The sequence below is a fragment of the Nuphar pumila genome, chromosome 3, assembly GCF_984573655.1.
Source record: "Nuphar pumila chromosome 3, dmNupPumi1.hap1.1, whole genome shotgun sequence".
NCBI classification, from domain to species: Eukaryota; Viridiplantae; Streptophyta; class Magnoliopsida; order Nymphaeales; family Nymphaeaceae; genus Nuphar; species Nuphar pumila.
This window is the reverse complement of record NC_143251.1, coordinates 90,211,814-90,283,902: the sequence shown is the minus strand read 5'-3', so window position 1 is coordinate 90,283,902 and position 72,089 is coordinate 90,211,814. Positions and strand designations below refer to the sequence as shown.

Here is a 72,089-nt window from a genome sequence, read left to right as displayed (position 1 = left end):
GATTGATTAATAGATTCACAAAAACTGACATGCATAGATTTTTTAATAGTATTTGAACTCTTATTAAAAACTTTTTATGCTTTACTATGACTTGAATATCCTAAGAATATGCCTTCAACAGATTTAGCATCAAACTTATCAAGGCTATCTTTTGTGTTAAGGATAAAGCATTTACACCCAAAGACTTTAAAGTAGTCAATCCTTGGGGTTTTGTCATAGAATAGTTCATAGGGAGTTTTATTTAATAAGGGCCTGATGAGAACTCTATTTGATATATAGCATGCAATATTAAGAGCTTCTGCCCAAAAATATTTAGCAAGATTATTATGTTGGAGCATAGTTCTAGCAGATTCCTGAAGGGTTCTATTCTTTCTTTCTACTACACCATTTTGAGGTGCAGCTCTAGGAAAGGCAAAATTATGTGATATACCATGCAAGTTACAAAAATTTACAAAAAGATCATTATCGAATTCTCTTCCATGGTCACTACAAATTTTGATAATAGAAGAAGATTTTTCATTTTGTAACTTTTTATATAAAATTTCAAATTCATAAAACGTATCACTTTTATTTTTCAAAAATATTACCCAAGTAAATCTTGAGTAATCATCTACAATGACAAAAGCATATTTATTATGATTAAGACTAGCTACTCTAGAAGGACCAAAAAGATCCAGGTGGAGAAGCTCTAAAGGTCTTTTACTTGAAACAATAATTTTTGATTTGAAAGATGATTTTGACAATTTTCCTAGTTGACATGCATCACAAAAATAGTCCTTTTTAAATGATATTTTAGGTAACCCACGTACTAAATTGTTTTTAGCTAATTTAGACATGTATTTTGAGTTGACATGACCCATTCTCATGTGCCATAAATTTTGAGTGTCATTATTAGCTATAAGGCAGTGTTCAGTAATATTCTCTAGGTATAATTCATAAATATTATTTTTTCTTATTCCTTTTAAGATGATATTTTCGTTGGTGTTTGCTATAAGGCATGCATCATGTTTAAAGCTAACATTATAACCTATGTCACACATTTGACTTATACTTAAGAGGTTATGTTTTAAGCCTTTAACAAGGAGAACATCTTTGATAAGAGGTTTATCGATATTACCAATATTGCCAATACCAATTATCAGACCTTTGTTGTTATCTCCAAAGGTGACGGTTCCTCCTTCTTTATGATGAAGAACAGTAAAAAGATCTGGATGTCCTGTTATGTGTTTTGAACATCCACTGTCTAGTATCCATCTGTTCTTCTTCTTTGGAGTCTGCAAAACATCAAGTAAAAATTCTTTGTGGTACCCAATCAGGTCCCTTTTTGTTAGACTTTGGAACCCATATCTATTTTGATTTGGGTTTGTCTATAACTTTAGAGGAGTACATAGTATGAAAGTTGTAATACTCCTATTTAGGTTCAGCAGAACCTTTGACAAAAACAGTCTTTTTATTTAAACAAGAAGGTTTATTCATGTGAGAGTAACCAATACCATTTTTGTAAAAAGAGAATTTTTGAGAGGATAGGAGTCTATCCAGGTTCTCTTTTCCTTTGGTAAACTTGAAAACTGTTTTCATAAGGTTTTCAGTTTTACTTTTTAATTCTGAAATTTTTACTTGAAGATTTTTAGACTTGGAGCTAGTAGAAGAGATTTCAGAAGTAATCATAAAATTTTTCTTTTTCAACTCAGAAATTTCAATACTGAGTTTTTCATTTTTCTGCACAAGCTCTAGATTTTCAGATTTCAAATTTTTATTTTTGAGAATTGTTTTTCTTGATTCTTCAAAAAGTTCTTGAAAAGAATTTCGAAGTTCTTCAAAAGAAAAATCAAAGGATTCACTTACAGAGTTTTCTGCCATGAAGCACATGTTGGCGGTTTTGGCTTCATCATCACTTGACTCTTCACTTGTGGATGGTTCTGAATCATCCCATTGAGCATGCAGAGCCTTCTTCTTGAAGAACCTTTTCTTTGGTTCCTCGATTTTGGATTTTCTTTTTAGAAGAGGACAGTCATGTCTCATGTGACCTGGCTTATTATATTGATAGCACATGGTATCTTCTTTAGAATCTTTCTTTTCCTTGTGCTTATTTGATAGCATGTTCTTTCTCATGAAGCGCTGAAATTTTCGAGTAAGCAGCGCAATTTCAGATTCCTTTTCTGAGTCCTCATTCTCAGAAAGGGCTGGGAAGGCTAGAGTTTTCTTTATAGGTTGTTCCTCTTCCCTTCTTTCCTTCATATGAACTTCATAGGCCATAAGATTGCCTATTAAGTCATCGAGGGTAAGCTTGGATAAATCTTGAGCTTCTTCAATAGCTGTTGTCTTTTTCTCCCAATCAGTTGTGAGAGATCTCAAGATTTTTTTCACCTTATCTGTCTGGCAATAAGTTTCTCCTAGAGATTTAAGGTCGTTGGTGATGTTGGCGAATCTTGTAAACATCTCTGTGATGGGTTCATCTTTGTTCATTTTGAACAACTCATATTTTCGGACCAGAGATGAGATCTTGGCTTCTTTCACTTTATTGGTTCCTTCATGAATAACCTCCAGAGAGTGCCAAATATCATAAGCAGATTCACAAATGGATATTCTGTTAAATTCATTTTGATCAATGGCACAATACAAAGCATTCATAGCCTTTGCATTTAGATTGGTCATCTTCTTTTCTTCATCAGACCATAAGCTATAGTCTGAGGATGGAGATGTGTATGGATGTTCAACAATTTTCCATACAGCAAAATCTATAGACTTTAGAAATATAGCCATCCTGCATTTCCAATATCCATAGTTGGAGCCGTTGAAGAAAGGAGGGCAAGATGCGTGTTGTCCTTTAATGTCACGAGCATAAGAGGTTGATGTCATTTGTGTTGGAAGACTTGTTATGTCGAAACCAGCAAACCTGCTCTGATACCAAATGAAATTTCACTAGAGGGGGGAGGGGGTGAATAGTGAAATATGAAATAGATCGATAATATAAAATTTAAAGGCAATAAGGCACAACACAGAAAACACAAGATTTATACTGGTTCGGTCGAGTTACTGACCTACATCCAGTCCCCAAGCAAAACATTTGAGCCTTTCACTATAAAATCCGAGTTACCGGATAAATAGTACAATCACCCTCTTTCACAGAGGTCTACTTCTCTCAACAGAGAAGGAAACACCCTCTTTCCCAGAGGTCTACTTCTCTCAAGAGAGAAGAGAAACACCCTCTTTCACAGAGGTCTACTTCTCTCAACAGAGAAGGAAAACACCCTCTTTCACAGAGGTCTATTTCTCTCAACAGAAAAAGGATACAGTGAATAACAGAAAGTTACAATACTTCCTATAGAACCTTCAGAATGATATGAATGCACGAATGAAGATTCTTAGAATGTTCTTTTCTTTTCACACAGATGATTCTCTTTGTCAAAGAGATTTTCTTGACTTTTTCTCTTTCTTTTCTCTTTTCTTTTTCTAGGCTCTCTTTTTCGAATATTGAATAGGAATTTTTCTCTTTGTAAGCTCATATATCTTGTCTGAAATACTATTTTGTTAGTGTATATATAGCCTCAAGAAAATAGTCGTTGCCTTTTTGAAATGATTGTCCTTTTGAGACATGAGATGTCAAGTCATTTCAAAAACAACTTTGTGTAAAAAGATGTGTACTACATTGCTTTTTCGAAAAGTCTTCTTTCCATAAGTGTAGCATTTGGGGTATACTATTCATTGTTGTATTTTAAATGAGATATAATCTGTAAAACTTCTATTCTCATAATAAATGATTTGTAGTACATTGAACGTTGGAGTGTAAGTTATCATGTAGTTTTGTTTTTACTCAATTTAATGATTTGTAGTATATTAGTATTTTTCTTACAAATCGTCAATTCTTTAGTTAAATGCATGTAAGTACAATAAATGCTTTGTTGAGTACTATATTTATAAATGGTCATTTCTCAAATGCTTTTTGAGGTGTTATTTAATGTTTACAGAAAGAATGATGACTTTAAGTAAGTCGACATTCTTGAGTGGGGATTTTATTATTAAATAAATAGTCATTTCTTAAATGCTTTTGAGGTGGCATTTAATGTTTACAGAAAGAATGATGACTTTAAGTAAGTCGACATTCTTGAGTGTATAAAGTAAATAAAATCTTTTCCAAACACAATTTGCTTGTATATATAATAATATTTGTTTTGTCAATTCAAGATAGTCAATTATGTATTATGATTAAATTCATTTTGTCTTTTTCTTTCATACTTGAAATCATTAGCTTTTATTTCTTTTCAAGTTGTATTTTTCATAAATGCATGTTAGAAGGTACAATTAATGCTTTTGAAATCATGAGCTATTATATCTTGTCAAAATACTTTTTTCATAAATGCTTGTAAGAAAGTACAATGATTTGTTTCCAAAAAGGTGCTTTTTGAAATATCGTATCCTTTTATAAAAACATAGCTTTTTGTAAATAGATGGCTTGTATGATAAAGCATGTAATATGAAATATGCAATATGCATGCTCTTGAAGGTTCTGTTACATATGAATCTAAAGAAGAAAAAAGTCTTCATCTTGAAGTAGCTGATCTCCTTGGATGATCTTTAGGAATGTATGGCTCATCAAGCTTTTTCTTCAGAGAGTATGATTGCACCAAACAGTTGTACTTGAGCAGGTTGTCTCCATTCTTTTTAGGTGAAATAACCTTGCATCAAATACTCGTTAAATACATGGACAAATCATATTCAGTCATAATATAACATATGCATGAAGGCATATCATCATATCATATTAAAGCATATATGACAGTATATCATATTATGTGTCATCAAAACATAGTTTCTCAACACTCCATGGTTAAATCCATGAACACAAGGGGCGCCCATGGTGAAATCATGATAAAACAAGAAGAAAAGATTAATAAAAGCAAAAAAAAAATTATAAAACCCTACCTTGGATGGATGCAGCTGCAAGGAGAAAGAAGGAAGTGTTGGAGAGGAGAGAGAAACTCCAAGATTTCAAGAGGAGAGAGAGTGGGGGTTGACCCCCCTTTGGCTTTCTTAAATAGAAACTTTTAGGTTTAGCCAAAGAGTCCAAAAAAAATCAATGTCTTCATTAATTGGATTGGCTAGGGGGGGGGATTTTTTAGAATTTTCCTAAATTAACCCTAGCCCTAACTACCTAATCAATATCTAATTAGACTTCTAATTGACCTAGAAAACCATCCAAATGTGGGGCCACCTACTGTGGGCCCCATTTAGGTTTTTGAAAACCCTAATTTTTAAAGCTTTAAAATCAAAGTTAAAAACAAAAGTAAAAATGGAAGTTTTAAAAATAAACTTTGACTCACCTAGACATCTAACCTAAGTAGGACACTAACTAACCTTAATTTAACCCTGACTTCTTCAAATGTGGCGCCACCTCGAGTGGGCCTACTTGAATTTTCAAAAAGAATTTTAAAACTTGAAAATGAGAGGTTTTTCAAAAGATATTCAAAAGTAAACTTGAAATTGAAAGTTTTGAAATGACACAGAGTTCTACTGGGGCAGAACTTTTCTAGATATGGTGCTAACTGAGTGGGACCCACATCAGGGTTTCAAAATTTTTGAAATAAAGACTGAAAATAGAGTTAAAATCAACAGATGAAATTCAAAGGTTTTGAAAACAGAGTTCTAAATAAAATGAAACTCTGGACCAGAGTCCTGAACCAATTAGGACTCTAAGATTTTAGATTTTTGAAAGCCAAATGAAAAAGTTTTTGAAAGATTTTGTCAGAACTGGTAAAAATAAGTTCAAAAATACAATCAGGGTTAGAGTTCTAACTTAATCAGAACTCTAAAATAGAGTCTTAAATCAACTGGAACTCTGTAAAGTTAATTTTTAAAAAACAAATGGAGAAAATAGAAATGGAAGTGGAAACAAGATTCAGAATAGAGTCCTGACTGAATAAGGACTCTGGGACAGAGTCCTGATCGGACTGAAACTCTAGATTTTTTTGGTATTTTTTGAAAAATAAATGAAAGAATTTGTGAAACAATGAAAATAGTAACAGGTATTGAAATTAAAACAGAGTTCTTATCTAACTGAGACTTTGGGGACAACGTCCTAATTGGACTAGGACTCTCAAAATTTTGGATTTTCTAAGAAAACAAATGAGAGGATCTTGAAAAATAGGTGAAAATGAGATAAAATTGAAGTTTGATTCAGAGTCCTGGTCTGACTAGGACTCTCAGGAAGAGTCCTAATTCGACTAGGATTCTGAGAAATTTTAGTTTTCTAAAAAGCAAATGATGAGATTTTAAAAGAAACTTTTGAAAACCAGTGAAAATAAAGCAAGAAAATGAACTCGGGATAGAGTCCTGATTCAATCAGGACTCTAGGATAAAATCCCAGAATTTTAAAACTCTATGATAGAAATGCAACAATTTTGAAATTTGGAAAGATAAATGAAGAGATTTTGGAAGGATTCTCTTAAAATTGAAATCAGGGTGAGAGTCCTGAACCAACTGGAACTCTTTGAACAAAGTTCTGGTTCAACTAAAACTCTGAATTTTTTACTTCTCTTTGAAAGATTTTGAAAGATTTGGTTTAAAACAGACAGAATAGCAATGAAAGATAGAGTCCTAATCCGACTGAAACTCTAGAAAAAGAGTCCTGATCCGGTTAGAATTCTAGAATTTTGGCTAAAACGAATTATTTTGAAAATCAGATGAGAAGGTTTTGAAAACAAGTGAAGCACAGGAGTAAAGAATGAAATAGGGACAGAGTCCTGATTCAATTAGGTGAGAAAGAGTTCTAATTCGACTGGGACTCTAGAATTTTGGCCAAAACGAAGGATTTTGAAAGACTTTCTCAAAAATAGGTAAAATGGTAGTAAAAGGTTTATAATTCGACTGGGGCTTTAAAAAAAGAGTCTTGATCCAACTAGGACTCTGGAAAAAGAGTCCTGATTGAACTGAGATTCTGAGATTTTAGCCAAAAATGACAAGAATGGGCAAGGGATATGACTACATTTGGTTTAGAATAAAAAATAGAGTTTTGAAAAGGTTCAAAAAGATGAAAATACAGAGTCTTTATCCAACTAGGACTCTGAAATTTTTGAGATTTTTGATAAATAAAGGAATCCAGAAGCGACACCACCTAAATGGATCTCATTTGAGAATTGAAATCAATTGAAATTGAGTTTAAAACAAATCAAGATTATTTTATGAGAAAAACAATTAAAATATACATGTCCTGGGGGTTGGCAAATGACAAAATGTCGATTTAAAACCAGGTTTTGAAATTAATTTTGAAAGAAAAGTTTTTAAAACTCGAATCTGGATCCAATATTTTGAAAACAAGAGTTTTGAATCTCGATAATGGGATGCAATGACATGCAATGCCATGAAATGATATGCCAAATGCATGCAGTGATATGCAATGACACATAAAATATAAACCCCAGATGAGGGACTTGGAGTCCCGGATCCCTAACAGAGATAAAGAATTTGGAGATTCTCATCTGAGGATGAGAACTGACAATTAAAATTGAGCCAAAATGAGGATTGAATCTTGAAATATTTGAATTTGGGACAAAAATTTGGGCTCTAAAGGGCCCTGGCTCAGACATCGACTAGTTGGTCCCCTGAAGACTATGGAGAGTGGATCCCAATGGCAGGAGGCTGTTGTTTATGAATGAGGGTGAAAATTTGGGGTGTTTACAATCTAGTAAGGGGAGGTTTATCTGAACGTGCTTGAATATCTCAAGCATCTCTTGCATATTCACTCCCGACTTACCTAGTGCTCTCGGTCTCTCTAATGCCTCGGAAAATGGGGCTTTAGGAATATAGGCTTTGGAAGGTTCAGATGGAAGAACCCTCTCGCTTTTCTGAGGTAACTGACTAGGGATAGGCTGCTTCTCACTTATCTGCTCTCTTTCTTGTGCAGCCTCCCTCAAATGGTACTGCTTTCTACTCCTAAGGGTCACTACTGCTTGAGCCTGCTCTTGATGTGTATTTGTCATATGCAGGCTATGCATTGGCTCTCTACCCCTAGGGTTTACTATAGGCTGGCTAGGCAGTGTCCTCTCACTTCGCCTGCTTAGTGCCTCGACGAGCTGCCCTATTTAGGTCTCTAGTTTGGCAATGGACTGGGTATGCGAGCTCAAATTCGCCTTAATATTAGAATAAACTTATAACATCTTGTCCTCGAAGGACTGACTAGGCGAAGGCTCATGGAAATGGGGTTGATTATAAGCAGGTTGGGCTGGGAGATAACTAGATCACTGAAATCGAGGCACATAACCGCTTTGCCTGGGTTGGCTCTGGGAAGGGTTAGGGGGGTGGGACTATGGATTATGCCATGAAAAATTGGGATGGTTTCGTCAGCCCGGGTTATAGGTGTTGGTAAATGGGTTGGGTGCGGGTCAAGCAAAGTTTTGATCCATCTAAGCTTGCTTTTGGACAAACTCAGGGTATTGCAGTGCAACTGGCATTCAAGGACATGGTGTGTAGGGCTAGCACACAACGTGCACACCTGTATTGCAGGAGAGGGACCCGACAATAACTGATCCAATTTTTGTTACAGTTGGTCGACCTTGTTGCTTGACTCAAGGTTCATCCCTATCTCGAAAATGCCTGCCTTCTTAGTGCTATCCTGCGCAGGTGCGGCCCTATCAAAACGTGAAGTTGTAGCATAGTGCATCGAATTCTCCCTCAATGTCTCAAAAAGTGACCATGCTTCATCTTCACTTTTGAGCATAAAAGTGCCCCCACACGCGGCATCAACCATTTGACGGTTCTTCTCAGTAAGATTGCTATAGAAATATTACACCAGTTGTCAGCGAGGCACCTGGTGGTGGGGAAACTTGCGGAGAAGATCCTTTATCCTCTCCCAAGTCTCATGAAATATTTCCCCTTCTAATTGCGAAAAGCTAGTGATGGCTTTTCGATACTGGTTCGTCTTACCAATTGAGAAATACTTCTTTAGGAACTCCCTTTGCATATGTTCCCAAGTGGTAATTTGAACTGTATCTAACACCTTCAGCCAATGCTTGGCTTTATCCTTCAGAGAGAAGGGAAATAAGGTCAACCTCATAGCATCGTCTCCAAAATTATTGATTTGCACTGTCGAGCAAATCTCAAGAAACTCATCAAGTTGATGATATGGCTCTTCATTGTTAAGGCCATAAAATGAAGGTAACATCTGGATCACACTGGCCTTAATCTCAAAGTGGTTCGCTCCTACATAAGGTCTTGTGATGCAAGAGGCGGGAGTATAGATATTGGGCATGAAGTACTCCCTAAGAGGATGAATCATCTGTTGATCATTAGCCATGGTTGCAGCTCTATGGGCTATCCTGATAAGGGACTCGGGTGCCTCGATTAGTTCGACAAGCTCGGGGTCAAGCGAGCATCGCCCTTGCATACACCACGAAGTAGTCTGGTGTAGCACACATCCTAATTTGAGGTTTTCTACCTAACTAACATGCTAGCGGCCAAACCATGCAAACCACAAAGCGAGTAAGCAAAAACAAATACTGAAAATGAAAAACAAACAAACACCACACACTTGCACTCAGTAGGAAATTTGCGAAAAGCAAACTATGAGCACGGTACCAATCGTGCACAGTCACCTCTAAGGAAATCCTATAGGTGGGTTGTGCAGGAAAAGTAAATTGTTCTCTACGTTGTGTAAATATGTGGTTCTAATCCTAAGTACGAAAAGCAAACTAAACAATCCAGACTAATCAACTAAACAATCCTAATTAAATAACTGAATTAAACTAACAACCTAAAATATGAGAACAAACACAAGGCAATGAAGTGAATACTCGTATTTCGTTGTTCCCCGGCAACGGTGCCAAAAATGTGTTGTCTATTTTTGAGAGAAATGATTTTTGAAAATATTTTTTAAGTGAAAAGTAATGTGAAAACCAGACACCAAATATTAAAATTGGTTCTCACTAGTGGTAGAGACTGGGTCAAACTTAGGGAACAGGGAAATACTTTGTATTCAAACAAGCAACTAAACTATGCTTTATTGCCAAAACGAGAAAAATATAAGGAAAGTAAAGTTAATTAACTATTACAACAAATGAATACCCTATGCAGAGGGTTTAAAATGGTTTTATTACAGCCCAAGAATTAAATGAAAATTAAAACTCCTAATCTAAAAAAATGAATGTCTTCTATGCTTGTGCCTCCATGTCGCGTGTCAAATGAGTGTGCAACAAGTATCACTTGCTTGCTTGCTCTTGCTCCACGCCTTCCTGCACAATTCAAAAGCACACGAGCAGCACAAGAGAAGAACTAAAACTATACTATGCAAAATATACCAAATAGATTCTAGAATCTAAATCAAAACAAGAAAATATAATGCGAAAGAAATGCAATGACAAGTTGAATGAAATTTATTAAATGATTGCTAAATGCTAAATGACAAGTAAAAAAATTTGCTAAACATATAATGCTAATGTATGCAAACTAACTACTAATTCCTAATGTAAATGATTGCAAAGTGATACTACTAAACACCTAAGTAACAATGCTAACTATCTTGAATCACTACTAAACAGTATCAAACACTACTAACTATTTTAAATTACTACTAAGTAACAATGCTAACTACTAAACAACATTATTTAACTAAGTAACAATGCTAACTATCTTAAATTTTTCATTACTCAACTAAGTAAATGAAATTACAAATCAGCTAACAATTAAAAATTAGCTAACAACATTATTCAATCAACTAACAGCTCAATTAACAACTAACAACTCATTTAACTAACAAATCACTTTAACAGCTAACAAATCAACTAACAAATCAATTAACTAATAAATCACTTTAACAGCTAACAAATCAATTAACTAACAGCTAGCTGAAAAACTCAGTAGATAACACCCGATCCCTGAAAGTCAGATAATGCTCAGAAATTCGATAGTAAATCAATCAATCAAACTGATCCAAAAATTAGTAGCTCGACACTCAAATCAGATCCAATAATTAGATCAAATCGATCTAGAAATCTAATCAAACCTATCCAAAAATTTAATCCAGAAATCCTGAGATCAGTCGATCAATACTCAACGGCAATCAGTCAAAGCAACACTCGTCGAAGATCAGTAACAACAACGATGATCAAATACAGTAACAACAACGACGATTAGAGATCAGTAACAGCCACCAGAGATCGAATACAACTAATTAAAACTTCTGAAATTTGATCGACATTCAGACAGTCGATATTCATATATTCAAATCAAGTCGATCAAAACTCATGTATTCGATTGTTGGAATTCAATCGATCAAAATTCCAATGATCTTCAATCAGATCGGACATCAACAAGATTTTGACAAACCGGAATCGATCCAGACCTCTGATCGATCGAAATCAGTCATTCGATCGATCGGATTCTAACATTTAATTGTCAGAAACAAACAATAATCATTGGAAATTAGACAATAATCGATCAGACGATCGATCAACACTCACATAGATCTCGTTGGAAATCAGACAATCAAAATGAAATTAGTAGAATTCCATTAATCGGCAATCAAACAATAATTCGTTCAAAGCTCAAATATTCAGATATTCAATCGATGAAATTTAAACAATCAATCGATCACCGAAGTTCAAACAATAATCGATCAACATAAGAGAATATTCTGATCACTGAAAATAGACAATAATTGCTGGAAAAATCAGTAGACCGCAATTCGATCAATCAATCATATTTCAAAATCTTATCTTCTGATGATGTTGATGCTTTGCAGAAAACCAGATTAAAGAAAAAGAAGAAGAAGAAAAGGAGAAAAGGAAGAAGAGAAAGAAGAGGAGAACGTTACCTTTGATTTGGTTGAGAAAAGAGGTGGAATCCTCCTTGCGTCGTCGTCGAGTTGAAGCTCTTCACCAAAGAGGAAGGAAAAGAGAAGGTGAAGAAGAAAGAAGAGAAAAGAGAAGAAATGAGGAAGAGAGGGAAAGAAGGAGGTGTCAGATTGCATGGGAGAAGACCTCTTTTCCTCCCTAACGTGAGGTATTTAAAGGATTTGAGTGATAAAATTACCACCACTCCCAATATTTTTTTATATTTCACTTTACTACTCTATTAAAAAAACTATTTACTAAACACATCGATTTCTCTACATTTTGTAAAAACTTCTACTAAACCTATTCTAACTATATTATTTTACAAACTCAACCTACTATATTAATGACAAATACTAATCTATGCACTAAATTGCCAAGTAAGACTAATTTTCAAGCATTTTTTCCTTTTTATCCTTTTTAACACATTTTCTTGAAACCAGCATAAATTTTGGTTTTTAAGATGTTTTCTTATGAAATCATGCATAATTTAATGTGAATTAAACCCTAAAATGTATGCATGATCAAGGAGTGACTTGCCCTTCTGCTCGTTCTTACCAGAATTTGTGCCTACATAACTAAATGACTTTTTGCCACCCTTATGATGGTTCTTGTTGTCGTTTAACTCAGTTGAGTAAGTAAAATGAGTCTTTATTTTACTCCTGCTGACTGCTCTTGGCGAGGGTGATGCCCTCGTAGACCTCATTTTCCATTCTCAGCTCAAGTCATTTAGCTCGCTCTATCAACTCAATAAAAGTCCTTGACGGTGATGTAGAAATAAGACTTCTCAATGGTTGTGAAAAGTTGTTTAAAATAATTTGGAGTGCATGCTCCTCTGAGATTGGATTCCTCATTTTATTGCAGGTACCCCTCCACCTACGGATGAAGTCTCTGGCCTTCTCATTATCTTTTTGCTTCAGACTGCATAGATGATTTAGAGTTGGCAATGCTTCGGTATTGAATAGAAACCGCTCAATAAAAAGATTGACCACCTTATCGAATTCCTTCAACTCGATGGGATTGATGTGTTCCGAATACCATTTGGCAGCAGCACCCTCCAAACTATGGGGAAAACAAAGGAACAAAGCTCGATTGTCTCTCTTGAACTTGGCATATTCCGCGAAAAACATGGTGAGATATGCTTTAGGGTCACCTGAACCATTGAACTTAATGAACTTCCTGGGGAAATTGCCGAGACTGTCATCCCCATCTAAATCATTATAAAATTCTTCACTCGTGAAGTTCTTCTTGCCCTTGTCACGGGCCGGCAAGTCCTTGACCATTTTGACCACATCTTTGAGTTGTGTCTGAACCAGATAATCCACTAGATGATTTTTTAGCTTATTGGTCGACCCTTGCCCCTGAGTCAACTTCTGAAGTGCCTGCTGAGCCTCAAACTCTTTATCAGTATCACTCACTGGCTCAGCTTCATCAGAGGTGGTCTCGTGCAGAACCCGCTTTTTAGAGATTTTCATATGCTTCTTCACTGTTCGGCCCTTAACTTCTTGCTGGGAATCTTGGCTGAACTAGCCTCTGCTTGCTCAGTCAACATCTTGTTCATGATCCTCTGAAACAATGAGTACATATGAGGGTCAATGTCATCATCCTACTGACTCTGATTCTCGGAAGATCGTGGAGAAGATATTTCTTGCTCGGATACAGACGAATAGTTGATTTGTTGCACGGGTGCGGTTTTCTTGTCGGACTTTGTCTGAACCATATGGAATTACAAATGCTCTCTGTAGGATAAAATAAATGATTAGACTCTAAAGAACGATTTGGGATAAAACAAATAGGAGAAGAATATTTGATGAGGATCAGGTTGACAATTTGAAGAATATCTCATTACCAGGGATTGGGTCATCGTTGGAATCACGACAATTGCGTTGATATTCTTATAAAAGAAATGAACAACTAAGTATGTCTTGTTACATAGGCGAGGTTGTCAAACCATGATAAAATGAGAATTATTGAAGGAAAATAATTTTATTAATAATACACTTGACAAAGGGGGGGTGGACAAACAATCTGCCACCACTCATGGTAATCAGAAGACACTCGAGGAGCAGAAAAGATAGTGAGAGTAACAAAAGAATCTCAACTATGCTTGGCAGAATAGTATGTTTCAGACCATTGAGCCGACTTTAGATCGAACTCTGACACAATTCCTGATAATAATTGAGCCTCAATGCGCTTCTATCTCTGCGAGAACTGCCTGACACATCGCTCTGGCTGGTAATAGACGGAGAAGAAGTGCAAGTAACTTGAATCGCTTGCCATATGCATAGGTGTACCGAGGGAGTGACTCATGACGGTCGAAGTAGTCCCACACAATTTCTTCTTCATAGAGGTTCTCGATCAAAAATTTATACCGAAAAGTAGGTAGTAGCTTCTTGCTATTATATCTGAATGAGCTGGCGCAAGTTGGCACATGTCAAAAGAACCAAGACTGTAATGCATAGATGCACCCTTCCACTAAGATCGAATCTTTGAGCGTGAAGCGGGTCAATCCACGGTATAAGAAGGCAAGTGCGGCCATGGCGATTGAGAGACGGTTGGTCTGCTGACTTTTCCAACTTCACAAAAGTTATACTATTCTGATATCCATGTAGTTCTGTCCATCCTAAAAAAAGGCTAGTCCTACTGTGCATATGACCATTGCATGTTGAATCCTTTCTCGTGCTGCTCGGGATAAGGAGTCGACTTCTTCAAAAGTTTTATATTGTCAATATAGCTCGAACAAGTTAATACACTAAGTCTTATAGACCTCTATCAATGGCCAATATCTACATCCAGTCATCTTGGCTAGAGCATCTCGAGGGTTAAGTCCCTTGACATTGATCAGAAACTGCTGCTTTAATGGATCTTCAGGCTGACCAGCTGGCTCAAGCAGACCCATAATTTTTGAAAATTCATCCAACAATAGAGTCATCTCTCCCCATGGGAACCAGAAGGTGCAGGTGCGCGGGTTCCACCGCTCTGTCAGTGCTTGGATCAAATTGCCATTGATGATATGCTCTCCTACTGACGATGCCAGTTCCAATCCACAGTCCCTCAGATGGTCCGAGAACATACGGGAGAAGTTCTTGAGCCAAGAATAGTACCACCGGAGAATGAAAGATCCGGTGTTCAGAGTCCGATGATCAGGGAGACCTTGTGGCACCTCATAAGAGATATGACCCTCAGAAAAGACAGAATCAAGGTGACTAGATGCCATCAAGATAGACTGAAAAATAGAGAAGAAATAATGGCAAGACTTAAGAAATATACATAATTTTTTAAAGAAATTGTAGGCTGGATCAAAACAAGGCTAGAAATTTGAGATCTTAAGGAAAGGAAGGATGAAAATCACCTGGAGTTTTAAAGGAAAAATAGAGGATTTTTGAAAAATTATCCAGAATTTTTAGAAAATTTATGAAAAATATAAGAAAATAAAGAGAAACAACTAAGATACATTCAATCACATCCTATACAATCAAGTTTGCATATACAACATTCCCTAAAGGCTGACTCTAGATGCAAAAATTTTGAAATAGAAGTAGGACCCTAACCCTAACTCTAAAGCTCAGATCATCTGTGTTCAATCATGTTATGTCGAGGCTCGATGTACGTCGCATAAAAAGAATTTCTCTGGTTCTAGGCTCATGTTTTCCAACATCCTTAAGCGACTGCCGATATACTTTGGACTATGACCCTCGGTACGTGGCAGAGGGGATCAACCCAAATAGGTGGCCCAATTGTGAGGCTTTGTCCCGGACTATGGTTCTGAAAGAAAACCCAGCAATGTGGTGGCCAGGTAAAAATAGGTGGGGTTGTTTTTTAAATATGATCAACATGCAAGAAAACAGAAGGCTCTAATGACCTAAAGAAGTAGAATTTTGAAAAAATTATGAGAAGCAAACATTGTTTTCAATCAGATCCTAGATTGAAGAGGGTTGTATTTGACCTAAGTCTAAGTGAGCATGAATAATGCCTCCTCAATTAGTCCTACCAAACCATGTCTGGGTCTTCATGTAATTCATGTCAGCTAGGTTTGATTTTAGGCTCCTAGGTTCATAAGATATAGAGCTGACATTGTAGAACATGATTTTGATAAGTTAAATAGGGCAAAGTACAAGATTGATGAGACGATGATAGGTTCCATCACGGTCGCCAAACCTGTTATCATTGCAAAATTTTACTTTTGAAGTCAAACTAACCTTTTAAAAAAGATTTTGAAAATAACTCACCTCCGTTTTAAAATGCAAGATAATTCTGAAGAATGAGACTCGTCTGTCGGTACGAAGTTCAACCATTCTTGGTGCCATAACCAGAGGTAATTGAACCAAGGATCAATCTAGTGCTTTGCTTTGCTCAACCTGTCTAAACTGATGTTTTATTCCTAAATGCACAAAGAATCAGGCATGTGTTATGAACTTCAAAGAATTTTGACTGAAAACATGATGTATGCTTCAAATATTTGAAAATACTTGGAAAAGAATACTTTGAAAATCATGAATTGCATTGGAAAATACTTTTAAAGAAAAGAAAAATTGATTTCTAAAGAAATCCTGATTTTTTGAGAAAATTGATTCTTGAAGAAACTTTGGAGCTTTTTTAGAAAATCAGTTTTTTTGAGTTTTGAAATCTTGAATTGATTAAAAGGATGGGCATGTAATCCTATGAAAATCTTTTCATGGTGAAATCTAACCTAGATGATGCATGAATGCAATTTGAGAAAATATTTTTGGAAGAATTTTGAGAAAAATCATTGAGAAAAAAATTTTATGCCTTATAAAATTTAGTTGAAATAAGCTCAGCACATATCCCTGACTATGGCCACGAATATGCATTGAATATATCTCATTTGGTTCTAGAAGGTGAAAAATACTTAGAAAACTTTAAAAATATACAATGGTTTTTTAAGATAGCCTAAGAGTGTAGGTCGTTTGTGGCTTAAAAGAAGATGATAAATCTGGATATTGTTCGTATTCTGACTATGGCTATAAATACGAAACCCAATCGAGTTTATTAACTCCTTAGAAGCGAGTTCACATGTCATTTGTGTAAACCATGGTGAGTTTGAATATGCATGAATCATCATTCATCACATGATTATAATTATTAAAAAATAAACTATATGCAATGCGACTCTATTCTAAGTAGGAAAATAAATTCTTATTCCAATATTTTTACAATTACATCAATATTAAATTGAAATAAAGAAAATATAGTCTTGAATGTCCCTGCAAAACTAGAAAACTTGTTAGTGGACAAATGTCAACTTTTCGGGATTTATCCAGCAATATCTGAAAATTGCTACATTTATTCGAATATAAGCCTTTTTCCATACTTCTCTAAAATAAACATAATCAAAGATGATGCAAAATTAAATAAATAACTTTAAAATTTAGAATCTTAGGGAAAATGACCAAAGTACCCTTGAAAACAAGACTATGGCCTTGAAATCAGGCTTTTCAAAAAAGATTTTTGTAAAACTTTTAATTTTGAGATCAAACGGATTCAAATCAACACCAAATCAGGTGTGGAGCACCCTATCATGATTATGAACATGATCAAACCCTAAAAATATAAAACTTTTCCTAAAAAAATTAAAATATCATAAAAGTATCAATTTTTGCATATGTTTGAGTTGAATCGGGACTCTGCAGGCATCTTGTTTTTATGATTTAACTAAATATCCTATAAAAAAATTCAAAAATTAAAATATATGCTTATGATAGTTTTAAAATTAAACTGAAATTTAAAAACATATTTTTTGGGATTATTTTAATATAAAAAATAAATAAAACCTAAAAATATGTAATTTTGCTCCTGGGCACGTACCTGTCACAGTGTCAGACCCAAATAGGGTATCAAACCACCATAAAAATTTATAAAAAAATTCAAAGAGGTACTAGACAGATAAACACAAATATTCCTTTTTACAGATCAGAAAAAGTATCTCTGGTTAGGGAGATATCATTCCGGCAATATACGTTTGATTCCGGCGAATACGTAACGGTTCCAGAAAAGACAATTCTTATTTCAGCTTAATTAAAAATATCAAACAGTGTTAAAAAATTATAGAAATCATACTTATGAAACTATACATGGTGTTGAGTCTGTGACTTTTTACGGATCATCGATCGGATATTCGATAAGGGAGATACAATCTACGTAAGTTGACCCATGACTAAAACCATACATAACGACCACTGTGAAATAGGTTTTGATTTCTGATAGAGGAAAAATAGCAAACAACCATAGAAAAATCTAAAAAATTTGTAGAATATATTAGACATCATAACAAACACGTTGAAACTTATAGATTTTCAATCGAATTTCCGATGAGGGAGATATCGCTTTGACAAGTTGTACCTGATTCTGTACAATGCTCTCACAGTACCAAAATCCGAGTTTGGTTTTTGATTTTTTTAGTAAGCTTACAGAACTCAAAAGAATCCAATTTTTTTATAAAACTTACTGACACACGCACAGTCTAACCCTAAAAAAATAAGATTTTATTGACATAAAAATGCACATGAAATAACGTCGTTCCCGCATGCTCAGAATCAAGAACGCATATTATTAATAAAGCACATGAATAAACCTAATTTAAGCATGTAAAAACTATAAGAAAATGTAAATAATGTAACGAATCATGTTTTGATGATTGAATAATTAAAATAAACATTAATAAGATGAATAAAATAAAAAAGTTAAGGAAAGCATGGTTGGAATTTGATTTATCCATTCAAAGAGAGATTTGACCCATCGAACGGTCGAATCTCGATCTTTTTCGGGCGTTTAGCATATTAAGCATAGCATTAACAATTCCAATGGATCAAAATGTAAAAACGGTCATGGATGATCCGTGGATCATGGTATTAGGTCATGGAGCATGGAGTTTAAATGAAAAGAAATAGAAAATTCATGCATAGAGAGGTGGCAATGGTAAAAACACATGAAAATAAATAAAACGAATAAAAAAGAAAGAATGACTTACCTTGGGGAATCTGCAACAATGAAGGAAGGAGGGGCTGCTGGAGGAGAAAGAGGGAGCAAGAAGAAGGAGAGATAAAGAAGATTGATTGACCCCCCCCTTGAAGTCCCCCTTTTATAGAATTTTTAAAGCATTAATTAGAGAGAGTTTTGGTTGTTTTAAACTTTTTTTAATTAAGGAAGATAGATCAAATGGGGGGAGGGGGGGCGATTTTTCCTAATTGGGTTGACTTTTCAACCTTCCTAATTAGACCCTAATTGAGTCCCAATTGAATTAAAACCTTCTCAAATGTGGTGCCACCTACTGTGGGCCCACATTTGGTTTTTAAAACTTTTAATTTGGAAGTTAAAAACACTAAAGTGAAAATAGATTTTTAAAATCAATTTTGACTCTTTTAAACTTCTAACCTAACTAAAACGTTGACTAATCCTAAGCTAACCAAAGTATTTTCAAATGTGGCACCACCTAGTGTGGGCCCCACTTTTTTTTTCAGAAGACGATTTTGAAACTTGAAAATAATGGTTTAAAAATAAGGTTTTCAAAAGGGGATGGAATAGGATGAATTTGAAATTGAAAGTTTTGAATCAACCAGAGTTCTGAGTGAATTGAAACTCTTTCAGATGTGGTGCCAACTGTGTGGGTCCCACATTAAGGTTTTGAAAAAGTTAAAATAAAGAATGAAAAGGGTTTTGAAACAAAGTTGAAATCACCAGACAAAAATCAAAAGTTTTGAAAACAAAGTCCTAAACTAACTGGAATTCTGACTAGAGTCCTAAAATTCTGAAACTCTTAAATTTTGGTTTTTGAAAGATAAATAAAGAGGTTTTGAAATATCTTTTCAGAGGTTAGTACAAACGAACAAAAAGGCGAAACCAGGCTTAGAGTCCTAATCAACTGGAACTCTAGGGTAGATTCCCAAAATTTTGAAACTCTTACAATTGAATATGTTTTCAAAGAATAAGTGAAATAAAAGTGAAAAGAGGAAAACAAAGTAGAGTTCCAGACCCACTGGAACTTTGAGGTTGAGTCCTAAAATTTTGAAACTCTACAACGAAGTCCTGAAATTTTAAATTTTGATTTTTTGAAGGATAAATGAAGAAGTCTTTGAAAGATTTTCTCAAAAATGAAGTCAGGGTTAGAGTCCTAATCCAACTGAAACTCTGGAACAGAGTCCTGATTTGACTAAAACTCTAAAATTTTGACTTCTTTCGAAAGATTGTGAAAGGTTTCCTTGAAAACAGGTAAAAATAGAGATGAAAGATAGAGTTCTAATATGACTGAAACTATGTGATAGAGTCCTACTCTGACTGAAACTCTAAGATTTTAACCGAAATGAAAGATTTTGGCAAAAATAAAAGATTTTGGCCAAAATGAAAGATTTTGAAAGATTCTTTTAAAAACAGGTAAAAAAAAACGAAAGATAGAGTCGTAATCTGACTGAAATTCTGTGATAGAGTCTTAATCCGACTAAAACTCTAAGATTTTGTCCAAAATGGAAGAAGTTGGCGAGGGATAAAACTACTTCTGACTTAAAACCAAAATAGAGTTTTGAAAAGGTTTAAAAGAAGGTGAAAAGATAGAGTCCTAATCAAACTAAAACTCTGAAATTTGAGAAGTTTGGATGAAAGAAGGGATTCAGAAGCGACACCACCTAGATGGGTCTCATCTGAGAATTGAGATCAGTTAAAACTGAGTTTAAAATGAATCTAGATCGTTTCTAAGAAAAATATTTTGAAATATAAGATTCTGGGGGTTAACAAAAGAAAAATATCGATCTAAAAACCCAGGTTTTTGAAATTGATTTCAAAAATGGGTTTTAAAACTCGAATCTGGATTGAAGATTTTGAAAAACCCGAGTGCTGGATCTCAAAAATGACATGCAATGCATTGAAATGACATAAAATGATGTGGAATAATGTGAAATGATATAGAATGATATAAAATGATACAAAATGAGATGCAAAAGGCAAACCTTGAATGAGGGATTTGAAGTCCCGGACCTCTGGCAGATACAAAGAATTGAACATTTCTGTTCGAATGCAAAAATTGATGAATGAAATTTAACCAAAAATAGAGATTAAATCTTGATTGTGAGATAAAATATTTGGATTTTGATGTAAAACTTGGGCTTTGGATAGCCCTGGATTGGGTGTCGACCCACTGGTTTTCTGAAGACCTCAGAGAGTGGGCCCTAGTGGCAGGAGGCAGGTATTTGTGAATGAAGGTGAAGATTTGGGGTGTTTACAATATGTGTATGCATGTTGTAGAGGATCTATGTATACATATTAATATGTATATATCAATCATGTATACTACATAAGATTCATATGATATCAATCATAGTGGATCAAGCTCTAATTTTTTTTTTGATAAAAATTGATTTTGGAGAAACCGAAGTGTTTTTTTCTTTAAAAACATTTTAGAGAGGTGTTTATTTTTGTGTATATTATATACGTGAATTGCATAGATTTAAATCTGATCCATGCTATAACTGATGTTAGTATGTGTGTACAATCTAATATTTCAAAAGTCATAGTTATACAAATATCGATTTTGGGTTGTTGGATGTCATTTTGAGAAATATTGATTTATGCTATGTTGAAATTATGATTTAGCATGGCATTCATATAAGATAAAAAATGTAGGGATTTGGTTTCATGTTGTATTTGTTATTATATGTGCATGAATATTTTAAAATCCAAAATCTTTATTTTAAAATGAATTTCTATTTATGAATATCTCATTTTGATAAAATTAGGTTTTCTTCTGAAAATACATCGGATCTTGCATGTTATTCATATTATGAATTTGATAACAGTAATTACAACATGCTAAGATGTACACATGCATGTGTATGACATGTTTATATTGAATAAAAATCATGAAATGCATGCTTAGGGTATTTTTTTAATGAAAAATATGTAATTAATTATGTGTTTGTTAAAAATATATTTTGTCATATAATTTTTATTCTTACTAGTCTGAAAGAAATTCATGATTCTTCAAAATGAAGAATTAAAAAATTCTCAAATTTTAGAAGAATATTCCAGACATATAGGAGCAGCCCAAAGAAAATTTGGGTTTGTTTGAGGTTCAGATTGAAAGATACGACCTTTGCAAGTCAGAACAAAATTTTTATTCTGACATAAATTCTATAATGATTGCACATTTTTGTTGATTTTATTTTTCATAATTTGTTTTATGTTTATGGTCAATGCTTTTATGTTTGTTAGTTTATATAATGAAGAAATTCTTGTACACATATTCATTACGATTTAGAAATTAAAAATCACAAAATTCTGTCTGAGAAATTAAAATATTTGAAATACTGCTTGTCTAAGAATAAGAATAGGTTGTAGTGCGTAAATTTTAATTCGCATTTAAAATGAAGTGTATATGTAATTTCTTTTGGAGATTGTGTCATACACACCTAGCTAACTCTAAAAAAATGTACAAAATTTATTTCATTCTGTAAATTTGTTGATTGATAGTTCTTCGGTAAAGCCAAACTGGACAGGTCTATTTTATGAATAAAAAACCAGTTTCAGTAAAAAGATTATTTTTCCCTGGTCTGTATTGAGATTAAACCTAGCTTTTTTGTTATAGATAGCTAACACATCTATACATCTACTGTAAAAAATTTAGATTTAGACTCAGTGTATTCTGGTCATGACAAAATTTATACCAACTGATAAATTTTATTCATGCAATTCCAAATTAAAACTCTTGTTTATATTTGTGTCATGGTTCATAAAATGGGCAAGTCGGACATGTATGGGTCTTAGAGCTTGACCAGATGGATACACACTATATTAGAATACAATGTGTGGGCCTAAGGAGGCTATACAATTGTGCTTTTACCTGAGATTATGTATTAATTTATACACTATAATTTTTTGTTTCAGTAACATAATTTGCATGCCTATGATTTATGCATGTGATATTGTGCATATGTTAAGATGTTATGTATGTTATGCATATGATGATATGCAGTATGTTGTTATGCATATGAGATTAATATGTTGACAGAATGATTAAACATGGTTTGATATGCTGATATATCATTACATTTTTGTCATAATGTAATATGTTATATATGTTAATATGCATGTACATGAGGTGACTTATGTGTTGATGTTATGTTTGATTTATTGCATGCTTAAGAGATTATTATTTTAGCCTATTTGAATATTTGAATGCATTATGTTGCATACATGATAATTAGTAGAAACTGGGTTAATTGTTAATTGAGGCTTAAGTGATTTATACATGTTTGAACCCAAAATGGTGGCTATGCCTATGCTTAAATTAGAGACTATTGACCCTATGAGTGATTAACTGTGTTAAGGCTTGAGTAACAAGAGAATTAATTAAAATTAATATGAAATATACATTAATTCTCTTGGGCTTACAACGAGAGGATAAGCGGTACTCTAGGCTCTATGAGTTACTTTATAGCATAAAGGTTGTTTTTTCTAGCCATAGAGAGATGAGACTAAGACACCACTGTAACCACAAGGTGATATGTATGGATTTCAACTGAAGAGAATTCTGATATATCAGGTTAGAGGGTTGGGTCTATCTATCGACAAAGGTCATCCCATACTCCAACACGCTAAAATTGTGCAAGACCAAGTTAATAAGTCATAAATTGTCTAAAAATACACCCTAGGTCATTGACTCTTATTCGGTTTGCCTGTGGTTGTACCCACATAAGTTTGTGAGTCAAAACAATTATAGGTTGTGCATGTAGTTAAGACATTGCATGCATCATCTAAGTAAAAAATATAATAGTAAACATACAAAGTTACCCATGCATAAAAGAGGTGCTTCAATTATTTTGGTAAGTTCATGCATTATTTAATTGCTTATGCATAAATGATCATGTATATTTGATTATGTATGTAGTTGCATGTGTATTGCAAGCATACCTGGATGATTGATTTCTAAGCATGGATATATTCTAGTTTGATACTATGATGCATTAATGTATTTGCAATAACTGTTTGTCTGAATGTTAGTATGATTGTTGTATTGAAACACATGTTTTATGTATACTTGGTATTGTATGCCTATACATGGTTAGTATTTTCTTACTGAGATTTGGTTGGAGTTTGACCCCAATATTATAACCATAAAGATAATGCATAGACATATTGGAGCAATGGTGAGATATTGTGGGCGGTGTCAAGAGCCAATTATTTTCAATTCTCGAGATTGTGTTTTGGAAAACATTTATGATTTATTTAGACTTAATCTACTTTGATGGATTTATTATTTGTTGAGAACTGAATCAATTTAAATAGTGAATTTTATGATCTTTTGATTTAGTTTTTTGTTAAGTGAATGACATGTAACTCGCCTAAGATTTTAATCAAAAGTAAAATGATGTTTTCGCTGTTTATTAAAAAATTTTCTTTATAACAAATTAGTTTTGCTTTTTGTAATTTCGAACTGCTTGCGCTTGCATAGTCAAATTGAGTATTGGTCTAGTACTTAGTATGGTTGGAGCGTAGCCAATAGTAAGCCCATTGCATCATTACGTATTTGAATTAATGCTTTAAAAAAATTCATGTATTTTTTTGTTAAAAATTTGGAGCGTTACATATAATCAGTTCAAGTACAAATCGGGTTTGGGTACATAATTAGATGGGGTCTGTTTTAAAATATAAAGAACTATTTGGGTCTAGATACATAATCAGATCGGACTTTTTGGGTTTGGGTCTTTTTATAATACTCAAGACTCCACTCGTTTTCACTACAAGTCTATATTTTGGACCCGACCCTAATCCACAGGTCTATCGATATCAGTTCGGGTCGGGTATAATCGGTTCGGGAAATCGGGTATACCCGACCCAGTTACACTCTATCCGCTCGCATCAGTCCCTACTCCCTACGTTCCTGCCCACCGGGTCCAAATAGGCAGCTGGTCGGTTCGGGTCTACCCGATGTCCTTCCTTGCAGTCAAAATAAGGGATATGGAGGCTTCTGTGTGTGTGAGAGAGAGGCCCTCCTCCATCTGATCATCTCCTTCTCAAGAAGCGCTCGATTTGCAGACACAGAAAAGAAAAGTGAGTTCCTGTCCCTCGCTCTTAAATTCCTTATGAAATTTGGGGTTTTATGGTGGATCTATCAAATTGAATCCAAATCGTTCTGTTTTGCCACAGTTTTATCTGTTGATATCTTTTCGCTGTTACGTGATTGTTTGATCCATGGTTGTCTTGCTGATGGAAATTTTCTGCTTTACGTATTTGGGATTAAGCTGCTTCTGTTTACCAGGTTCTGGATGATACTTGCGATATTTTGGTAATGTGTTTTTGGTTGTTTAACTTGTTTTAGGGTTTGGTGTTTGGAAATTGTTGATTCTGTCGTACGGATTTCTTTAGCTTTTGAAACACTAGATGATTTTATATATTGGTTTTATTGATATCTTTTATCCTGAGGGATTAATGGGAAACGGGTCGTTCGTACATGCATTTGGCGTTGTTTCTGCTTGCCTGGGCCAGACTGAGGTTTTTGACCTCTACGAGTCCATCTGGATCTCTCAGAGTTGCAGCCATCTCTTAGCTGTTTTATTAGTCATTTGCTTGGTTTATTTCGATCTCAGATTGGTTCGTGGTTAGATCTGGGAGGTATCATTGGATCCAACCAAACCAGGTTGTGCAAGGGCAACTAGTGTTGGTAAACAAGCCGAGAGAAGCCAAGCTTGTGGCAGACCGAGCTCGAACTGGCTTGTTTAAAAAATATATTATTATTTCAAAGCTGGAAATAATAGGATTTGACCTCTAGACCTAGAACTTGAGTTGGCTCATTTACAGGAAAAAGAAAAAACATTATTTTAAAGTTGGAAGACTAGGTTTCCAACTATAAGCATCTGGCAAGCCAAACACTTCAATCATTTTTTTTCTACATTTATGCTATGTGATGTAAAATATTTCTGAAATAAGTTTATTAGTACTTATGGAGCCTATATGAGCAGAGCCAAGCTAAGCACCTATTTCTTGTGTGGCTCATCCAGTTTATTTTACGAGTTTGAGAGAGCTCTTTACAAGCTGATCATGAGACAAGTCACAATCAGCTCATCTTGTGTCCCAGCTCTGGGTGCAACTATTAGTATTTGTTAGTGTGTTAACATACCCTTTCCTATGAAAGCATTTTCATATAATTTGTCTTTACAATGAATGGTCTCTTTCCTATGAAACATTGTTCTCTTTTCTCACTCATGAATGTAGTCACAAATATTGGTCTCGACCAGGGTTACTGGAAGCACCATAGGGCATGGGGAAGCGCGCTTCCTCGAAGTGCGTTTCGGAAGCGTGAAACGTGATGCTTCCGAAATGTGCTAGGAAGCGCCAAAAAAAATTGGGAAGCACGCTTCCCCCTCGCTTTTTCTTCTTTTTTCATTTTTTTTTGTTTTTATTTTTATTTTTCTTTTTTTGTTTCTCTTTGTTCGCTTGCCCCTCGCTTCCTAGGTCGCTTCCAGTTCGCTTCCGAGACGATTCATGGTTCGCTTCTAAGTCGTCCCGTGCTTCCCGCTTCCTAAAATTTTGGAAGTGTCTCGCTTTCTCTTCTCGAATCGCTTCCCGCTCCTGCTTCCCCGACTGACAACTTTGGTCTCGGCCATATATCAACAAGAAAAATTCTCTTGATAACATAGTTTTAGATCATAAATCTCAGAATAATCTCCGAAAAAACTTGACAGTTTAAGATTTTAAAAAATATAAAAATCACATAACTAAATAAGAAAATAGCATGTTTAGATAATAAAACACACATATAGTAAAAGAAATAAGTAAACAATATAAATAAAAGAAGAAAAGCATATTTAAGATATAGAAAAAAATATTAAAAAAGTAAAGGTAATTGATCATATCGTGATATTATCACAATAATACCGTGACATATATAAATTTTTGATATTTTCAAAATATCACAAGATTTTTCCTTTAATACCATTTTATGAATTTACAGTGATATTATCATGATATTTTCAAATTATAGTGATAGCATATCTTAGACAAGTGCTACCTACCTATGTAGTCAAAGGCATTGACTAGGCACCCAGTCGGGCTAGTTGAAGGAAAAACTAGGAATCAGCCAGATTCCTAATTTTTTCACTTTAGGAGTACCACTAGTCGGCGCTTAGTTGCTCCTTTCCTAGGCGGGAAAATCGGTACCTTGTAACTTGTTATGTACATTTTTTTGCTTTTTTTTAATTAATTTGTTATGTGTGTTTGTTTATGTAGATGTGACATTGAATTGTTATGTGTGTTTGTTTATGTATGTAGATGTGTCTTAATTTTTGGTCAGGTTTTGTAATATAGCAGGTTTACTATTCAGCTATGCTTTATGATAGTGGTATTTTGTACTTTGTGCATTTGTTGATTAATTTTATGTTGGATACATCTTTGCTGTTAATCTTAATAATATTTGGGCAGGTTTTGTAATATAACATGTTTACTGTGCTTGATGATAGCAATATCTTATGCTTCGTTCATTTGTTGATTAATTTTATGTTGAATACATGTTTGTTGTTAGTTTTATCATTTTATTTTAAGATTTTAGATTATTTTTAAATTATTTGGCATTTGTTGATAGCTTTTTGCTTTGCTTATTCAATTGTTTTTAATATTAGGTAAGGTTTTGTAATGTTTGACATGTTTTTTTTGGTCTATTGTTGTTGATAGATGTTATGTTGCATACATGTTACTAATTTTAGCAGTTTCTTTGCATATTTTTTATATTTTTTTAATTTTTAATTAAGGTACCGACTAATCCGCCTAGTCTCCGACTAGGCTTTTTAGGGGTCCACCGCCAAACGCTTTTGACTACATAGTTACCTACACACCTAGAGGTTGAAGAAGGCGTGGGCAAGAGAGAGAGAGAGAGAGAGAGAGAGAGAGAGAGAGAGAGAGAGAGAGAGAGAGAGAGAGAGAGAGAGAGAGAGAGGGTTGCACGTTTTTGGAGAGGTGGAAGGATGGCTTGGCAAGAGCCAATGAGCCAATCTCTTTCCTAATGAAAGAGCCAAATCCTACCAATTAGCTTAGTAGGCCAAATTGAGAAACCTTAATAGAATTCAAGAATGTATTGCTTGCCTTCAACGTTTCCATACAAGGTTAAATAGAAATCCATACCTCTTGGCCTTTCCAGCTTGGGAGAATCTCTAGGAGAGATTGTCTCCTTAGGCATAAAGACTATAATTCTGCTAGGGGGTGTTGAGCCAGGTAAAAAGACCATAATGCCCCTGGTGAGGTGGAGTCAAACAAAACGTCCTCCTTGCCCTTGACAATTTAAATAATACTTCGAATGGAGTCATGCAGACAGTAGAGTCCCGACTAGTGATGTAAGAACATTCAGCCCATGGAAGTAGTGTGACTCATTGTTTGGGTCGGTCGCTCACGAAAGCCCGTAAATATATTTCCAAGCATCGATTCAACACCTTTGTTTGTTCGTTTGTCTGAGGGTGGTAAGTAGTACGCATGGCCAGCTTGGTTCCTTGGAGTTTAGAGAACTTTATCTAGAAGGAACTTAGAAAGGTAGGGCCACGGTCACTCACAATGACTCATGGCATCCCTTGGAGCTTGAAGATGTGCTGAACAAACATTTCTGCTACAATTCAGGCCGTGTGGGGATGTGCTAAGACAATAAAATGTTCGAACTTTGTGAGTCAATCTACAACTACCAAGATAGTGGTGTAACTGTGGGCGGGTGGTAGACCATCGATGAAATCCAAGGAATTTTTTTCCCAAATTTGCATAGTAATCGGTAGGGGCTATAGAAGCCCTGTTGGAGACACAACCTCATACTTGACATGTTAGCACGTGCCACACCTGTGTACATGCTCCTTCACATCCCTTTTCATCCTTGTCTAGTGGAATTCCTGACTGACTCGACGGTATGTTTTATCAAACCTCTCATGCCCTGCAGTAAGGGAGCTATAGAAGTGCTCCAGAAGTCTGAGATTGAGTAAGGACTTTTCTGGTAATAGGATTATGCCTTTGTAGTGTATAAAAGCTCCCTGTAGCTCATAGTTGTGCTTAGATTGTTGCTCCAGTTGGGCCTTCAGGTTAGCAAGGCCCTCATCTTGTTGGTACTCTTGTGCTAACTCTTATAGGAAGGGAAATTGCACTATAGATAGTGTGAGTAGCTTAAACTCAGGTTGTTCTCTCCGAGATAGGGCATCAGCTACCCTGTTTTCAGTACATTTTTTACTGGATCTCAAAGTCATACCCCATTAATTTGGAGATCCATTTGTGCTGCATAGAGATATCCGTTGTTCGAGCACAAACTTCAGACTCTTATGGTTTGTCCAGACTATGAAGTGACGACCCAGAAGGTAGGGTCTCCATTTATGGACCGCCATGATGATTGCCAAGAACTCTTTTTCGTAAGTGGATAAGCCTCTCTTCCTCTTATCTAGAATCTTGCTAAAATAGGCCAAGGGATGGTTGTTTTGTGTCAAGACACTGCCTATTCCACATCCAGATATGTAGGTGTCAACCACAAAAGTTTGTTGGAAATCTGGTAGGGCCAGGACTTGAGTGGTACTTATAGCCTTCTTAAGTGTTTGAAAGTGGAAGTCTCCTTGTCATCCCAAGAGAAGGCATTCTTCTTGAGAAGACGGGTTAAAGACTGGCTTATTTTGGCGTAGTTCTGCATAAATTTCTGGTAGTACCCATTGAGTTCCAAAAATTTCCTTAAGGCCTTGAGGGTTCGAGGAGTTGACCAAGCAACCATGGCCTTAATCTTCTCAAGGTCGACCTCTACTCCTTGTTTGGATATGACGTGGCCCAAGTAGTGAACATGACTCTCTCCAAAACAACACTTTCTCTTTTTTAACAAAGCGCTTGTGTTCCTTCAGAAGACCTAGAACAGTTTGAAGATGTTCCAGGTGCAACTCCCATGTTTGGCTGTAGATCAAAATATCATAAAAAAACACTAGAATAAATCTCCTCAGTTAGGGTCTGAAGATCTCGTTCTTCAGACTTTGGAAGGTGGTAAAGGCATTGGTGAGCCCGAAGGGCATTACTACAAACTCGTAGTGACCTGTCTGTAAGGCGGTCTTGTGCATATCTTCCAAGGCCACACAGATCTGGTGATAACCGGATCTTAGGTCTAGTTTGGTGAAGCAGGCTGCTATGTGGAGTTCTTCCAGAAGCTCTTCTTTCACTGAAATCAAATATTTGTCCCTGATAGTAATTTTGTTCAAGGATCGGTAGTCGATGCAAAACCTCCAAGGTCCGTCATTTTCCACAAGAAGCACATCAGATGAGAAATGACTCTTGCCGGCGTGGATCACACTAGATTGGAGCATCTCCTTAACTTGCTTTTTAATTTCGTCCTCCTGCACTTGGGCATACGAGTAAGGTCTGACATTGGTCGGTTGGGCAAGGTTGGGCCCTGAGTACAATTGGTATGTGATGGTCGTGAGACCTTTTCGGTGGGAGCTCGTTGGGCTTCGAAAAGACTTCCTCATAACTGCCAAATATCTGCTCCAATTCGAGAGCAATGAGTTATGGGGAACCCACATCTAAGTTATGAAACAACAAAGCCTTGAGCATAAGTTTCAAACCTATTATCTCTGAAAGAATCTGAATAGAGCTTCAAGATAGTGCGCCTTCAAGCTTTGGAGAATAGCCTTCAATCTGGAAATACAAAATAAAGAGAAGAGAGGAGAGGGGGGAGAAGAGGAGGATGCCAAATGGAAAGTAGGGCACGTTAAAAGTATCGTGACCCTCTCTTAATAAGATATATATAGGATCTAACACTACTGAACAAAATACATGAAAAATATACAAAATTACAAGTATGCCACCGCCCAAGCATGGGGAAAGCATACGCTCGGATATGGATCCAATATCGGATCCATATCCGATACAAATACAATTCTAACATCCCCCCTCAAGTTGTGCATGAGTTTTCATCATGCCCAACTTGTTCTTCAAATGCCAAAACTGTGATCCAGTGAGTCCTTTGGTGAAAAGATCAGCAACTTGTTCAGAAGTATGTATATATGCAGGGGAGATTTCCTCATCTTCTATTTTCTGGCGAATGAAATGTTGATCAATCTCAATGTGCTTGGTACGACTGTGAAGTATGGGATTGAATGAAATTTTAATGGCACTTTGATTGTCAACCAGCATGGAAGATTGAGCAATAGGAAGAGATAATTCCCCAAGGAGGTGACGAAGCCAAGTAGCATCGGCAGTGCCAGCAGCCATGGCCCTATATTCAGCTTCTGTGCTGGATTTTGCAATGGCGCGTTGTCTGCGACTACTCCAACAGACAAGATTAGAATTGAGAAAGACACAATAGCCAGAAACAGATCGGCGTTCATCAAGATCGCTTCCCCAATCAGCATCAGTGTAAGTAGAGATAATATGACCATCCACAGTAGGAGACATGCGTTTATAAGTAAGTCCATCGCCAATAGTCCCCTTGAGATAACGTAAGATACGCTTGACAGCTTCCATATGAGTGTCTGTGGGAGCATGCATAAACTGGGAAACTTGATTGACAGCATATACAATGTCAGGCCGAGTGAATGTCAAATATTGAAGTTTCCCAACAATACTGCGGTAAAGGGTTGGAACAGGATATGCAGGACTGCCATCTGAAACGTTCAACTTTGCATGCAAAACGCTGGGCGTGTTAATGGGCTTACAATCAGACATACCAGAGGATGTGAGAATATCAAGGGCATACTTGTGTTGAGAAAGAGTGAGGGAATCCTCAGTTCTGTCTAATTCAACACCCAAAAAATATCTGAGGTCCCCGAGATCTTTCATTTTGAAGTGTTGTTCTAACACTTCTTTGATTTGAACGATATGAGAGGAAGTATTTCCCGTGAGAACAATGTCATCCACATATATCAATAACCAAGTAGTGATCCCTCCTTCGTGATAGATAAAAAGAGAATGATCAAGAGCACTCTTCTGAAAACCAGCTTCTTGAATGTGAAGGGAGAACCTTTCAAACCATGAACGAGAAGCCTGTTTTAACCCATATAATGACTTGTGCAACTTGCATACCCATAGATTAGAATCATTAGTAGCATATCCTGGTGGCTGTTCCATGTAGACGTCCTCTTTGAGGAAACCATGAAGAAAAGCATTTTTGACATCAAGTTGATGTAATGACCATCCAAAAGTAACAGCAAGAGAGAGAATAACTCGAATGGTACTCATCTTAACAACAGGGCTGAAAGTCTCATCATAATCTTCCCCATGTTGTTGAGTGAAACCTCTAGCCACAAGACGAGCTTTATACCTATCAATACTGCCATCTGGTTTATATTTGATTTTATAAACCCATTTAGACCCAACAACATTCTTATCCCTTGGCCGTGGAACGACTTCCCATGTTTGACATTCATTCAGGGCTTCCATTTCTTCATTCATGGCTTCAATCCAACGGGAATTTTGAGAGGCCTGAGAATAACACTTTGGTTCAGTCTGTTTATGCAAACTGGTCATAAAAAGCTGAAAATCCAAAGTGAAAGTGTTATAGCTTATCCATCTATCCACGGGATGTCTCGCTCGAGTGGACCTTCGTGGATGAGAAGGAACAATGACGGAATCAGTAGTAGAGGCAGGAGTGCGACGAGAATAAACCAAGCCAGAAAATCTGTCTAAAGGAGGATCAGCCATCTGAGTATCAGACATGTCTGCTTCAATGTGAGTACTATCCATCTGGGCATCAGACATTTCTGCTTCAATGTGAGTACTGTCAGAAGGGGCTGGAAAAGTGGTCGGTTGAATCCCATCGCCTAAGATATTAGCACATAACCATGGATCATATAGTCTGGACGCTGAATCATGAATAGCCTTGGAAGAAGTGTGAAACTGCAATCTGAGTTCATCAAAAACAACATGTCTTGAAATATGTATACGGCCTGTTAGGGGATTATAGCACCTATAGCCTCGATAATGGTCTGCATAGCCCACAAACTGACACATTATAGCCCGAGCCTGAAGTTTGTTCCGGAGGCTGGAATCAACATGAACATAGCAAATGCATCCAAAAACTCGAAGCTCATCATACTTAGGATGCTCATGATTCAAAAGAAAGAAAGGAGATTTCCCTGCGAGAAGAGCTAAAGGCAATCGATTTATAACATAAACGGCCGTGTGAAATGCCTCAGTCCATAGAGTCATAGGGAGATCAGTGTCATGGAGCATGCTTAAGGCAGTCTCTACAATGTGTCGGTGCTTGCGTTCTGCAATGCCATTTTGCTGTGGTGTGTGTGGACAAGATATTTGTCTAGTGATGCCATGATTTAGCAAGTATTCAGTAAATTCAGATGATAAATATTCACCACCACCATCACATTGAAAATGCACTATGTTGGATGAAAATTTATTTTGGATGAGGGCGTGAAATTGGCTAAACAAACGGAACACTTCAGATTTGTGTTTTATGAAGTGTATCCATGTATAGCGAGAAAAAGAATCAACAAAAATGACATAGTATCTACTGCCGGAAGGAGATGAGACAGGAGCTGGTCCCCAAACATCAGAGTAAATCGTTTCAAACAATTTAGAAGCTCTTTTATTGATGGAATTAAAAGGAAGGGCATGACTCTTACAAAGTTGACAGCTTGAGCACATGCCTGACTCACTAACAGGTCTCAGACTGGATTTGTGCAACAATCCATTATTAACAAGGCTAGAAATAAAAGAATGACTACAATGGCCTAATCGATTATGCCAAATGGACGGCATATCTATTTGAGTCAAATTGACTTCATTCGGACTGATAGGAAAAGAAACAGATGAACTGGACTTGGACACTGGAGGAGCTTCTTTGAGGACGTACATGTTGCCTTCACGAATTCCTTCAGCGAATATCGTCTTGGTGAGAGGATCCTTGACAAAAACAGAGGAAGGAGTGAATTCAACTGATGTGGAAGAGTCATCAATGAATTTAGATACTGAAATAATGTTTTTCTTGACATTAGGGACGACTAAAACATTGTGTAAAGGAAGATAAGTATGCGGCAAAGAAACATATGCATTACCAATGTGAGTAATTTTGTGGTGAGTGCCATCACCTGTAACTACAGAACCTTTTGCTAAATATGGAGATGCACTAGAGAGTTTACCTGCATCATCAGTCACATGGGCGGCAGCACCAGAATCCACATACCAGACACCATCATCATTTTGCTTGAGATTCAGATTAGAAATAGCTGTCATTAAGAGTTGTTGTGCATCGGGCGTGAATGAGGAGGAAGACGCTCTAGAAATGATAGAGGAGGTTAGCCTGTGATCACGTCGACCTCCCTTAGCTTTGTTCTGAGGATTGTGCCAACATTCAGATTTAACATGTCCTCTCTTGTTGCAATAGAAACATGTAGGGATACGCTTTGGCATGTTAACAAGAGTGCTGCCCTGAGGAGTAGGAAGAATACCCTTTCCTTGTCCGGATGTATGAGCCCAAGTATGTGCACGCTGTCCTGACACACCATGTGTAGAAGTAACTAAAATACTGGGCGAAGTAGAAATGGAAGCATCATGCCTGTGAACTCTACTAGCCTCATGCTGGATCAATTTTGCCTTTAAGTCTTCAAAAGAGGGTAAGACAGGGAGAACCTCCAGAGCAGTGCAAAATATATCAAACTCTGACCCTAGACCACTAAGAGCCTGCTGAACTTTATCCTTGTCTGAAATAGGATGGCCAATAACAGCAAGTTGATCGCTTACATTTTTAATCTCATAGAGATACTCAAGTACGGATCTGGAGCCTCTATTTATGCTTTGAAATTGACGCTTCAATTGAAGATATCTAGCTTCTGAAACTTGAGAGTATGTATTTGCAAGCATATTCCATAGTTGAAAAGCTGAGATATCATCATCTATACCTGCAAGCACTTCTTCAGAGAGGGTAGAAGTAATATAAGCAACTAAAGCCTGATCATGTGCCATCCATACGGCATATGCTGGATTAGGGATATTATCTGTAGCAGTCACCGAACTAGTAGCATCCTTTGTTTCACCCAAAATCAATTCAGGCGGGGCTGGAGTAGAGCCATCAATATGACCATATAGACAATGGCTCTTAATGAAAGGGACTATCTGACGTTTCCACGTCAAATAGTTGGAATGGGTTAACTTTTGGGAGATGAGTTGGGAGAGAAAACTCGAAGAGAGGGTGGACATGATTATGCTGATATAATATTTGCGTTTCCAAAGGTACTCGGCTGAAGGATCAGGCACTCGGCTGAAGGATGAGGATCAGGCACTCGGCTGAAGAATGAAGATCAAACTCAGCAGATCGTGGCCTGGTTGACAGGCGTGATGAAGAGGGCAGACGTAACTCAGCAGTTCGTCGATCGTGGCTGGAGAAGACTCGCTCGTGGCTGGAGAAACAGGCGTCGATCGTGGGTTGCTCTGATACCATGAAAGAATCTGAATAGAGCTTCAAGATAGTGCGCCTTCAAGCTTTGGAGAATAGCCTTCAATCTGGAAATACAAAATAAAGAGAAGAGAGGAGAGGGGGGAGAAGAGGAGGATGCCAAATGGAAAGTAGGGCACGTTAAAAGTATCGTGACCCTCTCTTAATAAGATATATATAGGATCTAACACTACTGAACAAAATACATGAAAAATATACAAAATTACAAGTATGCCACCGCCCAAGCATGGGGAAAGCATACGCTCGGATATGGATCCAATATCGGATCCATATCCGATACAAATACAATTCTAACAATCTCCCGGGAAGTCCGAGGAGCCGCGATCTCTACATGTTGGTTCTCATTCTTGAACGTCATCTTCATGGACTTAAAGTCCTACATGATGGTTCCTATGGTTTGCAACCACTGCATCACAGGACCAAGTCTATCCCTTTTATGGGAAGGACAAACACATCCAAATAGAAGGTAGTGCCTTGGATCTCGAGAACCAAATTGGGGCATTTGGCTTGGCAACATTGCTTGCCACTTAGTTTTGTTTGGTTGTTTGGGCGCATATGAAATTGTGTGTGTTGCTCGTATCTATGAGGATATAAAACGTGGTGCCTTTGAGAGTCTCTTGAACCCCCATGGTTTGGGGCACTTCCACTCCAGCAAGTGCATGAAAGGATATCTCCATGACTTTCTCTCGTGGGTCATCCTCGTTCTCCTCTTCCTCCTCATCTCACTTCTTCTCACTTCATTTTCACTATCAGATACATAATACATATAGGGATGGCAATGGATTGGGGCAGGGGCGGGGGACATGGTTGCCACCCCCACCCTGTCTCAAAATACTGCCCTCTATCCCCACCTCCATATCTCCGTTTCATGTCCTTCACCCCCGGTCCAAACGAGGCAAGACGGGGCCCCATTTTTCCCTCGGTCCACTGCCATCCCTAAATACATATGTATGACCTTACATTTGTGGTCGGGGCACCGTATTTCATCACAAAGATAACATAGCCCCTTTTTTCACTTTTTGACCATTGCATCGTTGAACAACTTTTTAACATGAAATTTTACATTTTTAAAACTATGAGAGGAGGATTTGTAGTCAGATCTGGAACCGTCTCCGCCAGTGACTGCATTGGCCCCGGTTGGTCCACTCTTGGAGGAAGAACGCAATTTGAGCTGATTGGGTTTCAGATCGGATCCGATCCTAATGTTTTTTCTGGACTGTTTTTGCAATTTTTCTTCAGCCAATCGGGCCTGCTGATAGCACTCCATGATGCTGGTCGGACGACTGGTCTACACTTCGATTTATAGCTCATAGTGAAGGCTGACTATGAATGTCTCTATGAAGGCTTCCTGTGACCAATCTCGTACCAAGTTATTGAGCCGTTCAAATTGGTACTCCATCACGTTTCCCACTTGACAGATTTTTTAGAGGGATACATTGTGGTTGACATCACTATCACCAATATCGGTGATATTTTGAAAATATTGTGAGAAATACCAATATTTTAAGATAGTTGATATTAAAGGGAATATCTCACAATATTTTCAAAATATCGCCAAAAGATAAAATATCACGATATTTTTTGGGAAAACACTTTTTTTTTAAATTTTAAGTTTGCATTTCCTATTTTTTTGTTTCTTTTATATTTTAAAACCTTTAAAACATGTTTCTTTATGTTTTTGAAAGAAAAATAATGCAAAACTTATTATTTTCTTATCTTTTTTGTTGTTATTTATATTTTTTTCAAAATTTTAAACTCCTGATATATTCTTGAGATTTTTCAACTTTTGAAAATCTCTCTGAGAAATATCTTCGTCGCGATAATACCTTGAACGATATAGGTGACTATGGTTGACATATGTTGAAGGTCCAAATCACATCCCAATTGAGCACTCCTAGGTTCGTTTTGAACTAGTGGTACCAACACACCACATCTTCCTCCAATTGGATGGAAACAGTTGACACTTTCTTCATTTTTGGGGTTTGGATTACCTGGAAGTAATGTTCCGCCTTGAAGATCCAACTAGTAGGATCCTTACCATCAAATGAGAAAATTTTTAACTGGGGTTGCTGCATTTGTGTATTCCCTATCGAGTAGGTGTCATGGTTTTCCGACCCACATTGGTTGAACCCTCCTGAATTTTCAGAGACTTGGTTGTCCATGAATTCACGCATCATGGCAGCCAGATCATCAATCTTGTTGTTAAGCTCACCCATTTGGTGTTGGGTTTCAGTCCTTGTTGAGTCCATACATTCTTGGGCTCCACGGGCAGAGCCGGACCTGTAAAGAGGCCAATGAGGCTTGGGCCTCAGGCCCCCTAGGCCCCAAAAAAAATTAGGGGCCCATTTTTAAGGCCAATGAGTATTGTTTAGGTAGTTTATATAAATATTTTATATATTTTCATTTAATATAATATAAATATTTGGAATATTATATTTATTTAATGTGAATGCAAATTTTATTGTTATTTTGATTCTTTAAAAAAAAATCGGAGGCGGTGCCCCCGAACTCCTACCATTAATAGGGGGCCCATTTTTTCCCTCCGCCTCAGGCCCCATAAAACACAGGTACGGCTCTGTCCACGGGTCACCATTGCTTCAGATCAGGCTGGTATGTCCGCAGGACAGGGTGTTGTCGGCTAGTATAAGTTATCGGTTCTGGGTCTAGGTGAGGTTCTAGGCTGGGTAAAAGGGTTGGTTTTGATGTCTGAGGTCTGACGTAAGGTGTAGGTATTTTTTGGGGATTTTAAATTGATTTTACGGGGCTAAAAATTAACTATAATACAAGTGGTGATTTTGTGACAATTTCAGGATTGGTCAGCCACAGGCTGGTAGGGTCTGGTCTTTTGGCTATATCTTAGGACTGGAATATGGTTTTTTTGAGCCATAACTTAGGTCTGATTCGGATTGGATAGAGGGCTATTTTGTCCTAAAATTTCAGATTTTTTTACGGAAGGGTTGTCAGATGGCAACGATCAGAAGTCGAGTATGGGTTCAGTGTCAAGTCCAGGACTGGGTTAGCGAGTTGGTATGACCCATCTACAATGAGGCAAGAACCGGGTTTGATGGGTAGCAGATCTAAGTCTGAAATTTTTACTCACAGTTCTACCAGTGTGGATGAGATCAAAATAATTTTTGGAAATTTTTTTGGCCTCTGGATTGTTTGAAAATAACTTTCAATCTAGAAACATGAATCAGTTCATGTTCAGATCTCCACAATAGCTGTCAGAACGTATGCCTGACTTGGGATAGGTAGATTGAGGCCTATATTACTACGATTTAGGAGGAATAAAATTTTATTCTCGAGTTCGGGACGTGAAAAATAGTTACCCAAAATTGCAGCTTCAGATTCATTTGCTATAGATTGGGGTTGTTCAAACAGTTCCAGGTGTCCAGAGTCCAGACAAGGTTGGATGTGATTGTTGTGCTCTCGAACAAGGTAGATATCCGCTTTTAAGACAACTTTGGATAGATCCAACAGTGAGAACGCCATACCTTTGCTTCGATCTTCACTCCAATAGCCGAGGATGGTCTGCTCTCATACCAAATGATAGCAAATCTTAGCCAAGTGCTACTACACACTTAGAGGTTGAAGAAGGCTGGGCAAGAGAGAGAGAGAGAGAGGTTGCACATCTTTGAAGGGGTGGAAGGATGAAAGGAACTCTCCTTTGGCAAGAGCCAAGGAACCAATCTCTTTCCTAAGAGCCAAATCCTACCAAATAGCTTAGTAGGCCAAATTAAGAAACCTCAATAGAATTCAGAAATGTATTGCTTACCTTCAACGTTGTCATATAGGTTTAAATAGAAATCCACACCTCCTGGCCTTTCCAGCTTGGGAGGATCTCTTGGTGAGATTGTCTCCTCAGGCACAAAGACGATAATGACCTAGGTGAAGTTTAGTCAGGTAAAAAGTCTACAATGCCCCTGGTGAGGCATTGAGTCAAACAGAATGACCTCCTTGTCTCTAACAATTCAAATAATGTCCATGCAGCCCTTATTGACCCTAAAGATCATTGTATCCCTCTCGGTAACCCCTAATACCCCATACACCTACTTGGATCATCAGATCCACAAGTTCCTAATGAGAGAGTTATCCAAACCTGCCCCAAACAAACAATACAAAAATAAAGGAAAATTACGAGGGAGGCACCAAGCTGCTATCATATCGCCTATATTTGTGACTATTTTCATCAACAAACTGTCCCTTGATTTTTTGTTATCTCTATTAGTTTTTGTGCTTTTTTTTTCTTTCTCCTTGCTATCATTTCCATTGTTAAAGGATGTGCTAAAGTTGAGGGCATTGGAGAACTTATATTCTTTCCAAAAGGGAAAATTATATACAACAAATTGTCATTTTTCTTGTCTCAACTAAAGCATTTTAGAAGTATCAACAATCATTCTTTTTGTCACCAAACAGTAAATAAAACATTTTTCTGAGGATGGTGTGTGCGCGCTATGCAAATGTATGTGTGATCTCATCTTCCTATATTTTTCCATGAGTTGTCTTAACAAGAAAATAGCCATGCGTTTGGGTAAATTGTGTGAAGGTACAACTCGATGCTCATGTAGTATATGATGGATCCCATGTATAAAAAATGTAGCATGTGCACATGATGTGAGATATGATGCACATGACCATGTGTTGACAAGGCGGAACATGGCATTTGGTTATACAAACCTGCCATCGAGTGGAAAACATAATGTTGGGCAAAAAAATATGCAGTGTTGGTTGTTGATGACATGCGGTGGTAGGTCGATGCATATTCTCAGTAGCTGCAATTGAATTGTGGTAATGTGTGTGTGGTTTGTAGTGTTTGGGCAAAAGCCCGTTTCTGGGAGAGGAGCTTTGGTTCAAGATTATACGGGGGATGCACAATTAGCAGATACTTAGAAGGCACAAGTCGCTTTGCCTGAATATTTATTCCTTTTCCTCCTTGAAGTCAAGGGTCATTGACTAAAACACCTTTAGGAGGGCCATAGTGGCATAGTAGATGTTAAACTTGGTGTGTGGTCTGATGCAATTTTTTGTAAAAGTATTTTAAAAGGGATTTTTCAATACAACTCGTTTGTGCAAACCGTGCATCAAATCTTGAAATTTTCGGTTCACACAACTAGTGAAGTCCGGGTCAAATACAGGAAACGTGTTTAAAAAGACTTTTGTACCCCACACAAAGACAAATCTTTATTGCCCTCAGAAAAATAAAATGTAAATAAACTGTACTACCCTTTGCGGAGGGCTCAAAAAAATAATAAAGAGTGCTTATTACAACCCAATGAATTGAAATGGCCAATGGCCTTAAAAAAAAAGTCTGCAGGCCTCTTATTGCTCGCAATCAGACTTCCTCGTTTGCGCGGACACGACCTTCGCTGTCGCACTTTTATCCCCAGAGTAAACCCACCTGCAGAAACACACAACAAAACGAAAACGCAAAAAATGCACACACACGGGTTCTAAAATAACCAATGTTAGTCCATGCAAATGATTAAGAGCAATGAAAACTATTAGAATTGAATAACTATGTAAAAGAAGCAAAAGAGTCTAAACTAACATGCACTGAAATTTTAAACTAACAAACTAACAATACTGAAAACAGCCTAACTAGAAAAGGGATACTAACTAGATGATTCACACAACCCAAATCTGATAACTCAACTAAAAACAATTAACTCTACCACAGTTGCAAAGAGAACCTAAGTATGCTCATTACCTAAAGGGCTCAAAACCTAAACTAATATACTAAATTAAATAAAAAGGCTAACAAAAGGGCAGTGCAGAGAGCATATAGCGCGATTCTCGCTTGAATGGAGTATTTAACACCTAGAAAATGATGCAACGCTGCTTACACTAGTTTGTGTGTGTGGTGAATCCAACGAAAGCATAGACAACTTGCAGTACGATATGCTGAAATGAGAGATCTGCAGATCGTACTAGACTATGTGTGACAACCAACCGGTCAGATCAACTTACGTGATATGTGGTTCATGTTATGCCAGCACAGTGCTTTGATTCACGCTGGTGCAGACCAGGGTTATCGAACCCGAACCCAAGTTAAAAGATAGTTTGCGCAGATCGGGTCTGCGTTAACAGACCGATCTGTGCACTATAAACTGGGTGGGCCGAGTTATGCTACTCCACGTGGATCTGATTTGATCAAAAGAAAACTCAGATCTGATTCAAAAAAAAAATTCGGATCAAATCAGATTGGATCTACATGTTCTGCCAACACGCAGTTCTTCTTGCGTGTTCAAATCTGAGCAGATCTACTTGACTATGCTGGTCACGCTGATCTGTCCAATGACTCTGATCAGATCTGTCAATAATGGCAGATCTGATCAGAGTTCATGCTGCTTGATCTGCGTGTGCACACCCTCTTCAAAATAACATATTGAATAAAAAAAATGCCAGAACCTAACCATGCAATGCAATGAATTCAATTTGACTCTAACCTAAATGCTGAAAACATAATAGGAATCAGACTACTTTAAATGCAATGTTCGAAAGACTAATTATATGCATTCTAAACTAAAAAAAATGTTCTATGTGCAAAAAAGTAACAAGAAGGGGGAGAAGAGACTCACCTTGCAAATCGCCTCCGACGGAGTGGTTGAGAAAATAGCGGTCCTCCGATGAAATCGCACGCGTACCACCACCCTCCGATGAGAGGGAAAGAAATAGCCGGCGAGGAGCAAGGGAAGAAAGGAAGAAGAAGAGGAAGAGGAGAAGAAAGAAAAACATGGGAGAGGGAGCCGGCTTGGGAAGAGAGAGAGAGAGAGCAAAGGGGGGGGGGGTGAATCCCAATGAGGAAGACACCCCCTTAGCCTCTAAAATTAGTATTTATAATTAAGGTTAGGGTTTATAGGGGCTGATTTAGCAATTTTATAAAAAGTATTCTAATTCAAAAGAAATTCAAAAGGCCTCTCTTAAAAAAATATTTAAAAAAAAACTAGTTAGAAAATTAAATTATTTCAAAATACAAGTGGGTCCAAATTGCTTCTTTTTTTCATTTTAAATGCGGTATATCATGACACAAGCTTTCACGCAGGGCAATGCATCAAAATCGATTAAACACAGGCTTTTAACACTAAATCTGTGCCCTATCATGCATAAAAATATATAAAAATATGGATAAACTATGCATGATCATGGTCGAAATGGTATCTCAATGAGTAACACAAAGGGTGCTGAGGATGCACATGACTATTGCAAATTCTCCATGGCCACTGTAAAACTTGTAAAATTTTTATGAGAAAATAAATAAATAAATCACTTTAATTCGAGTTAAAAATGTATTTTTATCTTTTATTGTAAATTTGATGTGTTTTATATGCTTAATTTTTATCTTTCTGGCAAAGAAGGGTAAAATGGTCATTTCAATCATTGTTGTAAACAAAATTCTATTAAAATATTCAATTTAATTATTTTAATAAGTTATTAAACCCAATTAAGTGTTTTTGAGGTGTTTCAAACTTAACAAGATATATTTTAATGGTTCTCAAAATATTTTCGTAAAAATGGTATTTTGGTCATAAGATCAATCTTGGGAAATATTTTTATTGAATGAGGTATTATTTTAAAAACCGAATAATTTGATTTTTAGTATTATTTTATTTTATTTTTATTTACTTTTCTTATTTTCTTATAGAAATTCTTTAGTTATTATTATTATTTTTATTTTTTATTATATATATATTTTTCGGTTCCTCGGGTCGGGCCAAAACCGGACCTGAGCTTAGTCCGATGGCTCACCCGAGGTTCACCCCCATAAAACCCTAACCAAGTTTTTTTTTCTCCCTTCTCATTTCCTTTTTCACCATTCACGCAGCCTCTCGAGTTTTCCTCTCATCCTTCCTTCCTTGTGTGCCGATCGTTCGGAGCCGCGCCGCCGCCGTGACCCCTCCTCTTCTGTTTCCTTTCTTTCCCCCTCGCACGCAGTCGTTGGAGTCCTTTTCTCCTCCTCTTTTCCTTTCCTCGACCTTCCATAACCTGTCGCCACCATCATTCCTCCCTTGTTAGGGCATCTATCACCGGAGGACAACAATATATTACCGTCACCTGCTGACCCAGCCGAGCCCCCACCCTTCGTCGAATTTTTTTCTTGGGTGAGCCTCTCCCCAACTTCCCTTCCATAACCTGCTTTCTTCTTTCTCATTGGAGTATTGTTCGATTGAGGTAGACGACCGTGTTCCACCAAGGTGATTTCGACAGGGATGTTTTAGTCATTCAACATTGTTGAACTCTGTAAAGTAGGGTCATCTGTCTTGTTGGTGGTTCCCTTGGTCATCCTGAGATTTTTTTTTTTAAAGTTTGTTTTCATCCCGCATTTGATTGTTTTGTAGCTTAGTAGTTTTGAGTTTTTATTTAGTTAAGGATTTTACTAACAACGCAATGCAGTGGTTGTTGTAAATCCTTTCTTTTATCTTTGATGGCAGGTTTTGAATTTTCGAGAATTGGATTCTTTGGTCTTTCTTTTCTGTGACTGTTGCTTTGATTAAGCAATCTCTCTGGGATTGAATTTTGTTGGAAATTATTAAGATAGTGTTTTCGACATTTCATGATTTCTTTACAACCAAAGTTTTTCTCCTTTAATTATTGATAATTTAAACTTATCTTTGTCTAATTTCCATCACGAAGTCGTTTTCTTAGGCCATTCTTGCCTCCATGAACCGAGTTCGATTGCTTTTTGGGGGTTAGGTGAAATGCTTTTGATTTCACCCTCTTTCACCATTTGCCATTATTATTGTCATCATCAATTTGTTTCTTGGTCTATTTCATTGTCACCTGCATTCATCTTATAATTCTTTTTTTTGTTCTTTTTCTATCATTTTCGTGTTTTGGATTTGATTCCAATAGGTATATATAAACTTTTTGTTGGAATTGGGTACCTCGTTTTTTGTGCTATCACTGGGGTGATGCACTGGGCAGCGTGCAGCCTGTGGAACTGCACCACACGACTGTCCAATCTGTTTTGGACTTGTTAGTGTCACTTTAAGGTTTTCGCAAATCGGTTTACCGAATTTCGTTTTTTGTTTTTATCACTCTTATGCAAGATCATATTTAGATAAGTTGGTCGTCGTGTGTGTGCAGTTGTAGGATTCCCTCCTTGTGAGAGGGACAAGTAGATCGTGTCGTGTAATACTTGCACTGGATTTTCAGGATCTCGAGTTTCGTTTTACTTTTCATCGCGTCAAAAAGGTAGGATTCCTAAACTAAAGTTTTAGAATGTGATTCATGTTGTATGATAGGAATCTAAATGTTAGAATTCTATTGCCTATATAAATGTGTATTGCAGGTTTGTAGCAGAGCAAAATGCGCGATGCTTAATGCTAAGCATCACATGCGACTTAAAATGCCATGAGAAAAGAAATAAAAAGAATGTAAATGCAAAAGCATGCACATCAGGTAAATATCCGTGGTAAGTAAGTGGTGTAAGCGCACCACATGTTATTTACTTTATTGGATGAAACACTTTTCTGCTCACACACTTCTTAGTTGTGGATATCTAGGACTGTTTTGTTCGAGTTTGGAGATCATGCTGAGCATGATTTGAATGTATGAGAATAGAAGTGCTATTATTTTTGTAGTTCGGAGACCATGCTAGTCATGGTTGTAGTTAGCAGAATATTGGAGTGTGTTTGCTGCAGGTACATGTTTGACATTGTTGTGATATGAATGATTGAATCTATTGCAATGTTTGACATGACTATCCATGCTTGCATGAAGTTATTTTCGATTTGATTATGCATTCCATATGAAATTGTATCATAAAAATATGCTTAAAATGAATGTATCATGTTTGTAAATGTGAATTCATCTTTCTAAATATGCTTGTGATGTGTGTAAATATGATGTGATGGTGTTACACACGAAAATATTGAATTGTCAATGCATGCATAATAGTTTATGTAATTGCATTTTATGTTAAGCATGTTTGAGATTAAACCATGCATGCAATCATGTTAAAAAATTGAATCATGCATCTGAGCATGTATAGTAAATCATGACATGATAGGGTCATGCATGAAAATGAATACAAATTTGTTATGAATATTCATAAGAGCATGTAAATTTGAATTATGCAAGTGACATAGACTTTGATATCATGCATGAGAGTATGTAAGTTTAAGTTATACAAGTGACATAGACTTGTGATTTCATGCATGAGGGCATGAGAGGGTTATCTTGTGAGAATATAATGCTTGACTGTGACCTATGACTTAATAATTAACATAACCCCGGACCATGGGTCCATTTTGAGGCGCGGGTAAGGTTGGGCTCTCTGAGATGGCTGGATCTGTTTCGATCTCGTGTCTTCTCGGGAGAGGGAATGGCAGCACAAGCCTCGTTGGACATGTTGTGTTTCGAGGGCTGAAGGCGCCTCTTGTCCCCGTCTCACGGAGGTTAGGGGACAGGTCTACCAATGAGTCCTAGGTGGTAGTACCACAGATTTGCAAAGTTAGGGATGCATGCTCGATTTTTCGCCGGCGATTTTGGTTTGGCGTAGGTCAAGACTTGGGACCATAGGTCCGTTCTCCCAACTACTGCGCTGCAGGGTTGAATCGCTATAGATCCAGTTAAGCCATAGGAAAGCAATAAAAAATACATAGAATAATGAATACTCCTATGGTTGTTTCTGGATGTCTATACCCTCTTTTGTACCAGATGGGTTTGAATAACAAGAGAAACAATTAATTAGATTTTTAGGATAACTGCTTTCATATGGATTCTCATATATTGTGAATATGTAAAGACTTTTAAGTTGACATGATTATCGCATATGAATTTTGTTACATGTGAATGCAAAAAGCATGTTTATGTTTGGTCATATGATTTGACCTATTGTTACAAGCCAAGGGTTTGGTTAATGCACGTGAGGTGCTTGTATCTGCGAGGCACACGGGAAGGGTCAAGATAGGACCTGTTCCATTTTGATATTTGAATTGCAAAGTTCACAAATTTTTTGATAAATGACATGTGAATTAATAATTGAAATAACGCATGCCTTAGTCATACATTGGGCATGAGCATGTTTTCTGTTGAGCATAAAGAAAGTAAATGGTGGCATCACATGATAGATTGCATTCTTGCTTCACTTTGGAGTATGCTACAAACTGTTAGTTTCATTCATTTATGCAAATGATTATCATGTATATGAATGAATGTGAAATGGAATGCCATGAATTAAAATGTGAATGAATTTGACTTCCCATGCACATAAATGATATAATTATGAATGCTATGACATGAATGATGGTTTATGTGAATGAATATCATGTTCTTGCTATGTTGTGGATTCCCTTGACTCTCATTTCTAAAATGATGAGAATTACACTTGATTGCACCATTTCAACTTGAATTGCATTCTTCAAGTTTAGTTTTGGTTTCCTACGGGCATGTGGTTGATGCTCTACAATATTTACAAATAACCTCGTGGAGGATTGAAGCGAAGCGCGGGTTGCTGCGTGGCTGAAGGCTCCACTCTTACCTGGTACAATTCCTGGAGGGATCAGGCAAAAGTTTAGAGTTAAAAACTTATGTAAATTTTACTTTTTGTCTGAATCCTTACATTTAAAGAAGTGTAAGTTTTTTGGAATGAGAACATTTTTAAATTCTGTCATTTCATTCCTATTATGTCTTGCATATGGTTTAGAACTTTAAATTTTGATGTAACTCCCCAAATTATCTTAAACCTAGATACATTTTGTCTTCCACATTTTCTTTTTCACATATGAGAAAACTTTAGAGTAATAGTTCTAATCAAGTTGTGCCTATGAATGATTCTGTACTGAATCTGATACTGGGAGGCTAATATACACTCGCGGTTGCGCTCAGGTGGGCCGTCCAGTATTTGGAACGGTTAGAACGTGGCCATAGATGAACTTGTTGGCATATTACTTTTGGAAACCATGTGAATTGTTTATATAAATAAAAAGTTTTAAATTTTTCTCAAATTTTGGAGTTGGGAAAACTTTTAAAAGGTTGGATTTTTGAGGGACGTTAGAACCACTAACACATGATGAAAGTGCTTGTGTGAGAAAAAAATGGTTGCAATCTTGTGTCTCTAAGGATTGAATCATTAAGTACGGCTGTGCAAGCATTGGTGGGCAGTTCAAATGGCAACATATACTTAACAACTGATAGCACTAGCATGGATTCTTCAGAGGTCTTTGAGATGGTAGAAATAAAGATATGCACACCTATCGGGCTGCATTGTAGCTTGTCAACACTAGTTATGCCGGATGACTTACGGGGCATAATAAGGAGGATATGCACCTAATTAGTTTGATGGATTCACAAGCTAGCAGCACGTATTCATAGAATCATCATTTTGAGATGCTTTAACTAGGCAACGAGTGATAACTAATGCAATTGTTAGAAGAGTATACATTGTAATATCGCGTATTTTTTCATGATTTTTAAACTCGAAAAGCATGAATTTTTAATTAAATTGATAAAAATTATGGAAAATATATTTAAATATAGGTGACGTCAGCTGGGTCTGGGCGTAGCCCAAAGTCCATTGACAAGACCTAAATGAGCCAATTATAATTTGAGAAATTTTTTGTTTTTAACCTTTAAATTCGAGAAAAATGTAAGTGAAATTTAGGTTAAATTCAAGTAAAATTCGGAGGCGAAAATCAGGTATGTAGATGATCTTTTGTATTTGTACAATTTGATCAGATTTGGCAATGTATGTGCATGTGCATTTTGATCAGATTTGCTAATGTTTTGTGCTTGTGTAATCTTATCAGATTTGACAATGTATTGTGCGCATGCAATCTGATCAGACTGCCGATATGTTGTATGAGCAATCCGATCAAATTAGCAGATATGCTGTGTGCTTGCAAGCTGATCAGATTTACTAGTATGTTGGGTTTGCAATCTGATCAGATTTGCTAACATTCTGTGTATGTTGATCAGATTTGTCGACATTTGTGAGCATGCGAATCTGAATAGTTTTGCCGTGTTCAAGCTTATATTCATGTTGGCTACAAGATTATGTATCCGATTATATATTTTTATTTGGTTATGTATGCTTATACATTCGAATACCATGTTGCAAATATGCATATCATACGCATAAATCTAAAGTTTATTTTGATGTTTACATAAATATGACTATATGCATGTTTGGGTGTTTATGCATGAAATTGATCATGATAATGTGTGTTGCAAGCATATGTTCGCATGGGTATGCATTTGGCTTTATGTGTATTTATGTTGTGTATTTGAATGTCATTATGAACATGTTTTGAAACAGGTGTGTCTTGCATGTTCACTGAAATTTTGCAAAAGATGCATAAATCACTTTTGAGATGCTTTAGTGGTCAAATGTGAACAACTACGGGCCGTGTAGGTCAGGAGCATGTGTTGCTCTACTTATTGTTGATTTTATTTATGCATTGCAAAATTTATTTATGAAAATTATTGGTTTTTCAAAATTAATTGCACTGTTAAAATGTGGTTGGCTAGGGTCCGAAATTAGTTTTGCATGTTGATTTGCAAAACGGTTATTGTGTAAAGAACTTGAAATTATTTGAAATGGTAAAAGAGACTTAACAATGTAATTAATTTCTTTCTTGATGTCCTTTTCACAATGTGAGAATTTTGGATGACAGTTTTGGGGAACCATGATGATACTAAAACTTTGTGTGCGATTGTACTCTTGAACTCGATATGGTGGTTCACCTTCTGACCATGGTTTTAGGGAGATTCGACCACTTTGCCTGGGGAAAGTATTGTTGACTCAATTGTAGTTATTGGTATACCAAGAAAGTGGCGTAAGTGGATGTTGATTTCCTTGATGTCCCGGCATTAAATGTTGATTTCTAATGTTTTGATGGATGATGTTGATTTCTGATATCGGTCGAAGAATAAGTGTAGAACCCAATAATAAAATAGAAATTGTGTGTTAAGCTACGACTAGTAACCTAACTTGGACTTCGAAAATTTGTACCCGTTTTGAGTATTCACGGGTTTAAGGAAAAATGAAAATTAAACTTGTGTGCATTTAATAAGGACATGCATGAAAAACTACTTCGATAAATAATTTAATGAGTTATTCATGCATGTGCATTGAATCATGTATATTTACTGTTCTCATGCATGTGCATTGAATAACGTATATTTACTGTTCTCATGCATGTGCATTGAATAATGTATATTTATTGTTCAATATTATTTCATACATTTACACTTTGTTTCGCATGATAATTGTTATTGCATGATATTTTGTTAAATGCTTGAATGATAAGTTGATTATGATAATTGTTATTGTGATATTCTTTCGAAATTTATACATGAAATTGGTTTATGCTATTCCTTTACTGTTTGAGTTTTTAAAGGAATTCGTATAAAGAACTTTGGTTCTTACCTATTTTCGTAAAACTGTTTTACAGGATTGGATGCTCAGTGATGTCTCGACTGTCTGACTGGAAACTGCGAGCCCTGTGACTAGTTTCTGGGTTTTGACATGATGACTCTTGTGTTATAGACAATTTTACTGTCTCAGTGTGTTTGATGTTTATTTATTGATTAATAATGTATGATTTATTCTTCGTTGATTCAATGCACAGTCTGTTTGTGGTTTTGATATATTAAATTTGTGAGGCCCCAGATCCAAGGGTTTGTTTTCGCATTTGTTTAATTTTTTTTTCCACTATTTTTACAAGGGTCAGTTGGGGTCGTTACACACATCGACACATGAAACTCATGGTTGTCTAGAGACAGGAAGTTTAGGAACCCTGACAAATGGGACCAAAGTGGGACACAAGTTGGTAAGTTGAATGACTTCTTGCAAGGACAATGGGAGACACTCTACTGAAGCATTAAGAGAATGTTCTGGATCATCCTGGGACCTGGGGTAACCAAAATATGTTCTCAAACAAGGTCAAAGTGAAGGAAAATTTTGGATCATCTTAGGCATGGGATAGCTTAATACATAATTGTGAACGGTATTGAAGTGGAGAAGAAAGGTCGTTGCAAAGTTTCCTAAGCAGTGGAAGGCCACAAACAACTTTTGAATGTGACACAAGCAGTAGCAAGCTTCACAATCTCAAGATTGGCTGGCTTTGAGTACTTCATGGGGATGGCAACCACAAATTAGAGGACTAGTTGAAACCTTGCAACTGAGCTCCTGTCATTACAATAGAACCGCACAAATGAGCAAAGAACCTAAATCAGAGAATGGTCCAATGCTAAGCTCAGAGCACATGGTGCCCATGCGTGCAAGAAAGGTGGTAAGTGAAGCCTGTTTACAAGTAAGCCCTACTAAGAGCTCCATTAATAAAGAGTGAGTGACACTGTTCATGGTAGAAGATCGAATTTGCAGTGAAAGCAATTGCATCAAAAGACGAGAAAAAAGCTAAGCAAGTGTGAGACTTATCCACTTATCCTTCCTCATGAACTCAAGCTTCAATGAGGATGAAGATTTGGGTAGAGAACTGCTTGTATCATAGAAATGTTATATTTCAATTTGTTGATGGTACTTCAACAATCAATTTCCAAAAATTGATGATCTAGATGAGAAAACTATATATCTGTATATTTATGGTTTTGAGACCGGCTTGAGAAGGCAATTAACTTGCAAGAGGTGATTTGCATACATGGGTAGGGAATCTATGGTGAGTTGTGGTGGCAAGAGGCATTCTCTAGTGGTGAATCTGTGGTGACCATGCATTCTCTAGCAATGAGTCTCTAGTGCTCCAAGGCTTTTGAGGCCGTGAGATTAAAATTGTAATTGTCCAACATTTCGATGGTTATCGCCAGTGAGATTGGTGACATATTCTTTAGTCCTGCTCTTGTAACGACTTAAACTGACCCTCGTAAAAATAGTGGATTTTTTTTAAACAATTACGGAAACTCACCAAAGGATCTAGGGCATCACAAATTTAATATACCAAACCACAAACCATACTGTGCATTGAATCATTTAAAGAATAAATCAAACTTTATTAATTTAAATCAAACTGTCAAATAGTCTAAGACATAAAATCATTTATATTAATATGATGTAAGCCATCTCCTGTCGGAACCCAGAAACCAGTTTCAAGGCTCGCAGTTTTGAGCCAGCTAGTCAGGACATCACTGAGCATCCGTGCCTGTAAAACAGTTTTAAGAAAACGAGTAAGAACCGAAGTTCTTTGCACGAATTCCTCTAAAAATCTAAACAGTAAAGAAATAACATAAATAAATTCATGCATAAATTTCAGAGGAATATCACAAGCAATAACTAACCACAATTATTCTACTATTCAAGCATTCAACCAAATATTATGCAGAAACAAATATCATGCGAAACCAAATAAGCATGAATGCATGAACTAATACTGAACAGTAAAATATGCATGATTTAATGAACATCATGAACAACTTATTAAGTTATTTATCAGAGTTTCTTTTACATGCATGTCCCTATTAAATGCACATAAATTTAATTTTCACTTTTTCTTAAACCCATAGATACTCAAAACGGGCACAATTCCCAAAGCTCAAGTTAGGTTCCCAGTTATAGCTTACCACACAATTTATATTTTGTTCACTGAGTTTCACATTTGTTCTTCGACTGATATAAGGAATCAACACCATCAATCAAAACATTAGAAATCAACATCTAATGCCGAGACATTAGAAAAATCAACATCCATTTACGCCACTTTTTTGATATATCAAAACTATAGTTGAGTCACCAATATTATCCCAAGGCAAAGTGGTTGAATCTCCTTAAAATCATAGTCGGGAGGTGAACCACCATATCGGGTTTAGGGGCACAATCACACGCGGAGTTTTAGTATTCTTACAGCCCCCTATAACTGCTATCCAAGATTCCCACACTATGAAAGAAACATCAAGGAAGAGATTAATTACACAGTTTGGTCTCTTTTACTCTTTTCAAATAATTTCAAGTTCTTTACACAAGAATCGTTTTGCAAAATCAACAAATTTCAAGCCCTGACCCTGACAGCTTAACAATGTAATTAAATTTGGAAAAACCAATAAATTTTCATAAATAAATTTTGCAATGCATAAATAAAATCAATAACAATTGGAGTAACACATGCTCTTAGCCTACACAACCCTCCCTGATTCACATTTAACCACCAACACATCTCAAAAGTGATTTATGCAAACTTGCAAAATTTCAGTGAACATGTAACACATACACGGTTTCCAAACATATTCACAATGCACATTCAAAACATAGAAAAAATGAATGCACATTAAGCCAAGCAGATACGCATGCAAATAGATACTTGCAGAACACATCATTCATGGTTAATTCCATGCATAATCAACCAAACATGCATATGATCATGCAAATATCAAATAAATTTCAGGTTCAAGCGTATGACACACACAATTGCAAACTGATCAAGTTAAGATTAGGTTTATATATCATAAAAAAAAGAATACATATATTGATCTTAAACATGTACATAACCGATTTCATGCACTCAATCAAGTATGCAGAAATTTTACCTCCGCTGGTCCGACTAATATGCTTAACAGTTGGGGCTGATCCATGTATATGATCAAAATCATATACATGGGTTGGCTGAGCTGAAAAAATGCATATTTTCGGTATGTTGGCTGTCATGTACATGGGTTGACCAAACCACCATAAAACATGTACCAGCCTGTTGGCTTATCCATGTGCATGTTCACGGATATGTATATGGGTTGACAAGACCAAAACACATGTATGCAGCACAATGGCTAATCCATGTACATGAATGTATATGGGTTGACAAGACCAAAACACATATGTATGCAGCACAATGGCTAATCCATGTACATGCTTTTCATTCATGTACATGGGTCGACCAGACCTGTACACGCTTGGACAGCATCATGGCTGATCCATGTACATAATCAGAATCATGTACATGGGTTTGCTAGACCTGTACCAATGTGTACAACATGCTGGCTGATCCATGTACATAATCAGAATCATGTACATGGGTTGGCCAGACCAATAAGAGTCATGTGTACGACATGTACAATATGCTGGCTGCACATATAGATGAGTATAAATTCCCTAAAATTGAAGCATATAATTATATGCAGATGCATGAGCATGTAATTTGATTAATATGAACCAAAACAATACATTCAAATGCATGAGCATGTTGCTGGACAGTTCTCAATAAAAAAAATATATTTCGATGCATAAGCATGAAACTCAACAGAACACCAAAACAATTACACATGTAACTCAACAAATCTGAACTAAGTATATGTACATGTACTTAGCAGATTTGAACCAAGTATATGTACATATACTCGGCAGATCTGAACCAGATCGGCATGAGCATATACTCGGTAGATCTGAACCAAAGAAATAGATATTAAGATGCATACATATGCAATTCAATAAATATGAATTAGGAATATATTTTCATATGCATGGATATGCGAATTAACAAATCTAAAATAGTAAAACATATTCAGCTGTATGCATATGAAACTCAACAACTTGAATCAAACTAAATATAATCAGATTTACGAATTCATATATAACTCGACAAATCTGATTCAAACAGGTATATTCAAATGCATGACCATGGGTCTCAACAGAATCTGAATCAAGGCCAAAATATCCATATTAGGGGTGGCAAAACCTGACACGACCCGCCAACCCGACCCGTTTATTAAACGGGTCGGGTTCGTGTTAGGGGTATGCCAACCCGGCTGACCCGTTTAATAAACGGGTTAGGCGGGCGGGTCAACCCGCCAACCTGACCCACTAACTTGCCAACCCGTTTACCCGACCCAACCAGTTTATTAAGCGGGTTGGCGGGTCGTGTCGGGTTACCCGTTTAATAAACGGGTCGGGTTCGTATTTGCCACAGTCGACCCGTTTAATAAACGGGTCGGGTTCAGGTTGAGGTATGCTAACCCGCCAATCCGACCCGATTGCCACCCCTAATCCAGATACATGAACATGCAACTCGTTAAGTCTGAAACAGTAAAACATATTCAGATGCATGCTAAACTTGTTAAGTCTAAATCACATGCATATATTCAGATTTATAGAAATCACCTAACTTGAAATATATATATCTCTATATATATATCCAGGTTTGCGTGAGCATGAGAAATAAAATTGATAATATGACTATATGCATATTCAGATGCGAATCAAGAAAATCAGCACATATATGTATTTAGATGCATGCTTCGTAAAATCGACAGGCTTGAAACTATATATGCATATGTTTAGATGTAGGGCCAAGAAAATCAACTTATATGTATCGACATGCATATTTTCAGGTTCGGATGCATAAGGGAAAATCGTCAAGCATAAAAAAAAACATTAAATACATGTATATATATTTATATAAAATTGGCAATATATGTCTTTATATATATCACCTTTAGATTCAGATGTTTTCCCTCTAAATCTATGCCTAAATCAGATTATACCAATTCCCTCTCGTGAGAATTTAGAGAGAAACCTGCACCTTGAATCGAAGATCGGAAAAAGATAGGAAATTGATCGATGTTTATAAAAAAAACTATTTTCTTCTTATTCTCCTTTTTTTCTTTTATTTTCCTTCTTTTTTTTCTTTTCTCTCTCTCACGCTACACAATTTTTGCTTCTTGTTGTTTTTCTCTATCTCACTCTCTCTCTAACTCTCCCTCTAAAATACGAATTCTAGGGAGAGGGAGATCCTAGTCCCTTTTTATATTTTATGTTTTAGTCTAGAAGGGGTGATGTCCCCTCTAGATCTATCTCTAAATGGGTAGAGTTCTACTACACATAGAACTCTACTCTATCCTACCTTCTAGATATTTTAAATAAAAATGTATTTTAATTAATATTCTAACAAATATTCCATAGGGTGACACCCACCCTTTGGAGGACTTTTTATGGGGTAGAGTTCTAACCCAGGTATAACTCTACCTCATCCTATCTTTAATTTAAAAATTGATTTTAAAGTTATAAAATGGTCATGGATGGATTTCATATTCAGATCTGGATCCAAGATCCAAATTCATATCCAAATCCACATGATTCCTACGTGGACCAGATCCTAGTCAATATAGATTCTGGAATAGGTCTAGATCCATATTAACTTGGATCAAACATAGCGGATCCGGTCCAATCCAATCCAGAAAAATGTCAAAAATAAAGGCTAGTCATTTTTGAAAAGTGCATTTTTCGGGCCAACCGTAATTCAATTTATGAAAAACAGGTTGCCAACATGATCTATATTCCGAGGCGGATCTAAATGTGGTCTTACCTGAATTTGGCCTTCGAATTTTGCCTGAATTTCGCCTCTGAATTTTGCTTGAATTTAAAGGTTAAAAACCAAAAATTTCTCAAATTATAATTATCCCAACTAGGTCTTGTCAGTGGGTTCTGGGTCACGCCCAGACCCAGTTGACGTCACCTATATTTTAATATATTTCCACGATTTTATCAATTCAAGTAAATATATAATTTAAAAATTATATATTTCAAATTTAAAAATCATGAAAAAATATACGATATTACAACTCTCACCCCTAAAATTGCTGCCTCCTTCATCATTTGTCTTTGTCTCAAACACCACTGCCAATACCCTTGCTAGAAACCTCCTACTCGCATTGTTGGAGAACTATTCCTCGATTGTGCTCTCACCACTAAGACTGCCTCCTCCTCCATTGTGCGCTCTCTCTCTCATATGCATCTAGGCTTATTGAGTGTTGTCCCTCTCATGTGTATGTTGGCTTATTGGGGTTATTCTTTTGAGGATTTTACCTTGCTATAATCAAGGCTGTTGCAATATTACTCTAGCCCGAGGATAAGCTGTAAATCATGATTCTTTGTTTAACAACTAAACATTTGAGTAGAGGGTATACAATTTTAATTTGATGTTGTTTAACAAAAAATATAACTTTATGTTTCTATCAAGTCTATCTCCTCTCCATCATCTACCTCACTTAATTGGCTAGAGTCTACAAGGATAACAAACATTAGCTTCCCCTTAGATCATGAATTCTGTAGGTTAGCAATCTTGGTGCATAGTTTTGGTTTATATTTAGCCAAAAATTGGCATTTCTGTTTTATTTATTTATTTTACATGTATCTTTTTTTAATGTTCAAGAAATGAGCTATTTAAAGGAAGCAGCAGTCATCTTCTTTTGTCTTTCTGTCGGAGGCAGGTGACCCAAGGCTTGGAAAGGCGTGAAGTGCAGATGAAGTGGTTCAGTCTTTTGGCATAAGGCTCAGTTCTTTTTAAAATACATTCTTTGTTTAAAAATAAAATTCTAAAAATTCAATTACAAATGTAACAAATGTGATTGAAAGATTGTATGAACATCAAGCCTTTCCGCTTCAGGTTCAAAGTATGATGCACTTGAAATACTCAACATGCCACTAGTTTTTTACGCCTTGTGGCTAGGTGTATGCCTCACTTCAAGTGAAGCTTAAGCCTCACACAGATAGACTCCTTTTAGAGCAGTGATGTGAAATGCTTGCATCTTGCCTCAATTCAGGCACCTTTTGAACCACTATATGCTCATGCCTGGGGGACTCTCCATCTCACTCTCAGTTTTCTTGTGTTATTGCTGTTTTGAACATTAATAGTTTGACTTCACTTGTCTGCATGCTTGGAGTGGAAGCCTTTTTCTGGTTGCTTTACTTCCAGTATTTTCGTTTTTTTCAAATTTTTTATTTTGCACACATGCTCACACACTCATGACTCCCATTTATCTGTGAGTTCCATTAGTTTCCATGAGTCAATCACCTATCATTTGCTGATCCTTTTCCTTTTAACCTTTTTCTAAGATAAGTTCCTCATCACCCACAAATGTACGACAATTTGGGTGGGCAGGCTGGCATGCCAAGGCAGCCAGCAAATGTTCAACAACCTAATCCATTTGGGAATGCCTTCTATGGAGCTGGACCAGGAATTATTCGAAGTGGTTTGGGTGCATATGGGGAAAGAATTTTGGGTTCTGGCTCTGAATACGTGCAAAGCAATGTATGTTTAATTCTCATGGTCGGCTATATGAATTTATATTTGTGTGTGAATCCTTTAGGTTGGACATCTGTAATTATGGATTTGGTGTCATTTGCAGATCAGCAAGTATTTTTCAGATCCACAATACTACTTTCAGGTAAACGAGCAGTATGTGAGGAACAAATTAAAAGTCATACTTCTTCCATTCCTATACAGGGTAAGTTTAAGTGTAATCCGTCTTGATTAGTTCTTTATGAAGCATTGGTTAAAGGTCTCCCTTTTATGTCATAATCTTATTTGCAGGGTCATTGGACAAGGATAGCAGAGCAAGTTGGAGGAAGGCTATCATATAAACCTCCTATTTATGATATCAATGCACCTGATCTCTACATTCCTTTCATGGCATTTGTTACCTATGTGGTTCTTGCTGGGTTTGCAATGGGCCTCCTTGGGAAGTAAGATAAGAAAATTCTTAAGCCTTGCGTGATACATTTTTGCTTATGGTATTACCGTGATGTTTTTTTGCAGATTTAGTCCTGAAGCACTTACACTACAATTCTCGAAGGGGTTGATTGGTTGGTTTCTTCAGATTTTGCTGCTAAAAGCGTCCATATATTTCTTAGGGAGCGGGGAGGCCCCATTGTTGGATATTGTTGCATATGGAGGATATGCTTTTGTTGGCATATCTATATCTGTTCTTGCAAGAATTGCTTGGAGTTACTCATACTATGTTGTGTTGCTATGGACGTGCTTGTGCATGGGAGTCCTGTTGGTGAAGACATTGAAGAGGGTGTTGTTCGCGCCAGCAAGAAGTTATGACAAGGACACTAGCAGGCATCACTACTTTTTGCTCTGCGTTGCTCTTGCACAGTTTCCCTTGTTTTTCTGGCTTGCTTACATTGGGGTATGATCCTGCACATTTAGTATGTGTACCACACGTTCCAATAGTTTTTTGTATAAGCTTGCTACTGGAAGAGTTTTATGTTCTTTTTTCCTTTTTTTTAATGGTTGCCGTATTTTAATGATATAAAATGCGTTTTGCTATCTGCTTTTCATACAAAGTTTGATTTTGCTGTTCAAGAATCATCTGATTGTTATAATGTTGCAGACTTCAGTGGCCTTTAAGTCTGAACAAGGTGAATGTCATTTTCAAGTGGGCTCCCTTCTACCAATCTGGCTTCTTAGTCTGGCCAATCTAAAGAGGCATGGACCACCATTCTGTTGCTATAATAAGCATAACTTTGTATTTCTTAAATAGATTCTACCAATTGCTCTGGCGCCATTAAAGAGATTGTCAAGGCTGTGTTCAGTGTAGCTATCCTCGTCGATGAATCACACAAGTAGCCGAGGAACCGCGATTCTCACAGAACACAATTAATTGATACCGATTTATCGGTACTCGCTAAAGTCGCGATGGAAAGGAAACGAGAAATCGCGATTCAGCTTTTTGGCACAGAGAGAGGAGAGAGAGCCAACCATTATATGTAGAAGAGGTCAGAAAGTCAACCATTAAATGCAGAGAGAGAGAGAGAGAGAGAGAGAGAGAGAGAGAGAGAGAGAGAGAGAGAGCATGGGTTCATTGAATAAAAAAATAAAAAAGTAAAATTTTACATTTTAATTAAGAAACTGTAAAAGACATGGAATCTTTAAAATTAATATATATACATAAATGAGATTTAATATCACATTAAAAAACAATATTTAAATAATATTTTTAAATAAAAGTATATCATATATTTTCCTTTTCATCATTTTTATTTTTTTCTTCACGTCGGTTTTTCTTAATGGGTTTATTAAGGGTAATTTAATGCATCTAGACATTAACCTTCTTTTTAGCAAAAAAAATTGCATTAGATTTAAATTTTTATATAAAACATCACAATTGTTTAGTTGATTAATCATGATTTACAACATAATTGATTAAACATGATTAACCAAAGAATTGACTGACAGTTTTTTTTAGAGATTAATCATGATTTTTTTAATTTACCGATTAATCATGATTTACTCAGTAACCCAAATGCCGTGGCTGACCGATTTGTTTGCTGATTAATCACGATTTGCAGATGATGACGGTTCCCGAGGAATTGCCCACGACTAGTTTCGCTACTATGGCTGTGTTTATGCATTTGAAAAAGTGGCAGCTGCCACTACCACCTTTAGGAGGTGGTGATTACCAAATCGAGGATTTGGTCCCAAGACAAAGGGGAGACAATCAATTTACTTTCCCACACTGCCAGGTTTAGACATCCACCAACAAGGTTCTTTGACCAAGTTATTAAGAAATGCCTAAATTCTTATCCCAACTGGCTGTTCCCAAATAGAGCTTAATAAGAATTCGGTTCAGGTGGAAGACTTGGGGCCCAATTGTTTCAGTGGGTCCTGCAGGATTGAAAGGGCATGTGGTTCAAAAGCAATGAGCGGATGCCTTTTCCCAAGGGAAACCGCTTTTCACATGAAAACTGTGGCTCTGGTGGAAAAGGGTGGGGCCCCTCATCACAGCACGTGCCCCCAACGATTTTCCTGCAGGGTTTGTGATTTTCAGGTTCCCACTTTCCTTGGAAAACTGACATTTTTTCCTGAAACAAATGTGCATGTTTGTTTCATTTCCATGAAAAGAGAAGGGCATGGGCACAGATTTCTAAAAAATTCAGGTAGCTCAGCTTTCTCATGAGAATGGGAACTTTCCTATCATAATGATTTGTTGTTTGTTTAACTGACGATGAGAAAGGAAGGAAAAGGGATACCAGCTCAGTAATTTCTTATAAAAATTAAGATGCCAATGGATGGGCGTTGATATGGGTCAAATCAACAACTTTCAAGTTCCCACATAATCAGCAAATAATCAAGCGTTGATATTTCATCTTTGAGATGAATGATGTTCAGAACGGAGGCAATTGATTCCAGTCCTCCATGTACAGACTGTAAAACCACACTGAAGCATTATAATCAACAACCACACGCTTTCTCTTATCCTTGCTTTTTTATCAAATGACATCCATCTTCTGAGATGGGCAGAAAGAGCGTTCTTGCCATTATCTATAAAATCATTCCAACAACACTCAGAGAGTAGCCGGAAAAATTCTACTTACATCCGAAAACTTCTGTTCATCGCCAGGTTTTTCCTCCAGTGGTGGCTGGATGGTCTTGAGTTCTTTTTGGAGTGCTCGCGAAGCCTCCCATTATCTTCTCTCTTAGGAATAAAAAAGATGTTTTTTCCTTAAAAAAACGAAGGAAATCAGAAAGATGGTTTGGGTGGAAGTTGAAAATCCTTGCAAGCTATATTTATAAACAAAGAGATATAGCCATGTTGAGATCCTAATTATTCGAGGGTGGATTGAACAGCTTAGAACTTGATGTAAGATGCTAAAATTAGCTAGGAGGAAACGTTGTTTGCCAATTGGGAAGCCTATTACAAACGGATGGTTCATGGTTGCCCGAAAATGGTTATTAAGACATTGACAACCAGTTTGAGATGAATCAATTTTATTTTTTTGAGAAAAAATGCAAACATTCTCATTTTATAGATATTTCAGGACGCGTAAATACTAGTCAATTGTCATGTCTATGAATAACGGGAGGGTGTTGTGTGTTCTCCCCCGAAGATGCACTGTTTGCTACAGTGCATGTGCGGGTCCGAATGAGCACCACATATATAAGCATGTGGGGCTCGTATTCCCGTGTGTGTCGGCAACACTTAGCATCGGAGTCCGGTGCAATTGTAAAGACTTAAGTACCCTTTCTTGCTATTCTCGTCATGAAATGACGGTTCAAGAAAATGACAAAAATGTCCTTCATTCAAAAAAAAGGAAAACGATGGTTCGAGAAAAGGACAAAAATGTCCTCCATCCAGAAAGTCGAGGATGATGTTAACTCTTCAAAGTCCAAACAGCGAAACGAACCTGAAGCGTCTCTCTTTCTTTTCGTTTGAACTTTTCGTCATCATCTTCTTCTTCTTCCTTTTCTGTGAAACACTGTAAAACCCTCTCTCTCTAGAGAGAAGAAATTAAGGGAGGCAAAGAGCCGATGATCCGATGAGGATCGTCATCCTCTTCCTGCTAGCAGTGGCCGGAATGCTTCCCTTGTCCAGTGGGCAACCGACTGTGGCGACCCCTCCGCCACCTTCGTGGGACACCTACAACAGAATCTTCCTCCAATACACCTACAACGAAGTCTTTCAAAGTACAATCCATCTACCTCTACGTCGGCAATACTTCTGATCAGGGATATGCATTCCAGGCCACCCTGACGTTGCTCAACACGGGCGTTCACACCCTCAAGTCCTGGCGGGCATTCGTCGAGTTCTGGCACCGCGAGGTCCTCATCTCGACCTCCGGCGCCGTGCTCTCCGACAGGACCTACCTCCCCGCCAACGTCGGAAATGGCACATTCCTCTCTGGCTTTCCCGTCACGGACCTCGTGGTAAAATAAATGGCAAATCGCTACGCGATTTTCGTAAATCGCTATATCGAGTAGCGATTTATGAAAATCGCGTAGCGAAAAAAATGGCAAATCGCTAAATCGAGTAGCGATTTACAAAAATCGCGTAGCGAAAAAAATGGCAAATCGCTAAATCGAGTAGTGATTTACAAAAATCACGTAGCGAAAAAAATATGGAAAATTGCTAAATCGATTAGCAATTTACGAAAATCGCGTAGCAAAAAAAAAAAACCACAAATCGCTATGCGATCTTCGTAAATCGCTAAATCACGTTGCGAAAAAAGGCAAATCGCAACGCAATTTTCGTAAATTGCATAGCAAAAAAAAAAAAATTTTATCCTTTTCTAGAATCGTAGTTTCATGACACCAATGGCGGAAAAGGGTGTTATGAAAACCGCGAGTAAGAAACAACCGAAGGAAACAATAAACAAGAACGATCAAACAAAATACAACGACACACAGGTTTACGTGGAAAAACCTTCCCTCAAATCCGAGAGGGAGTAAAAAACCATGCCCGCCTAGAGAAAAAACTTTATTGCTCTTTTTTTACAGTTACAAGAGGGAAAGAAAATAAATAATTTATATAAGGCCCAAAAAAAAAAATCTTCTGAGGGGCGCTGCAACCAGAGACCCCCCCCTGGACCCCCGTCCGCTGAACGGACAACGGGACCCGCGCCAGATAGGGGTGGCAATCGGGTCGGGTTGGCGGATTGGCGGGTCAGCATACCTCAACACGAACCCGACCCGTTTATTAAATGGGTCGGCTGTGGCAAACACGAACCCGACCCATTTATTAAACGGGTAACCCGACACGATCCGGTTAACCCGTTTAATAAACGGATCGGGTCAACGCGACCCGTTTACACGACACAGACACCCGTTTACTTAAGGTACAGTCCCTACTAAATGGAATACACTGATTGCATCCATGGGGTTAAATTGACGAAATAAAGCTTGCACCTATGAATTTTATATAGAAAGTATGGTATTGCCTGGAAGAAAGGGCTTTAGTTGTCTGCTTGGAAGGATTTGCTTCGAAGGTCGGCCTCTGGAAGCAAGCCGAGATGGTCATGGTAATCCAGATTATGGTTGTTGTCGTTGGGGCTCAATCATAGTTGTTGGTGCTTGGATTCCATCAATTCCCATAGATGGGATGCTGCCGTAGAATCAACCTATTGTATCCATACCATCTTCCATTTCTCCTCCCATCCAACTCAAGTACCTAGAAAGAACACACAAAAATAGCACAAGGGACTTGAGAAAAAAATGGGTTTGGTCACCAAAGGAGAAAGCGTTCGGTTTACCTTGAAGCTTTATCGCTCAGAGTAGAAGCTATCATCATTTTCATTGGAAGTTTCAACCCAAATTGAAAGGATTTAGGGAAAAAGATTAGAAGGTGAGGCGAGAGAAGAAAAAAGGCAACAAGAGGGAGCTGATGAAGGAGGGAGGGAGCGAATGAGGGTGGTGCCAAACTAAGAGGAGGAACAAGAGGGAGGAGAGAAGAGGGTGGTGGTGTGCGCCTGTTCGTGATGGCAACGAAGTGGAGAGGACTCAGAGGAGAGGTCTCTGACTCTTCGGCTCTCGGCTGCGGCTAAGTAGGAAGGACTGAAGTCTTTACACTTTAGGAAATTAGGGTTAGATAATTAAATACATACGGGTTGCGGGTGGTCGGGTTCGGATAAACGGGTTGACCCGCCCGCCTAACCCATTTATTAAACGGGTCAGCCGGGTTGGCATACCCTTAACACGAACCCGACCCGTTTAATAAACGGGTTAGTCGGGTCGACCCATTTAAGCCAAACCCGAACCCGGCTAAGAGGCGGGTTGGCGGGTCGGGTCAGGTTTTGCCACCCCTAGCGCCAGAGGGAGCCCCCAGACCCCCTCCTGTAAGGGCAAAAACTCTGAATCAGGCTTCACAACTCATTAAGTTGAACCATGCTACAGTCAATGTGCATGTCAGTCGGTGCTTGATGGAGCAGTGTAGGATCGTCTGCTGGATGTGCACACACACACACACACAGAGAGAGAGAGAGAGAGAGAGAGAGAGAGAGAGAGAGAGAGAGAGAGAGAGAGAGAGAGAGAGAGAAAAGGTTGATGTTCATGGCCTTCTTCAGGGGGGGGGGGGTTCCTTTCTCGGATAATTCTGCAGTGCAGGGACTGGGTCTTAAATAACCATCTCCAGGGTACTTAAGTCTTTGCAATTGCTCCTTTTCTAGAATCGTCGTTTTATGGCCCCAATGGCGGAAAGGGTACTTAAGTCTTTGCAACCACACCAAACTCCGATGCTAACTGATGTTGACAAACATAGGGATACGAGCCACATGTGCTTACATACATGGCACTCATTGGGACCCCCGAACATGAACTGTAGCAAACTGTGCGTCTTCGGGGGGGGGGGGGACATATAACCTGCTTCGATGAATAACCATACCTTACTGACATGAATTCAAGTTTTTAGATCCATAATATTTTAAAAATGCTTGGATTGGTAAAACAAAACCTTCACACAATATTTTAATGTGATTCAATTCAAAGTAGACCTACGTCTGGATGCTCTCTTGCACTCTCTTAATTACCATGAGAGAGAACACCAATTTTATTTATAAGAACATGAGAGATACAATGGATATAAGATGTGAAAAATTAGCCAATAAATGTGGCATTGGAGCTGGCCTTGACCATGCTGAATTGGGATGCATGAATGAGAGATACTTACCATCTATGAATGAGAACATTTCATATCCGACAGTGCTATCTATGATGAGGTTGATATTGAGTAGAGGGAAGTGATCTTTGTGTAGTTTTGTTAAGGTCTTTAAAGTTAATGCACACTTTAACTTTTTTATCAATCTAGGGTTTAAACAAGTTATAACAAGCTCTGAGAAACTGGTTTTACTTTCTGATAGAGGAAAAATAGTAAACATATTCAGAAAAATATGAAACATTTACAGTAAATACTAGACATCAATACTAAGCCACTACAACTTACGGATCATCGATCGAATCTTAGATGACAGAAATATCACCTCTGCAAGTTGCTACCGAATCTCAATAGCGATTTCACGGTTTAAAAAATATGGTTCGATTTTCTATTTTTTTGACAGAGTTCCCGAAACCAAAATAATCTGATTTTTTACAGGGAGTCACTGACAAATCTGTGAGCCAACCCTAAAAAATCATATTTTTTTGATGAAGATTTACTCATAAAATAATACAATTTTTAAGTACCTAGGGTTGAAATACATGGATATTCGATAAAGCATCAAAAACCCTAATTTACACATAAAAAAGAAGAAAAAAATAACACAACAAAATTGGATTTGATGCTGAAATAAGTAAAATAAACATTAATACAGTGAAATAAGATAAAAAAATCAGGGAAAGCATGGTTAGAACTTGATTTAGCCTTCGAAAGAGGGATTTGACCCATTTATTGGGCAAATCTCAATCACAAATAAAGCAAGTTGTTGATGAGGATATACAACAATAATAGGATACAAAAGTTCATTTTAAACCACCTATAGCACCTGTATGGAGGTCTATGAGGACCAAGAAATCTGCTATCTATCCGGACTATGTGGTGTATTTGCAAAAGTCTAATAATTTCATAGATATTGCTGATAATTCATTCACCTTTGTAGAAGCCATTGAAAGTGAAAGATCAACACATTGGATCAATGCCATGAAGGAAACACTTGACTCTATGGCAAATAACTAAGTATGAGATCTTGTACCTCGACCTGATGAAGTTAGACCTGTTGGTTGTAAGCGGGTTTTTAAGAACAAAACACTCTAAAGGTCAAGTAGAGAGGTATATGGTTAGGTGATCATACATACATATTTGCATTTTATTCATCTTTATTTATGCATGATCCATGATAAAATTGCATTAAAAACCCATCTTTATCCTTGTTTTCGAGAATTTGCTTCGAAACTCAATTTTCAGGAAAAATTGTATTTTTTTATTCGACCTTGTGTTTTTCAATATTTTTATTAGATAGAACTTTTCTAATTCATAATTTAGATTAGATTAGAACTTAATTAATTGTTTCTAATTAGTTTTAGAAAAAAACCCTTTTGGAAACTCGTTTTTCAAGAAGAGACCTTTTGGAAATTATTAAAAATTTATCATATCTCTTTTTGAAAATATGGGTTTTAACCTAATTAGGCTTATAAATAGGATTAAGAGGGCTGGAAACACGTTTTTCCTTCCTCCCTCTTGCTTCCCCTCCTTCTTGCCTCCCTCTTCTCTCTCTCCCTTGATTCTCCTCTCTCTTTTGTCAATTTCTTTCTCTCCTTGTTCTTCTCTTCTTTTTCTTTAAGCTTCGAACCCTTTCGTCATCGACAACTTTTTGTTCATCGTCGGGGTAGCGTGAATGCAACTGGATTGACCGCCTTCTCTTCTCAACCTCTCTATCGGAGGCAATCCACGGCAGGTCGTTTCTTTCTCCTTCTTCTTCCCCTTTTCCGTAGTTAGGATCATGGCATGCATCATTGTTTACTTTTTCGCATATTCATGGCATGTAGAGTAACCTGAGTTTATTGCATTTAATTTAGTATATTTGTTTCAGCCCTTTTATTAGAAAAGAAGAAAAAAAATTGGTAAAGTATAGTGCAACATTTTGCGTTTTTAGTTTCTTTACGTCGATTCGTGTTTTGTTTAATAGCCACAATCGTTTTCTCTTTTTTTAATTTAGTGTCTTCTTTTCTTTTGCATTCAGCATTTTTTTTCTCAGTTCTTTTATTAGGTTAAGTTTTTTAAGGCCAGCGTCTTTCTTTTTTATGTCTTTAACGTCTACTGTGGTAGTCAGTCATATTTCTGCATATGTAAATCAATTAATGTTAAGATAGGTTAGTGTTAATTATTTCAGCCATCAGCATTAAGTTGATTCAGGTTTATTTGATATAGGTCAGTTAATTGATTTTATAGTGGTTGGTTAGTTAATTGATACAGTCAATGTAGTTGACATAGGTTAGTTGATTAACGTTTTACATAGCATAGTTTAGCATGCTTTGTTAATGTTTGTTTTTTTTCTTTGGTTTGGCATTAAGATAGTTTATTTGTTTTCTTCATCCAGAATAATTGTTTTGTTTTGTTAGCATTTTCATATATTAGTTTAGTAGTATAATAAGTTATTTTTTTGTAACTTGTTCCCCAAACATTGATTGTTTCCACTGTATATGCTCCCTGTTTACTTCTTTATGTTGCTGCATGTCACAATTATTTTATTTCAGCAGTTTATTTCATTCATTATTTTTTTAGCATTAGTTTACTAGTAGTTCATCCGTAGCTGGATTCATTGGACATTCTATTGTGCGTCATTAGTTCATCTTATTAGCCGTGTATCACGTGAGTTGTTTTAATTTACATTGTTTAATTTAGTAGTTGTTACATTAGTTCATTTGATTGATTTCTTTAGTAGATAGTGATTTCATTAGTTTATTTGAATTGTTTCATTAGACGCTAATTTCATTAACTGTGCTTCATGATTAATTAATTCTTTTTAGTTTTTTCTATTAGCCATTTATATTAGTCGATTTCATATACTTAGTTGACTAGTTTCTTGATTTCTTGAATTCTTGTTAGTTAGGTTGCTTTACTATTCTATCATCTAGTGTTGGTTGTTATTAGTTATTTCATAGACAGATCATGTTATTAATTCATGTTTTTGTGATTTTTCATCATATTTTCTATTGATTTTCTCATAGTTTTCTCTTTTCTGCTGCATGTTTTTTTTTGTGTTTTGTAGGGAAACATTGAAATGTGTGGTGAGTCCTTTTTCGTACCCTTAAAATACCCTCTAAGGTTCCCTCAAAAGTGCTCTCTGGGAACCCTCAGAGGGCAAAAAAAAAACATGCATTACCTGTTCCATTAAAGGGAACACAAAGGAGACAAGAAGACTCGAGCATTGAAAACACTTTTGCTTTTATTTTTAGATTAGGCTTTTTATTTTTAATTCAATTTAATTCATTCGGGTCTGTAATAAGGCATTTTATTATTTGTTTAAGCCCTCTGCGTAGGGCAATACTCTCTTAGTTATTTTAATTAATTAAGTAATTTTTATTTTCAAGGCAATAAAGCATAGTTATATTGTGTGTTTGAATACAAAGTATTTTCTGTTCCCTGAGATCGACCCAGACTCCACCACTCGTGCGAGCTAGTTTTTATTATTTGGTGTTTGGCTTTCACACTTGCTTTTCTTAAAAATATTGTTTTAAAAATCATTTTCATAAAACTCACACCATTAGGCTTGTTGCAAAAGATTTTACAAAGATAGAGAACATTGATTATAATGAGACTTTTTTTCTCCTGTCTTAACTTAGGAATCATTGAGGATAATCATGGCCCTCGTAGCTCGTTTTAATTTAGAGCTACATCAGATGTATATGAAAACTGCTTTCTTGAATGGGGATCTGGAAGAGAAGGTATACATGCAACAACCTCCTGGTTTTAGTGTAGATGACTCAAATCATTTAATTTGCAAATTGAAGAAGTCAATTTATGAACTTAAATAAGCCTCCCGCCAGTGGTATAAAAAGTTAAATAAGGTAATTATGAACTTTGGATTCGCTGAAAATATTGTTGATAAGTGCATTTACACTAAGACTAGTGTGATTAAGTTTATAATTTTGGTTTTATATATTGATGACATTCTTCTTGTAACTAATGATTTGAGTCTAATACATGAGACAAAAGATTTTATTTCCTCTCATTTCGATACAAAGGATATGGGTGAGACCACTTATGTCCTTTGAATCGAGATGCATCGTGACAAAACTAAGGGTGTCCTTGGCATCTCTCATAAATCCTATATCCTTAAGGTTATTAAAAGATATGAGATAGAGAATTGTTCTCCTTGTTCGACACCCATAGTAAAAAGGGATAAATTGAGCCTAAAGAAATGTCCTCAGGATGATAATAAAAAGGCTCAGATGGCGACTGTCTCATATGCTTCAGCAGTTGGTTGTTTGCAGTACGCACAGACCTGCACATGACCTGATATAGAATTTGCTGTAAGAATGCTTGGTGGATATCAGTCAAATTCAAACATTGCGTATTGGAAGGCAACAAAGAAGGTCATACACTATTTATAAGGAACGAAGGACTACATATTGACCTATAAAAAAGTTGACCATCTAGAGGTTATTAGATATTCTGATGCGGACTTAGGAGGATGTCTCGATAGTAAAAAGTCTACTACTGGATACATTTTCCTACTAGCAGGTGGTACCCTCTCATGGAGAAGTGAAAAACAGTCTAGAACTGCTGCTCATACCATGAAGGCATAATTGATTGCTCTATACGAGACTTCGTCTCATGCTATTTGGATAAGAAACTTCATTATGGGTCTTGAGATTATGGACTCTATTGAGAAACTACTAAAGATTTTTTGTGATAATGAAGAAGTCATGTCCTTTGATCATGCATATATTTTAGGGTTTAATTCATATTAAACTATGCATGATTTCATAGAAAAACATATTAAATACCAAAGTTTGTGTTAGTAACGAGAAAACATGTAAAAAGGATAAAAAATGGAAAATGCTTAAAAAATTAGTATATTTTAATAAAAATTTAGTTCAAAGTTTATCATTTGTAATTAATTTAGAAGGTTAAGTTAAAAAAATAATGAAAAAAAATATTTAGAATAGGTTTGGTTTTAGTTTTAATAAAAGACAGTGAAATAGAGGCTTTTAGCAATTAAGTTTTTTTTGTAGAAGTGTAGTGTTTAGAAATTTCTAAAAATGTTTGGAGTTGTAGTAATTTTAACACAACAAACTCCACATTTTCTTTAAAAATCCACGTAGAGGAGGGAAAAGGGGTCTCCTCCTCTACACATGACCTCCCTCTCTTCTTCCCTCTCTCTTCCATCCAGAATTCCCTCTTTCTCTCTTCTTCTTCTTTTTCTTCCCTCTTTCTCTCTTCTTCTTTCTTCTATTTTCTTCTTTTCTGATAGAGCTTTGCAATCCGGTGGCGGCGTGAAGGCTGGAGGCCATCTCTTCTCTCAATCCAATCCATACAGTAAGTTTCTTTTTTCCTTCTTTTTCTTCCTTCTCTCCCTCTTCTTCTCAATCCCTCTCTTTCCAACCATTCTAGCTAATCTGGTAAGAATTTATTTCTATTAGCTTTTCTGTGTTAGATTAATGATTAGATTAAGTGAAATTGAAAGTACAAAAAAACAAAAAAACAAAAAAACAAAAAAACAAAATTATTAGCTTAATCTTCCCCTGTTAAAGGTAGTTTTAATATCTGATTTTCATTTTTAAGCATTTCAGCATGCAATGTGTCAACATCATCTGCATTTAGTTTTTTTAGTCATTTGTGCATTTCATTGCATCTGAACATTACAGTGTGCATGAATTCATTGGGTTGTGCATCATAGTAGCACATCTATACATTTAATTATTACATTTGATCAATTTGTGTGCATCTGCATCATGCCTCTACTAACGTAAATCACCTGCTGTTATGGCGATCTACATTCATTCAACAGTGTGTTTCATTCATCATTCCAGCAACACAGCTTCTCATAGGCACCAACAACACAATGTCGATTGCTTGAGCATTGCTGAGCTTCAACAACTCAGTGTCTCAGATTTGTGTATTGCATCATCTCCACAGATCCAGAAGTAGTCTCTGCAATGTTATCCGATCCGATCTAGGATTAGATTGGATCTGCTTTGCAGCGATCCATTATTGATCCTGTATCTCACCTGCAATTACATTAGTCGATCATCATCTCATGGTTCACTTCATCTCATATGCAATTTTTAAACAACTACAATCTGCATCTGGTTTTCGATCTAGCATGTGCATCCTCATACAAAATGCAAACATAGAGTTGGGCGTGCTCTGCTAAAAAAATTACTCTACATCAGCATTATACGATCTGCAACACCCTCAGCTTGAATTCATTTGCATCTTATCGCAGTTTGCAATTTCTATTTCATCTGTAGTTGATATACTGGACTGAATCATATCTGCAAGTTACAACTGATTTGAATCAGTGTCATTTAGATCTCTGTCCAGTATAGCCATGTGCATCTAAATTGATTTCATTGATGCTCAAAATTTAAGTTCAATTGTATGTGTTTCGCAGCTACGCAACATTCATTTCTAGTGCATGCATACAACATTTCATTCCACACTACACTCTCCTTCATAGCATAGTGCATTGCAAAACTTCATTTCATAGGTCGTGCATTTGTGTCCATCTTCATTAGCACTCATTTGTTGAGTAGTTCTGCATTTCATAACATTTCTATCATATGCACATTACATTTTCTTTTCATTCAATGCATTCTATCTGATTTTTATGGTTATAGTTTTAGTTAGGTTGCATTTTGGCGTTCATCATCTTTTGTTTGTATTGTAGCACATCTTGCATTCACTTAGCGCAGTCTTGCGATTATGCATTTATATAGTATAGCACTTGTTTTTCTCTTTTGTTGCTTGTGTTGTGCAGGAAGGCGTGGAGCGAGAGCAAGCAAGTGAGACACGTAGTGGCACGCCTTTGATACGATACACGTGGTGCAAGCGCAAAATCCATTTGAGTTTTTCTTTTAGATTAGGAAGTTTACTTTCATTTTAAATTCGGGGGTTGTAATAAAATCATTTTAAACCCTCTGCGTAGGGTGTTCATTTGTTATAATAAGTAGTTCCTTTTTCGTACATTTTTATAATTTTGGCAATAAAGAGTAGTTAATTACATGTTTGAATACAAAGTATTCCAAATTCCCTGAGTTCGACCCGGTCTCTACCACTTGTGAGAACCGGTTTTATATTTGGTGTCTGATTTTCACATTGCTTTTCATATAAAAATATTTTCAAAAAAATTATTTTCCAAAATTCACATTAAATTTTGGTGTTGTTGCTGAGGAACGGCGAAATACAAGTATTCACTTTATTGCCTATTGTGTGTTTACGTATTTTAGATTGTTTAGTTTATATTTTAGTTTATTACTTAGGACTGTTTAGTTTGTTTTTCGCATTTAGGTTTTTGAACCACGTGTTTGCACAACATAGAGAATAGTTTATTTTTCCTGCACAACCCACCCGTAGGATACCCTTAGAGGTGATTGCGCACGATTGGTACAGTGCTCTTAGTTTGCTTCTCGCAAATTCCCTGTTGAGTGCAAGTGTGTGGTGTTTGTTTGTTTCTCATTTTTAGTATTTGTTTTTTTTACTCGCTTTGTGGTTTGCGTGGTTTGGCCGCTAGCACATTAGTTAGGTAGAAACCCCTAAATTAGGACGTGTGCTACACCGGTCTACTTCGTGGTGTATGCAAGGGTGACACTCGCTTGACCTTGAGCTTGTCGATCCAATTGAGGACCTCGAGTCCCTTGTGAGAAGAGCCCATAGATCTGCAATCATGGTTGCAGATCAACAGATGATTCATCCTCTTAGGGAGTACTTCATGCCTAATACATATACTCCCGCCTCCTGCATCATGAGACCTGATGTGGGAGCGAACCTCT

The 72,089-nt window shown here is 36.7% G+C and overlaps 1 protein-coding gene across 8 annotated transcripts; it reads left to right on the top strand.

The window, feature by feature from the left end:
- The first annotated feature begins 24,773 nt into the window (after positions 1-24,773).
- LOC149843120 (uncharacterized) lies at positions 24,774-58,482 on the top strand. Of its 8 annotated transcripts, XM_090001700.1 has the most exons (7): positions 24,800-24,878; positions 44,513-44,635; positions 57,001-57,191; positions 57,289-57,387; positions 57,474-57,625; positions 57,699-58,074; positions 58,279-58,482. In XM_090001700.1, the coding sequence occupies exons 2-7, from the start codon at positions 44,602-44,604 to the stop codon at positions 58,426-58,428; spliced, it is 1,002 nt and encodes a 333-aa protein (XP_089857826.1). In that variant the 5' UTR covers positions 24,800-24,878; positions 44,513-44,601; the 3' UTR covers positions 58,429-58,482. The 8 variants fall into 8 exon arrangements, with proteins under 8 accessions (XP_089857827.1, XP_089857831.1, XP_089857826.1 ...); XM_090001701.1 differs by lacking the exon at positions 44,513-44,635 and having other exon boundaries at positions 24,774-24,878; positions 56,996-57,191; XM_090001705.1 differs by lacking the exon at positions 44,513-44,635 and having other exon boundaries at positions 24,797-24,878.
- The last annotated feature ends 13,607 nt before the right edge of the window (positions 58,483-72,089 follow it).

What these genes read in the sequence shown, in the direction of transcription:
- LOC149843120 (XM_090001700.1), top strand. Translation starts at nt 44,602, where the DNA reads ATGCAAAAGCATGCACATCAGGTAAATATCCGTG. An exon ending in CTGAATACGTGCAAAGCAAT is followed by an intron (nt 57,192 to 57,288) that starts GTATGTTTAATT and finishes TGTCATTTGCAG; the next exon opens with ATCAGCAAGTATTTTTCAGA. An exon ending in GCAATGGGCCTCCTTGGGAA is followed by an intron (nt 57,626 to 57,698) that starts GTAAGATAAGAA and finishes GTTTTTTTGCAG; the next exon opens with ATTTAGTCCTGAAGCACTTA.